General features: G+C 38.0%; 1 protein-coding gene across 5 annotated transcripts; it reads right to left on the bottom strand.

The window, feature by feature from the left end:
- Positions 1 to 1903: 1903 nt before the first annotated feature.
- TMEM65 (transmembrane protein 65) lies at positions 1904 to 51104 on the bottom strand. Of its 5 annotated transcripts, XM_070222482.1 has the most exons (9): positions 50263 to 51039; positions 29382 to 29561; positions 21372 to 21467; positions 19586 to 19630; positions 16493 to 16560; positions 12273 to 12327; positions 11362 to 11404; positions 9195 to 9300; positions 2015 to 4977 (listed from the first exon to the last, which is right to left on the bottom strand). In XM_070222482.1, exons 1-9 carry the CDS (start codon positions 50546 to 50548, stop codon positions 4867 to 4869), a joined length of 990 nt encoding a protein of 329 aa, XP_070078583.1. In that variant the 5' UTR covers positions 50549 to 51039; the 3' UTR covers positions 2015 to 4866. The 5 variants fall into 5 exon arrangements, with proteins under 5 accessions (XP_023504706.1, XP_070078583.1, XP_023504705.1 ...); XM_023648937.2 differs by lacking the exons at positions 21372 to 21467; positions 29382 to 29561 and adding an exon at positions 36167 to 36247; XM_070222481.1 differs by lacking the exon at positions 21372 to 21467 and having other exon boundaries at positions 50263 to 51038.
- Between the last annotated feature and the right edge of the window lie 20985 nt (positions 51105 to 72089).

A 72089-nucleotide genomic window follows, 5' to 3' on the forward strand; every position in this document is an offset into this window, starting at 1 on the left:
AGTTTAACTCTTCAGTCATCATTCTCACATTTTATTCATTTAAACAAAAAGTTTGACTTGTAGTAGTGGGGAAATTGTATAATCTCTCAGATGTTTACTCTACCTTTTTAATCTTTGTGCCAACAAAAAAACCTGCTCAAATTTCTTTCATTCATATACTTTTCAATGGTATTAACTTATGTTTGATGCTATAAAATTTCCTATAAAAACCAATACAAAACACCATGTACTTCATATGGCTGTCAGCACAAGGTCAGTAGACTCTGAAAGTCCTGAAACTTCAAAAAGAAAATGTTATGTATCCCGCTTTAATCACTACTCCATTTCTAAAAGTTAAAGGAGAAAAAACGAATCTCAGTGTTACAACTCATATATCAGTAGCATTTATGGCTTTGGGAAAAACAAGTGATCTGTTAGTAAGGTTTCACTACGAGCACACGACAAACCCTAAATTATGTGCTGATGGATTATCCACTGACTTTATGAATTCCAGGGCAGCTTCACCATGCTTCTGGGCCATTTCCCTCTACTGCTGTCAGTAAATATGCAGGGAGTATTACTCTTAATATTCAAATCTTAATCTTTAGGCTTAACCTAGAAAACATTAATAATGCAAAACAAACAAGAAACCATCTTACAATGCATTCAAAAGTGAAATATACTTCATGACAGAGATTTTCTTAACCTCAACTCTCCAGAATCTAGCATGACACCTTCTCCCTGCGCTATTGTTTAAGCTCTTACTTCTTTCAGGTCTTCCCTGACCACCTTGTATAAAAATAACCCCCTACATACGACCGCTGGTACTTTCTATTCCCCTTATCTTGTTTCATTTATCTCTATAGAACTCTTAGCACATAGTACGCATCCAAAAACACAGGATTTGTTAAACGGACTTTGACATTATAAGTACAATTCCCTTAGGTTATAGATGAGAAGATGACTCTACAGAGGTAAAAAGGAAGCAGAGAACAAACATTACAAAGCCCGTGCAACTGATGTCCCTACTGCACAGCAGTCAAGAACACAGGCTTTACACCTGGACCAAGCTGGATTCCAGTCCACTTACTAGTAGTGACATCACAGGCAAATTAACCTCTCCATGTTTCAATTTGCCCAATATGAAATAGGGATAATAACAGCACCAACTTAACGTTGTTGTTAAAACGATTAAGTGTACTGTGTGTAAAATACTACAGTACATAGCAACAAATAAGTGCTTAATAGGGAGCTAACATTATACTTATCATCATCATCATCATCATCACCATCATCACCATTTCATTGAGGCTCCATAGCTTACTGTCTAATACTTTCCAAATAATTTATGGTAAGATTGGCTACCTAGTTTCTAAGTCCATACAGCCAAGAAGCAGCAAATTAGAAAGATAAAGCAGTTGCCAGAAGTGAGAGCAGCAAAAAAATGGGAGGAAAGTGAGAAACTACAAAAACCAGATTCCTGAGGTACTGCATTACAGCACAATAATGCCCATGAAGATGATATTTAGTCACTAAGAAAAAGATTACATTATATTTAAGACACTCTTTTAAGATGGTGAGAAAATATAATTCTAAAATTAGGAAGATTTACTTCAAAATGGTTTACACAAACTTTTAGTGTGAAACATAAACTTCTAGTGTCTTCAAAACACCTTCTAGAGAAAAGAAGTAAGCAAATGAGGCATTATTATATATAAGGCTTGGATATCACTGCTGTAAATACCCATCAGTGTGATTTATGCCAATCTCTCTAACTAGAGCTTTTTTTTGACAGCCTATTAAGATCAAATTATCTCAATATGGCATGGTTCTTCTCTCATAATCTGTAATTTTGTATCTCAAGTGTGGATTTCAGGGAGGTGATAAATAGTTCCATTTTACTGTCTCAGTGACATTGCCACAATCCTGTAACAAACCTGCATTTATTAATTCTATTTCCTTTAGCGACAGAATAACCAGGGGCTTCTGCGATTAGGAAGAAAATCAAATTTCAAAATCAAAACCACATTCCAAATTTCTTAAAAGATTTTTTTTTTGTTCAATTCCTTTGTAAAAACATTGGTCACTATTTAACATACAGTGGCAACAAAATATACCCAATTTACATGCATCAACAAGTCAATAAATCATAATACATGGACAACATGAATTGCAAACGAACAGTACTAAAGTAGCTCATGTTGCATTTAATCATATACATAGTGCCCCCAACAAAGATGACTAATATGAGAAATAAGAATTCCAGTTTCAATCTGAAATAAGGTTCTTTGTGACAAGTAACATGAAACAATGATATATGAAGTCATTATCTTAAAGGGAACAATTTTTCAGAAATCACTTTGTGCAAAGCACCATACTAGTTTAGAATAAGATCTTGAAAATACGTGTACCTTAGGTTAAAGACAAAAGGGCTCAATTTTTTGAAAATTAATGAAGCAAATTTTTACTGTGTGCATAAGTTAAAATATCTTTCAATACAAAGGGTACATATTCCATGTTTTGACACCTTAAGTAATTCTGCAGATGTTCAGTTAAACTGAACGATTCTGGAGGGCTGGGTTATTTTCAAGAGCAAAACAAAGAAAGCAATAATCAAAAGCCCTTTCTAAACTCACAGGCAAGGTTTGTGGATGTGGGATTTGATTAATAAGAAGAAAATTTAAGCACCTCAATAAAATACTTTTTTAGAAAACAGAAAGGACTGGCAATATACCAGGTAGGGACAAAAGCACTTGGACATTTACAAACAAAAAGTTTTTAAAAATAAGTACTCTAGGGGCCAGCCCCGTGGCCAGGTGGCTAAATTCGCATGGTCTGCTTTGGTGGCCCAGGGTTTCGCCGGTTCAGATCCTGGGCACCGACATGGCAACGCTCATCAAACCACGCCGAGGTGGCATCCCACATACCACAACTAGAAGAATCCACAACTAAAAATATACAACTATGTACCGGGGGGCTTTGGGGAGAAAGAGGAAAAATAAAATCTAAAAAAATAAGTACTCTAATCCTATCATCTGAAATGATAATAAAATTTTTTTTGGTTTGTATGTGGTATTATGTGGAAGATACAAACCACAATTCTGTTTAAGATGTCAAGTTCTATAAATCTAATTTGATCAAATGAGATTGTCACATTATTTGTATATAACAACATTACATATTTATTTTAATGTTATATGATTTATTTTCTTGTTTTTCCCATCAAAAATCTATGATTAAAGGACAGCACTAAACTATTTTGAAGGGCACAGAAGAGAATTTATAATAAATTGCCTTGTGGGGAAAAACAGCTCCTCTGAAAATAAGAGCTCAAAGTAAATATGTGCAAATAAAACTGTAAAATAAGGTAGCTGTAAATGCAGCCATCTTATAAGCTTCCTTTCTTTTGCATCTATTTACCAACATTCATAATTTCAGTGGCCCAAATGGTACTTTTAATTTCAGTTTTTCTCCTCCACGATGTGTTTAATTACTCTTACAAGTAAGAGTAATTTTTTAGCATGTTTTCATAGACCACATACTAACAAATTTTAAGGGTTCATAAAATGAAAATTTATAATGCATACACAGTTATGGTTAAGTCAGATATTTGTTGTTGTTATGTGCCATATACAAGACTGGAAATAAGTAACTTCAATCTAGAATATGCTTTAAATACCAAAAGAAGAAAAAAGACCAAAACAGGGAGAAAGGATTTCTTCTCATGTAACATTTGACTACTAGTCTATACACAGCAAAAAGCAAAACATAAAATATTTAGTTAAACCTCAAACTTACTAGTTATCCAGAAACAAAATTCAGTAAACAAGATACAATGATGTCAGGATTATAATGGAGTACTCAGAGTCATTCAATTCAGATGAGAAGATGACATTTTGGGGGAAAAAATCTTTCCCAAACAGTATAATTTGTATCTCATTAACTTCGCAAACATCATTTCAATGTCACCACTTACACCACAAACTTTCTTGACAATTCCCATTTTCTACTTCTTGTAAAAAAATTTTTTAGCCTCTTAATTTCCAAGAATCATGTCAAATCCCTTAGTTCCCCCCTAATTCCACAATCCCCATTAAAAATATCCTAAAATACTCATTTTTCCCCTCGGCAGTCAGAAACCATCATGTAATTTAAAATCGACAAATTAAAAGTAAAAACATCAACTCAAAATAATACACTTATTAACATACATGGTTTTATGTAGTAGGGAGACTCCATAACTGCTCACTCTTATTAACCTTTGGCTCTTGAGACACTAAGGTCAGAAAATTAAAATGAGTAATAAATACTTAACGTCTGCATCCATTTTGAATAGATGTGAGAGTTTCAAAAAAATGACTGAAATTATATGATTGTAAATGTTTACTGTGAAACAGTACAAAATTGATGTTGCCAAAAAAAAAAAAGAGTCAAGAAAATCTTTAACTGATATTAAACATCTTAATTTGGAAAAAAATCTTAAGGTTGAGCTGTAACCACAGGGAACAACAACGATAACAACAACAACAGAAAATGCTTTCATGCACGCACACACGTTAAGTAACACATAAGCAAACCCCAAGTCAGTACAGGACATCAATGACTGATACTTAAATGATATTTTGATATGGAAAGAAAGGGAAAGAAAAGGTAAAATGTTGACTGCCGTTGATGAAAAAGCATTTCAACAATTTACACAAAGATACTAAACAGGGTTTTTAAAAAGATGTCCTAAGAAAACCAAGCCACAATAAGTTAGTGTTTTCCATAATACATGCTGAATTATTTGATCCCATATCTATACACTGTTAACTGTCTTAATTCCTAAATGCTGTGACAGCATACTTAATAATTGAGGTACATTAGTTTACATCTTTTATAGGTTTTCTAAGAGGCTGAATTGTTCGTTTCCAGTTTTTCATCTTCTTCACCTCCTCCAATGAAAAGCAAAGGAAACATCCCTAGAATGCAGCCAATAGTCACCCCAACAGCCTTGCCCTAAGGAAAGAAGAAAACATGTTTTAAAGTTATTTTATCCCTGTAAGAGGAATCCTTGCTAAGCAATTATCAGGTACTATAAAATTCAACTGTGACTGCATTTCGTTTATCATAGCAGGTTAAAGATTAAAATAAGCTACAAAAAGGTTCTGGAACAAATAACACTTAAAGTTCAAAGCAACCAGGAAATTTTTTTCAAATGGTCACAAAAATAACAGCAGAGAAATATTCAAGTAGAAAAACACTTTTTAAAAATTGTACATATATTTTAATGTCAGAAGACAGAGAGACAGGAAAAAACCTCACCAAGTACTCTCAATATATCTGGATTTGCTCCCCTTCGTATATACTCCTTTTCAATATTTATCCCCCTGGATACCTCATTATGCATAGGGTTAAGCTTTATGTAAACTTAGCTTTGGTTTCTGCCTCCATCCTCCGCCCACAGCCACATATGTTACAATAAGCTCTTTTCCAAACTGTTTCATAAACTTAATATAAAAACTTTCAAACTCCACCGAATTGATGAGCCTATAATCTACTGAAAGCTCTCTCTACCATTAAAAATCATTGCTACTTTTTCACCATTATAAGTGGTATAACAATAAACATTTCTGTGTATAGTTCTTCCTCAATGATTTATTTAAAAATCAAATAATATGAATACTTGTGCATATTCACAGGGTATTGCCATGCTGTCAATTCTAGACAAAACTGCAAATGCATACATATACCAATTATAATATATGTATGTACATATACACACCAATTTTTCTGCAACCTCTCCTACCATCATGAAAATTTTTTAAATTTCATTTTTGTAACTGGTGTTTTTAAAAAAATTTTTTAATTTTTTAATTGCAGTAACAATGGATTATAACATTATATAGCTTTCAGATGTACATCGTAATATATTTTTAATTCTGTGTAGATTACATCATGTTCACCACCCCAAAAACTAATTATAGTCCGTCCCCTCACATGTGAGCCTAATCATTCCTATGATGACTATTAAGGTCAAACACTTTTCAATTAAATTTCATTACTTCATACAGACATTTATAGAGAATCTACTATGTGTCAAACTCTGTGCTAAATACCAGAGAGACAGGGACTGTCTCTCTCCTCCAGGAACTTCCAGTCAGTTATACAGAGAAAGACAAAGTAAGTTCTATCAAAGATTACAGATGCTATGATACCTACATAATGCACAGTCTTGAATAAAATGTCTTTTCCTATACATTGTCCATTTATGTATCAGATCTTATAGTTTTTCTAACAAATTTCAACAGTAGACATTAATGTTTTGATAAGAGCTTGCATAAAAACATTTCAATTCTGTTATTTGGCTTTTTGTTGTCAGTGGTAGTTGGTGGTGTGCTCGTGCTTTGATAGATTTGTCATTTTCATCACATCAAATTTTAAAAGGTACCACTCCTACAGTTTTAGTAAGCAGAAATTTTCCTCATTCCGGATGCTGATTACATTAATCCTAGACTCTTATTTTGACCTTAGACAACATTTACACTCATTTACATTTGCTTAGAGAGACTATATCTTAGATTCCTGACTTCCCCATATACAATGAACAATCATTGCTAACAGGCTCCACTTCCACTGCCCACCCATTCTGTTAGAATGCCTGTTACTATTGTCAGTGGAAACCAAAGCTTTCCTCCTCCCTCACTTTAGGAATGCCAGTCAATGAGTTTCAACCCGGTTATCTCAACAAGGCGTAAGGTCAGTAGGGCAGAGAGGGAGGAAAAAAGTGGGATATCCTTTTCTGGCTGCCTGATCCAGAACCTGAAACATATTTTTCCATTGTAAAACAGCTACTTATACATTATTATCAGGTATTTATGATATTCTAGGCTCTACAGTTAACTGCATTAGGGCTAACCTGAGAACTTGAGTACATCTATAATATTGTTCTGCAAGAAAGAATTTTCCAAGTTTCAAACAACCAAATTACAAATGAGGATTTAAAATACAGCCTATGTCAGTTGGAACTTGCATGTGTATTGGCAGGTATTCTATTATGGGTGAATTTCAGAGTTAGTTTATGTCATGAATAGATGGCTGATCACTAACTTCAACTACTTCAGGTTGTATGTAACCAAATGCTATGTTACAGAGTAGAAGATTGGATCCTAACATAAAAAAGCAGAGTCAACAACTAAGGAATAGACTCACTCCATATGCTGGTGGGAGATTTATCAAAATATACACACACACATACACACTCTCTTGCTTTCTCTCTCTCTATATACACACACACACTAATTCGGTAATTGACGTGCTTTCATCATAGAAGAAGGGAAGTAGATCTGCTTATAATATAGCAAGAAAACAGAATTATCAATTAGTGAGAAAAGGAGACCCCCAGGAAAAAATTCCTCTTTTGATCCCAGCTGTAGTGCTAAAACGTTAAGCCAAATTGCTAGAATGTTGGATTATCCTTATTCCTCAACCACTCTGGCTGGTATTAGCTAGCTAGCTTCACCTCAATTTATCTACAAATTGCAGGATATGGATATATATTTGTTACACAGCAATAGACAGGTCTAAGGTGGAACCTGAGAATTTGCATTTCTAACAAGTTCCCAGGTAATGCTGATCCTGCTGATCCTAGCATCAAACTTCGAGAACCACTGCCCTACACAATCTCACCTTCTCCCATGGTTCTAACTATCACCTACCATCTCAGTGAGGTCTGTGGTGATCCTCCTATTTAATACTGCAATCTGTCTCCATCCTAGCACTCCCAATCTCTCTTACCTTGCCTGGCTTTCTTTTTTACTTTAATTCCCATAACACTTGTGCACTTCTAATATACTAAATATTTTGTCCGATTTGGGGATTTTTTGCTGAGGAAGATTTGTCCTGAGCTACCATCTATTGCCAATCTTCCTCTTTTTTTGTGTTGAGGAAGAGCCACCCTGAGCTAACATCTGTTACCCATCTTCCTCTTGTATATGAGCTGCCGCCAGAGATGGCCACTGACAGATGAGTGGTGTAGGTCCACACCAGGAACCTGACCCAGGCTGCCAGAGTGGAGTGCGCCAAACTTAACCACTAGGCCACTGGTGGCTTGTCAGATTTGTCAGATTTTTTAATTGCCTATCTTTTCCTTGCTAGAAAGATCACAAGAAAAAAGATCTTGTTTTGTCAACCCTATATTCAAAACTCCTAGATCTGTACACTGCATATAGTAGGTAAACAATAAATATTTGTTGAATGAATGAATGATAATACCCATCATCTCTAACTCAGACCTCTCTGATTCTTGACCTTTAATCCAAATGCCTACTCGGTGTCACTACTTGAATGTCCTAGTATCATCTCAAATCAACATGCCCCAAACAGAACTCATATCTTCCCTTACAAACTTGTTCTTCCTCCTTTTCTTCTTAATTGGTGGCATCATGATCCCCCCAGTTTCCTTCCTATATAAAATTTTTCACTACCACTCCATCACCTGGGTATGAGGTTCAAGCTCCTCAGTATAGCTTATACAGACAGGAAAATACCTTTCCTGTCTGATCAATACTGACTTTTCCAATGCTGTTTTCTACTTCTGTTTTTATCCACAACTACTACATATTATATCTCAGGAAGACCTAATTTCATGTATTTCTCTGAACACACCTTGTTTTTATCATGCTCTTCTACTTACTAGTCAATATACTTGGGATTCTCTGATGCACTAGTAAATGTCTCATCGATAATTAAAAAATCAGCTTAGATTAAATAATTGCCATGAAATCTCTCCACCAAAATAAATTTCTCCCCACAAAGTATTAATTCTCTTACTTGTGCTATTGCTATATCTAGTGCATAATTCTGTTACTGCATCTGTCACTAAATTATAATTTGTTTACATTATAAACAATTATGTCTGGTTCTCTACCTAAACAATCCTCAAAAAGAAATACAGTTTATTATTCATTTTATGTTCTTCACTTTCTAGCACATAACTAATACTCCTCAACATTAACTGAATCATATAAAGAATTTTTAAAAAATCAAGTACACCTACAAAAAATAAAGAGTCAATAAAATTTACTGTTCTTCTGAAAACTCCCAGGGTTTGAACAATTTTTGTTAAAAATGCCACTCCAATCAATTTTAGTCTCAAATTGCTCAGGGGACTGAAATATACAGCATCTTGTTCTGGCTTCCCAAATCCAACGTCATAAACCCTATAGGGTACTTACCAAATGTGTACTAAGACGTGTCTGCCACATGTCAACTTGTTTGGGTGTGAGATCAGGAATTGACAGGCCTAACCTGGAAGCCAAAGCTTCAACGTAGCCTGCAAGTCTTTAAAAATACAAGAGGACAGAATATAAGTTTTTAAAGAGAGACACAAATGTCCTCAGATAGTAAAACTAATTACTACAAAGAGAAACCTGTAATTGGCACTCTAGAAATGGTGTAAACATTTTTTACAGCTTTTGTTTTTCGTGTATAAATATATTCAGTTTAAAAATATTTTCATATTAATATACGTAATACATAGGTAAATTAATTGACTTAGAGCAATTATTCTCTACCATTACTTTAAAAAGACCAATTCAAGTTAATGTAAAAATTTTTTACAGCAATTACAATTAATGCACTTATTCCAAATTCAAAGCAAGCACTTTAACATATGGTATAAATTAATAACTGTCATCAGAAAGCAAAAATTTCCAAAATGTATCAGATTTACACACAAACGAAAACAGCCCAGAATTTTTAGGGCAATCTCAAATATTTATCAATTCTAAATTGCCATCATTTACCAGATACAATCTTACTTTATGAACAGTAAGAAAGAAAATTGCCAATTAAACTGTGCCTATAATCAATTATATGATGGATCCCAAAGTCAGATATGTTAAGTTCTAAAAAAAACTGTGGATCTGAGAATCGATAAAACGTAGTATTTGTTTATTTAACATTTTTTTAAAAGGCAGAGGAGAAACAGTTCTTAAATATAAAGATTCAACAAAATCTTTATCTCTAATTAAAAATAATTGTTTTATGATGTGATCTGAAACTAAATGACCTTAAAATCTCTTAGATCATTTGTTTCTATTAAATACAGTAGCTATAATATTATCATTATTAACCTCAATATTGGAAACTGGGAAATGGAAATGTTTAAGAGGCAATATCATCACAGATTTACGCCAGGAATTCCAGGAATATAAAATTTCTGTCTTGGCCCAGAAGCAAAGAAACTTTGTTTTTAACAGCAGGTTTGGGCCCAAACTCCAGTGCAGAAATCTAGTACACAGGGTTAGATCACTTAGAAAGCTGCCTTTGCCTAGATTATAGGGCTAAGTCGACTTCTATTAGACCCAAATCCAAATCTCAAAACTCACCACTCTAATGAACCAAGGAAGGAAGAAGCACAACCAAAGACTGAGCAAGAGAGAGCATGTTTATCACAATAATTAATGCCAATTTAGTCTAATTTATACTTCCAGGCTTCCCCCAGCTCAGCAAGCAGCCCAGGCCATCTGCCGCTTGGAAGAGAGAGTGTAAAAACAGACAGAGAGAAAGACGGCCTTTTCTAAGTAGACATTCCCAGTTTATTTCATCATTCCTGCCACAAGGGATACAAAGAGCAAAAACCAGCCAAACCTGTGTATGCTTTGGCCATTATTCCCTTTGAAAATTCCTCTCTCCAGAAAACATGCCCAGTCAGTATGCTCACATTTGAGCCATCTCTCTTATATTTGGGCTTAGTGGGAGGAGGTGGGGTGGAATAATGATAGGGGTTCTTACTTTTAATCCTGTCTCACACTTAGAAATGACTATAAAATACATATAAATACTTCAGTAAATGAAAATTCAACTCTGCTTACAGTATAGTAGTTTTAGAAAAATTTTTTGCATTTATCAGAATTGCTTGAGAAGATTATTAAACACAAATGTCAGGGCCCTATCCCCAGAGACACTAATTCTTATGACTGGGGTGTGACCCAGGTTTCTACACCGTCTATAGCTGATGCACACCAAAGATTTAGAAATATTAAATTAAAAAATTTAGTTCTAAAACACATTTAAAAAAATGTCCCTGGGGCCAGCCCAGTGGCCGAGTGGTTAAGTTTGCACACTCCATGTCAGCAGCCCAGGGTTTCTCTGGTTTGGATCCTGGGCATGGACATGGCACCGCTCATCAGGCCATGCTGAGGTGGCGTCCCACATAGCAGAACTAGAAGAACCTACAACTAGAATATACAATTACGTACTGGGGGCTTTGGAGAGAAGAAGAAGAAGAAAAATAAATGTTCCCTTTTTTTAATATACTTCTCAATTAAAGGAGAATGGAGAAGAGAAAGACAACAAATAAGTATACACATGCACAGATGAATAAATGAATGAACCTACCCAAGTCCAGCTAAATCTGACACAAGATTTCCCAAAGCAGCAGCTAAAAGAATGAAAAATGGACAAGTGAATTGTTACATGGAGTCAGAAAAATCATTATAATACATCACTATAAAATCAATAAAGCACTGGTCTGGAAGAGGTATCACATTTCTCAAATGACAACGACTATATCCAAAGTGACTCATTGGGTAGCTATGAATCTCAAGATTTCAAAATAGAACACAAAGCTTCTGAGGGGAGAGCAGTCCACCTCCATCAGGCAGCAGATTTCTTCTGTTGTGGCAGCCAGTTTCCATTTTGGCTTCAATATTAAAACACCTGTACAATATTTTGTAGTTGTAACTTTCAGATAATATTTGTTCAAGGAAATCTGAATATTTCGAAGTTAAAGAATAAAGCCATATGTACAGCTCTGAAATTCAAGACAATCAAGGAGAAGAGACGTCTCTTTCATTAACTCATCTACTTCCTATGTTCTATACAATAAACATAACACAGAACCATTCCCAAATTTCACCGTCATGAAGAATAGAGTGGTTAACGGGGGAGAAAGAACCAAACTAGATTTTCATTCTTGTATTGCCTTCCTTGATTTTTCTACCCAACTTGAAAATAAACAATGTAACAGAAGTAGAAAGGTTTTGAGGTAACAACGAATAAAGAGAGGAACTTTTTTTAAACATAATATAGTAGATTATTGTTACCATTAACTAACATAAAGCACCTAAAATTTCTCACCAAAAAAAGTGCTACATTCACAAGAATTAGAGGAAGAGGATTAAGGAGATAAACTAATAAAGATTTCAATGAGTAAACTCATTCAAATAAATTATCCTCTTCTAAACCTAACCTATTGAAATGTTTTATAAATATACAGACAATGGAATAACATTACTATTATTAAATACCTGCCATAGTTGAAATTCCCAAAATAATTCCAATAGACATTTCAATATGGGTTCCCTGAAAAATGATACAAAGAAATTAATCTTAAAAATTAAAGCTAAAGTGACTATAAAAGAAACGCAAAGCGTTAACAAAAACAAATAAAACAGTTAAACCAACATGTTCTTGGGGCAAAATTATATGCACAAAATATGCACATATGATGCAGTAATTCACTTAATTATTAAATATATGCATTCATGCAGAAATAGCATCAACATTTTATTCACTAAAATTAGGCTTTCATAAAAATAAAAAAACAGCAACACATATGGCAATACAATTCATCATTAAGAACCTAGAATTTATATTTTCCTACCACAGGGAAAACAGGTTTTAAAGCTCATCGAACACAAAGACAACTAACTCATCTAAATTTTAAATTCTCAATGACATGTCTATATGATTGTTATTTACTCTATAACAGGTTAAAAAGACACACTAAACCAGTTTCTAGGAACCTCAAGAGACAGAGACTTCAAAAATTATCCCTCTATCACTTAGTTCTTTAACTGTTAATTAGTGAGGCTCTATGATTCATTGATTAGCAACAATAGCATTTAATACAATAGAGCTACAGCAAAAATGAGGCTCCATTATATTTCCACTGAATTTACTTATTGACAGAGTTTAAGACTGTACATCTATCGCATTCTTCTGAAGAAAAGAGGGGCTCGTATTTTTACATCTACTTTAAAGAGAAGGAACTGAAGTGAAGAAGACTAAACTGTTCTAATGGGTTATTAGATAGAATAAAGAAGAAATCCTAGGATCTTTTGTGCTAATTAAGTTCTAATCCTTGGGCAATGCTGCTGTAAGTGGACTTAATTTTCAAAAACACTTTTGAACACTGATGCTTGAAAATTTCTAAAAAAATTTTTAAATCTCAATGATATTTGTGGAGAAAAAAAAAAAAGAATGCCCTATCTGATATGTAGAAATATTGCCTTCCTCAATTATTTACGAAATTAAAGAGAAGCTGAGTTAAGTATTCTTCAATTTTCTTTCCCCTAGGCCTTTTGTTTCCACCCCCTTAAAATACAATTCTTATAGAGTATGGACCAAACAGACTGATGTACAAGTCTCCTAGGCACTCAAAATTACTTGTAAAGAATTACCCAAAGACATAGATTTCTGAAGAAGAAAATAATAAGCCCAAAGAATGAAGATGTGTATCTTTATACATGAAGGCCAAAAAAAAAAGAACTGGAGCATTGATATAGAAGGGAAGCACCTGACAACTACAGTGTATAAAAAATAAATACAGCATCTTTAATAGCAATGAATCATTAGGAACGACCCACGAAGAACCTGTGTGCAATACATGTATTTAAAAACTATTTAAGTGCTTAATCATTTGGCTGAATTTAAGAAGCCTGAAGGTCCTTCTAATAGCATGAAAAACCTCATATAAAGTGAGGGTTGATGTGAAGGCAATGGGTTATCCACGCCTTTACTTTTCCCATAGTTATACCAAATCTCGTGTTAACAGGTGAAGTAGAAATTATAAATAAATCTAATACTAGACATCTTAAAAGTTACACCTGGTTCATCACCTTAATACAATTAATCTACTCTAGAATTCTAATAAATTCTATCCTAATTAAACTGTAAGAAAAACAACTTTTAAAAACCACTAAAATATAAGTCATGAAATGCAATCCCGACAATATAAAAATATAATAAAAAACTACGAAACCAAATGCTTAGTATCAAAAGCAGCCAACAACAAAGGTCAAATCTATTATAAGAAGTTATATAGGAATTTGTTTTTGTGACAGTAACTAGGGTGGCAGCTGTGAGAGTAACAGGAAAAAGGAAAACACATTGATGCCTGTGGCATGATAGAAAAGACTCAAGTAACTTGAAACAGTGACGGCTGTCCCACAACGTTAGGAGGCAATCAATCCGTGTTTAAAAAAATAGAAAGGTGAAAAACATTCTTAAGATAATAATGATCATTGATTTCCCTTTCCATGGATTCCATAGTTATACTATTTATGTATTTTAGTCTCAGCAGTCTATTACAAAGCCTCTTTGGAAAATTTCCCTGTCCCTGAATTAGTCTGCAATTATCACAGGATAATATTTTTCCCACACCTATTACTCAATCAGGTATTAAAGCCAGTAGTTTAAACATTTATTTGAGTATTATATAAATAAAAAACTAGTGATAAGTCCCTGAAACTGGATTTCAATGTAAACAAGAAAAACAAACACTACTAAATTGGAGTCAAGCATCTCCAGCCTGGAAAAATAGTCCACTCTCAGTGATACCAGCAATGAGACACAGGCCTGAATAACACAAAACAGTAAACAACATTACAGTAACTTGACTCCAGAATGTGGGTGTTTTGTTTTGTTGGTAGCTGTATTTAAACACAGATATCTCTTACTTAGATATTTATCTCAAAGAAATGATAAGACCACACTGGGAAGGTCTTATTCAGTATCTAAGAAGCTACCTCATTTCTCTATTCTGATCTCTCTTCAAAATCTTTCTGTACCCCTTTTTACGCAAAATACATCATCTCAACACTTCCCTGAAGCAAGGATAGTCTTTCAGCATTTGAATATCTAAGGTCTTCCCTATAGAGGTGATAAAAACAAATGATCATTAAGACGGTAGTATTGGGGGGTACTAGCTGTCAATAAAGAGAATCTAAAATATTGAGTGTGTCATGTAAACTGAAAGAAATATTTGCCCCAGAGAAGCTGTAATTCAGACAATCTATTCAAGAACACATTAAGTCTTAAATACAGCTTATAAATTCATCATAATTGCATTTTCTTACAATTAGATTTGATTTACATTAACTCTTTAAATAATCCAACTAACTCAGATTTTAGTAATTTCAAAAATAGCAGTATGGCTCTAAATGGTTGAATAAGTTTCTCACATTCACAGATATATAAATTGGCCAATTTGATTCTTCTATACCTATTAGGAAAATGTCATAATCAGTCAAAAAACTAGCACTTTGAAACTATATTTTAGAGGCTCATGCCAGACTCTGCGAAAGAATCATCCAATGGGTGCTTATCATCCTCAAGTTGTGTGCCTGCTAGCTCATGTTCTGTGACTGTTTATGAAGTAGTATATCTTCTGGCTGTGTGAACCCTGTAAGTTTCCTCAACCAAGTGAATGGCTAGACTTTCTGGATATCTGATCCCCATCAATCTGGACATAAGGTGTGACTAGACAGCGAAGAAAACCATTCTTGAATGAACCAACTTTAGATATTCTTTAAGCAAATTTTATAATCTATACAATGTAACTTACACTTTTATCCCTATTTTGAAAACAAACATTCTCTTTATGTCCAACTGTAGTACACAAAACCTCCAAAACACCAAAAAAAACCCACCCTTGCATCTCTCCTATGTATTTTCCTTACACTCAATAATCCTAAAATTATTCCCATTTTTTTGAGCAGTCTCCTACACAATAGTTAGAATTTATAGAATTTTTTAAAGTTAGAGTCCGTGAAGAGAAGTAGTTAGAGCACTGAGCAGTGTCAGAAGACTTCCATTTTAATCATGGACTTATTTCTGACTTTAGGACCTGGACCCAATATTGATATCCATTAACAAAGGATGTCATGTAACAGTAAGAAAGGTAAACCAGCATCCCCGAGACTAAAGCAACACTTCTACACAACACCCTTAGGTTAAAATGAGCGCAGCAGAGAACTTTCTTTTAACATTACACGGACAGAAGAGGGATATATTCACAGTGTTATGAATTGAAACAGAATATCTTTGGATTAAATGGAAAGACTGTATATCAAAACGCCCTTTAAACTATTTTTGCATGGAAAAACTGAACAAGGAACCAATCAACATAGATATATGTGATGAGAATTGCTGATACAATTAAAGAATATCAGAAAATTTTACATACTTTTTTCCTTTAATAAGAATGTTGAAACTAGAACAGGATAATATAGACTTAATAAATATGTTTACTATTGCCAATGCTTTACCAAAAGTCTTAATGATTAATATATATGACGCCTTAAAATTGAGCTACAGTCTAATTAACATGAAGTACAATAAAAACTAGCCTTGTTCATTGTGATGTTAATTTAAACTTTATAGCTACAATATGCAAATGATTAGGAAAATTTAGACCACATTAATTTATTAACTCAAAATAGAAGGGGTGAGAGAAGGAACTTACTGCAACAATCATAATTGCATTATCCAAAAAGCCAAACCCTATGAAAGGTATCGCATTGTGGATGAATACTGAAAAACATCAAAAACAGAAAAATATACTTTAAGGTTTCTATAATTATAAAATGACAAAAACAGACCGTATGATTAAAGTCTCCTAAATAGACTTGATAAGCTTTGGAATTTGCTTTCTATTCCCCATAGCAAAAAGATTCTGCTCCTGCTATAAGTTTAGCGACTAGTAGAAGCTACATTGGGGAAAAAACAAAATAAAAAACACAGAACATGTAAAAATAATTGTTAGATTTTTGTGTTTTCTTACTGGTAACACACACATACATACAAATTATATACAGTTAATGGTAGAACAAATAAGCACATACACAGAGTATGAATACCATGTTTTACCTGTTTAATGCTATTGACATCAATCTGTTTCTCTCTTAAACCTAAAGACTGATATCATAAAATTGATCTCCATATTAAAAATAATAAACTCCCTGAATCACATTTCAGGGAAGCTATTTGGTTACTTTTAACTCACTAAACAATTTTTTAAACAAAAATGTGATTTTTTTTTCCTAAAGAAAAATGTGATTATCTCAATTATACTAGACATCTGTGTACAAAGTCTTTTTTCCCCTCTCACAACATATTGGTACCCTGAACGCTTTCACAAACTATACACAAAAAATACTTGATTTAAATAAAAATATAACGTGGACTCTTCCTACCAGAGGTGCATCTTACTTCATCTATCTAATACATAATCTGAATGGCTGGAGATAACAGAAGTGTAAGTAGGAAGAATTAATATCTATTTATTTTTTATACACTTAGGCTCATCTTTTTTCATATTTGCATCTTCAGCACATTGCAGAATGCCTAGTGCATAGTAGATGCTCAATAAACATTTGTTAATTAAGTCGAGTACCACTAACCTGGAAAGGAAGAGAATTCCAGATTGAGAGAATTGAAGGCAGACTGCGAAACAGATTAAAAACTGGGGATAGTTAAAAACCTTTATTCTAATGAACCTATAAAATTGCCAAGGTATAGTCAACATCAGTTCAACTGAGGATTTTTTTTTAGGTAAACATCAAAGCTCTGAGTTTTATACTACATCCAAAAAACAGTCCCTTAAACCTATTGGTTATATGTGTTCAGTGACTTTAGAGTCTTTTTTCTTTTAATGCAGTTAAATCTACAGAAAGTATAACCAAAATATAATCCAGTAGTTACGAAAGTTTAATATTACTATAGTGAGTTCTATACCAATCAGGGGAAGCTAACAAGCAATTAAAAAAAAAACCACAAAAAACAACCACCACTTCTACCTATAACCACTATCAAAGGCTAAGATCAAGGGAAAATAGTATATATCCTAGGTCATTTCAGATTTCTTCTTGTTATCAAGTAAGAGTGAGATAAAAAGCAGCATCTTTTTAATTATAAAGACTATTATTTTAAAAGCTATTAAAAATGATAAAAGTCAAATAGGACATTAATGAAATGGGATTTTTCAATTAAAGAGTCTAGTCTTAGTTCCTTGACTTTTTGTCTAAGTCCAGTTGCTACTGACATTCAACATTTTATAATAAGCAGTTTCCAAAACATACACACAATCCTAGTTTCCAAAAAACATAATACAAATTTGATAGGTCAAAAGAGTATAATGATACTTTAAAAATTCACAAATGAAACACTGACAGTGAAGAGAGAGCGGTTTAGATACATCTCTGAGAGAAGTCTCCCAATTCACCTCAATCGTCTTTGAAATGTAAACACGGCAAAGTAACTATCCTTTGGGAGTACTTCACATTTTGGAGTTGATTTGATGGCATCTCTAAAACTAGCCAGTTACAAATACCTTAAAATTAGGTGCTAAGGCTATTAAACTAAGATTAGACTAATTGCTATCCTAGTAAAAAACTTGGTCGGTGAAACCAAGGCACGTTGCTATAATGACTTTGAACTATAAATACATCATGTTTTTATGTTTAGACCTAAATAAATGTGTCCTATAAATAAAAATTTATTTTCAACCCAAAGGAAAAACTATAATTTTCAAAAAGTTAAAATAAACGTGTACTGGACACTCCACTGGGCATGTGAGATACAAAGATAAATAAGATGTGGTTACCAGCCTCAAGAAGTTTGAGTATGATAAAAAGCCATATAAATATTTAATTTTAATATGACCAAAAAAATGATAATAGTATTACACAGTGCTATAGATATAGAGTGTATAAATCTAGGCTAGGAGAATCAGAAAAGATTACCTGAGGAAGAAAAGTCTTAAAGACTTCTTAAATTGTTTCGATAATTGAGACAAGTTACTTACTTCTGATATAGCTACCTCTGCGAGAAAAAAGAACTGGCTATTAAATAGGGTTTTTAAAAATCATATAAGTTTGCTCTCCAGTATGTAATGGTCTCCCACTATTCTATAACTCAGCAGCTGTTAGCAAATCACATCTAATATTTAGCTTTAACTTACAACCTACTCACATTCACTGCACTGTTAAATAATTCTCTTGTTCCATTGTCTTTATAATAAGATCCCAAACTGTCTTCTATTACTTCAATGCTAGCCCTTGTATATTTATTCCCATGATAATGGAGTAAAGAATGAACACCAGCAGCATTGTAAGGTTCTTCTTCCTAGTGGTTTTAAATGAACTTTACTTTCTTCATTATTACAAACAGCAAACCAGAAGTATCTCCTCCACCAGAGAACACTTCTACCTAACCTTGAGCCTAGAAATTCTAATTCTGCAATTACCCAACTTAAATCCAAACTAAACATATCCTTTTTCCTGGGAATTAAGAAAACCTCTACCTTAGTATATCTCTATTTGTAGATGGTAATAATATTTAAACAATAGTAGATATAGTTAACAATATTAGAAATTCCATAATATTGTGATACTTCTTAAGCCAAGTTTACAAAATTTTGCTTCATTACAATAAATAGGATAATCCACTCTATCTGGAAAGATTTAATTTACTGACACCTGTACTATCAATGAATGATACACTTATTTCAAATCCAAAAGATAGATGCACAAATATTTAACAATTATAGAACCATTACCATATCTCAGCTGTCCTGGGGTGGGTGGTGGAGCTTCCAATTTTTCTAAAGGGGAAAAAAAGGGTGCGGGGCAAGAATTAGTTACTATAGCATAATTTCTTCATTATTACATTGAAGAAAATACCAGCAGATTTACAAAGTGGGAGAATATCAGAGTTTATTCATGAATTATCTTTAGGTTAATGGACCAAAGTTTCCATACAGAAAATATTACTTGGTATGGATTAAATTACAAAGCTAGAAAACAAAACTGAGCTTTAGTTACAAGCCTGCCATGGACTCTATAGCCCTGGGTAAATCATTTCCTTTTTGTTTTTTAAGTCCTTGCATTTATATAATGAGCCCGTTTACATTAATTACAAGTAAAAAAGAAAAAAAAAACTTCAGAACTATAGCTATCCTTCTTTAAGATGGCAACCCTAGATGACTTAAGAAATAGTACACAAACGTTGATAACAGGAAAAAAAGAATATTCAAATAGATGTAGATGTCCTTTAAAAATACGAAAATAACATTTTTAAAGCAATGTATTACAACAATGAATTCACCGGATTGTGTTCTGTTCCTTAATCAATCTCCCTTGGTAATATATTGAATATTTTGAGTTTTGAAGCCTATACTACTGGATAATAAAGAATATTCTACACAATAAAATGACCCAAAAATAATAGGGTGTTTTTCAACAAGTAACAATATACTATTCATAATATATGCCATAATAAACACACAAAATTTTCCCAAGTATACATCAAAGTAAGTTTCTTCAAGTGCTGTTATTAAATCTAAAAGTTAAAAATTATTACAAAGAAGCAACCTACCTAATCTCATAACAATAAGTACCTCACCATTTGTATAAGTACAAGAATAAGCTATGGTAAAATGGCAGAGAATTCTACCTTCTTTATCCTCAACCAATCCAAAAGAATTAGTTAATAATCTGTAGAGAAGAACCCACACCATGGATCACTCTGCTGTAAGCATTTCATACAACCAGACTGTCCAAGGAAACACATTACAAAGTGGATATACATTTTCTACAATATTTACTTATAATCTAGAAAACATAAGAACTAAAGAATTTAGTTTAAAAGACGTAAAAAGCAAATAAATCTCCATTGACAAGCTATATAAAAAAAGGAGTATGGTTTATATTTGTGAATGCTGCTTTACTAAAAAAGCATATAGTACCATAATGCCTTTAAGATAAGAAATAGGGCCGGCCTGGTGGCACAGCGGTTAAGTTCACACATTCCGCTTCTTGGCAGCCCGGGGTTCGCCAGTTCGGGTCCTGGGTGCGGACACGGCACCGCTTGGCATGCCATGCTGTGATAGGCGTCCCACATATAAAGTAGAGGAAGATGGGCACAGATGCTAGCTCAGGGCCCAGGCTTCCTCAGCAAAAAAAAAAAAAAAGAGGAGGACTGGCAGTAATTAGCTCAGGGCTAATCTTCCTCAAAAAATAAAATAAAATAAAATAAGATAAGATAAGAAATACACTAAAATCTAGAGTTTAATCAATTAGCACATTATTCATAAAGTTCTAAGAATGCAAGTTTAAGTTTTGTTTTTCCTTGCTTAGAAGAGCTAAGATATGAAGATACACTAATCTTTACAAAATTTTACATCTGATTAAAATATATTCTCCATTCTTTGACTAGCACTATTACCTCAAAATCTACTTGGAAAGCATGCAAATGGTTTTCTAAATTTTTAACAAGGAATATAGGATACCGCTGTACTCCACAGAGTTTTCTGGTGAAGTAAACATGCAAAAGTGGTTACATACCAGAACTATTTGCTAGTTGCATTACTCTCATCATCACTACAGTTCTCACACTGTGAGGAGAAGTCCTTGTCAGTTGACTGGAACATCTTGAAATACCTAAAAATTCAACAAGCAGGACCTTCCCAATAGAATGAGAGTATACAGAGCCCTTGCTTTTACTTCAAATTCCCTACATATTGAGCAAAACATTTAAAATATTTTACAACTCCTAAGAAGCAAGGATAAGGACTATGCAAATGGATAATGTGTAGCAGTAAAGAGAAAAAAAATCAAATAAGTAATCAACATTCCTAATCCTTCCTCCCAACTATACATAAGGATTAAAAAATAATTTTTTTAAAGAGATAGGAAGAGAAAGAAAGAGAAAGTAAAGGAGAAAGACCAGGGAGGAAGACCACTGGCACGGAGATTAAAGTAAAATCAAAGCACAGATTTTGTCTCCTGCTTCACAAAGAACTAAACACTAACAAGAGGAAACACGAAGGGAACATTTCCTAGAAAGTGGAAATTTTATTGGAAAGTATCCATCAAAAATTTTTAAATCATAAATTGATTATTTTGAGGACTTTGACACTGTAAATTATCTTCTTTATATATTAACTGAATTAAAACAAAATATGTCTCAGAAGTAAAAAAAACATTAGACATATAATACACGACAGAACTTGGTATTGGAAACAAGCCCAAGGTTTCAGCAACCTATATAAGTTCTAAAATGTAATGGCTGCTAATATAATCTCCCTGAAAATAGTCACAATAAACCCCAGAGGCTTTATCTCACTGCATATATATCTTAACCTTAAGGATTTTCTTCTGACATATGGTAAACTATCTGTGCTTACAATGGAAATGTATTCTAATCTAACGTTTTATTAAGCAGACTTTGGAGTTAGAAAAACCAGCTCTTTCAGTGACTATATTTGTGTGTGTGTGTGTGTGTATTATATACATCATAATTTCTCTCTTTTTCTGAATTTTTTTAAGTAATAAGATGACCATTAAGATTGTACTTCACCACACCATATTTTCCAAACATTTTTAGGTTGAAAAAATTCTGGTTCTACTTCCAATATTGGCTGAGTCACCTTCTATCAGACCAATCCTCTTGCACAGAACAACTATAAACTATAGACAAAAACATGATAAATACATAACCACTTGAAAGCACTGGAAAATGACCAAAAATAGGTTGATTCTGGAGAGGAGTCAAAACTTGGAAGAAGGAATGGAACTAAGCAAGTTACCTATTTGTTGCAGCCTTTGGCCTGAGGGCAGGCCTCAATCCATAACCTGCAGGGCAACTAAAACTCTAACAAAAAATCTTCAGTCTTTCTGGCCTGAAGACGCAGTAGAGGGAGTGCAAAGTAACCAAAGCCACTGGAGAGTGAGAGGGGAAGCTGGAAAGAATAGAGTCAGAACAGACAAGCCCTAAATTCTATATATACATTCAGTTCCAACATATGGCTGACCTGTGAACCATACATGTGTAGAGAAAACTCCCAGCTGAGGGTAAAATAACTGAAGATTTAAGCTGCAGCCCAAGAGTTTGCAGTTTGAGCCTAACTATTAATTACCTGCTAAAGCAAATAAATAGAAATAAATATTTTTCAGAAGAATAAAACAGAACCCAGAGTCTCTGCAACATACTAATCACAGCAATGACTAGGACACAATTCAAAAGTACTTCACAAACCAAGAAAACGTGACCCATTTTCAGGAGAAAAAACAAAGACGGTGACCAATTCTGAAGCAACTCAAATGTTAGAACCAGAAGACAAGGACTTTAAAGTAGCAATTAAAATTATATTAAAAGACATAAATGAAAATATGCTCAAATAGAAACTATAAAAAAGAACCAAACTGAAATTCTAGAACTGAAAAATTTATTGTCTGAAATTTAAAATTAACTGGATAGACTTAAAAGCAGAATGGTGCTTTCAAGCAGAGGTGAGAGAAGAGAGTCAGTGAACACGATGACAGATCAGTCAAAATTACTCAATCTGAGGAACAGAGAACAAAAGGATTGAAAAATAATGAACCAGTCTCAGGGATCTGTGGCTAAAGCAAAAGGTTAATATACGTATAACTGGAGTTCCAGAAGGCGAGGAGAAAGGGAAGGACCAAAAATATTTTAAATAAATAATGGTTAAAAATTTCCCAAATTTGGTGGAAGACAAAAATTTCAAAAGATTCAAGAAGTTCAGTAAATTCCTAGTTAGATGAAATCAATGATAAAGAAAAAAATCTTGAAAGCAGTCAGAAAAATATGACATTAAATAAAGAAAACAATAATTTGAATATACTGAGAGAGGAAAAAAAGCTGTAAGTGTTGCAGGAGATCATAGCAACATTCTTGCTAGGCTTTAAGCTTAGGAAAAATAAGCTACAAATGGGTGGCTGAGAAATATGTGATCTGCTGATTCTCATAAATTACTACACTAGATTGTTTGTGCTTTGGAATCAAAGGCCAGAAGGGAGTATCTTATCAAGCATGAAGGCAAGGGGCTTAGGAACGCCGTCTGCATAACTTGCTGATTGTTCCTAGGATACTCCCTAAGGGAATGGCCTTGGGTAGGGCCGGAGTACGTTGAAAGGAGGCAGACTAGAACTGCTGAGCTTTGACTTGCATATCCCTGTTAGCATGCATTCCTGCTATGCTTGTATTTCTTTGCCTGCAAATAAATACATGGCAATCAGAAGGACCTCACCTCAGTCCTTGAGGCTGATGGTCCCCGGTCCCACTGAATAACATAGATTGTGTTCTTTCTACTATATAGACTGTGTTCTATTAAGTCCGTCTGCCCCTTCAGCAGCTGGCTGCCTAGCTGGTCTCGGCAGCATGTAAGTCCAGTATTCTATATCCAGAAAAATTATTCTTCAAGAATGAAGGCAAACTGTATCAGATAAACTAAAACTATGAGAATGTTTTGCCAGCCAACCAGCAAAACAGGAAATGCAAAAGGAAGTTCTTCAGACTGAAGGGAAATACCAGGTGGAAAGCAGGATCTTCAGGAAAGAATGAAGAGCATCAGAAATGGTAAATATTGCGTAAATACAAGAGACTGCTTCTTTCCCAGTAATTTAAGTAAACCTGACTGTCTAAAGCAGAAATTATACCACCACCTTGTGGAGTTTATAACATACGTAGGTGTCATACACGTGATGTTGGAGCACAAAGGATGAAAGGGGTTATAAATTGACCAATTTGGTGATTTGGTTACAATACCTCTTTAATGTATATGAAGTGGTATAATATTAGCTCTAAGTAATCTGCAAAGTGTTAAGAAAGCAAATTTGTAGAGCAACCACGTATACAGACAAAATGCAATGAAGACATATTTAAAAAGCTAAAAAATAACTGGAAGGTATTCTAAAAAATAGTAAATTAAGTCAAAAGAATGCAGGAAATGAGAACAGAGGAACAAAAAATGGACAAACAGAAACCAAACAGTAAAATAGTAAACCTATACCCAACCATATCAATAATTACATTCAATGTTAATGGACAAAATACTCCAATTAAAAGGCAAAGATTGACAAAATGGATAAAAAAGCAAACTCAACTATATGATATCTGCAAGAACTACACTTTAATAGGTTGAAAGTAAATGGATGGTAAAAGATATACAAGGCCAGCCTTGTGGTCTAGTGGTTAAGATTTGACATTCTCCCCACTGTGACCCGGGTTCATTTCCCGGTCAGGGAACTACACCACCTGTCTGGCAGTTGTCATACCATAGTGGCTGCATGCTACTGTGATGCTGAAAGCTATGTCACTGGTATTTCAAATACCAGCTGTGTCACCCATGCTGGAGAGGTTTCAGTGGAGCTTCCAGACTAAGACAGACTAGGAAGAAGGACCTAGGCACCCACTTCTGAAAAAACTGGCCATGAAAACTCCATGAATAGTAGCACAGCACTGTCTGAAACAGAACTGGAAGATGAAAGGATGGCGTAAAAAGACCGGGCAGGGTTCTGCTCTGCTACACACAGAGTCACTAGAGTCAAAATCGACTCAACGGCACTAACAAAAACAAAAAAGATACATTATACAAACAGCAAGCTTACAAAGGCTGGAGTGACTATATTATTATCACATAAAGTAGACTTAAACACAAAGAGTACTACCAGAACCAAGGACATTTCAAAATGATAAAAGAGTCAATTCATCAAAAGGCATAAGAGCAATTTGTTTATGCCTAATAACAGAGCTTCAAAATGCATGATACAAAATCTGACAGAATTAAAAGGAAAACAAACACTTCCACAATCACACTTGGAGGTATAAAAGCCTCTCTCTCAGTAACTGACAGAACACTACACAAAAACATCAGTGAGACATAGATTATTTGAAAAATACTACCAACCACGTTGATTCAATTGATATTTAAACATCTACACCCAATAACTACAAAATACACAGCCTTTTCAAACACAGATGGTACACTGATCAAGACAGACCATATGCTGATCCACAAAACGTGTTAATGAATTTATGACTAAAATCATAAAGAATATGTTCTCTTACCAAAATGGAGTCCATAACAATAAGATAACTAGAAAAACAAATTTGGGAATTAAATAACATTTTCTAAATACATGGGCCAAAGAAGAAATCAAAAAGAAAATTAGAAGGGGCTGGCCAGGTGGCACAGCGGTTAAGTGCGCACGTTCCGCTTTGGCAGCCCGGAGTTTGCCGATTCACATCCTGGATGCGGACATGGCACTGCTTGGCAAGCCATGCTGTGGTAGGCATCCCACATAGAAAGTAGAGGAAGATGGGCACGGATGTTAGCTCAGGGCTAATCTTCATCAAAAAAAAAAAACAAAAAAGAAATAAAATTAGAAGATAGACTGAATAACAATGGAAGTATGACAAATCAAAATTTGTGGGACAGACCCTAAATGAATGCTTGGAAGGAAATTTATAGTTTGAAATACTTAAACTACAAAGAATAAAGGTCTAAAATAAATTACCTATATTTCTATCTTAAGAAGCTAGGGAAAAAATCTAGCAAAGCAAACCAAGAGTTAAGTAGAAGAAAGAAGGAAACAATAATGAAAAGAGTTGAAATCAATGAAATAGAAAACAATAAAGGAAATAGACAAAGCCAAAAGTTGGTTCTTGAAAAGATCAGCAAAATTAATAAACCCCCAGGGATACTGATCAAGAAACAGAGAGAACATAAATTACTAATATCAGGAATGAAAGATAAGACATCACTACAGATCCTACAGACATTAAAAAGAGATATTATGAATAAATTTATGCCAAGAAATTCAACAACTTAGATGAAATGGACAAATTCCTTGAAAAATACAACTTACCAAAACTGACATAAGAAGAAACAAAAAATCTGAAGGGCTCTATCTAGTTAACAAAATTGAATTTGTTACCAAACACCTTTCTATTACATACACACACAAAAATCCTCCAGGCCCAGATGATTTCAATGGTGAATTTTATCAAACAGTTAAAGAAGAACAAACACCAATCTTACACAAGCTCACAAGCTCTTTCAGAAAAATAGAAGATGAGGAAATACTTTCCAACTCATCTTACCAGGCCAGAATAATCCTAAATACAAAACCTAACCAAGAAATTACAAAAAAGAGAAAACTGTAGACCAATATCCCTCATGAACACAGACACAAAAATCCTTAATTGAATGATAACTGTTCTGTTTTCCTAAGTGTGTTTACTCATAACAGTGGCAAAAAATAACTAACATCCAGACTTCCCTACATTTTTCCTTTTCTTAGATATTTCTCCCTGTTTGAAGGAGAAGCTGCTCTTAATAGGGTCTCACGTTTAGAAATATATAAGTTAGGAAAAGTATCTGAAAGTGTCTATGAGATAATATTTATATACAGGATTGTTTTCCTTTTGATTTCACATTTAAAAGTCTTTGCTGGAGGTAGTGTAAATAAGACACGTTGCAAACTGCCAATTTATACTATAAAAACCAAATAATTATTTGAAATTGGACTATTTATTCTCCTAATCTGTCCTTGAAAATTTAAATATATTCAATTATTACAATGTAGAGACAAATCTTTTCCTAATACAAAAACACCCTAGATATTCATTACAAATTCTGAAAACATAAGAAAAACACTTTGCATGTTTAAATATAAGATTTTTCAACACTCTCAATGTTTGTTTTGTTTTGCTTCAGTAACTCAGGAAGATTAGAGAAAATTTAAAGCAATTCACTGTTTTTATTAAATGAAACTCTAATTTTTTAGAATGTAGAAAGAATGAGATGTTTCAGCTCGTTTTGTTTTTTTTTTAAAGATTGGCACCTGCGCTAACAACTCTTGCCAATCTTCTTCTTTTTTTTTTAATTCTTCTCCCCAAAACCCCCTAGCACATAGTTGTATATTCTAGTTGTAGGTCCTTCTGCTTCTGCTATGTGGGATGCGCCTCAGCATGGCCTGATGAGCGGTGCCATGTCCACACCCAGGATTTGAACCAGCAAAACCCTGGGCCACTGAAGCAGAATGCGCGAACTTAAACACTTGGCCACAGGGCTGACCCCTCCAGCTAGTTTTCTAATTAACTAATGCAACCAGAAAACTGTTGTAGCTTGTAAAATACTGTTACTATTTAGGAAATAGAAGTTTTTTAAAAAAGGAATATTTCTTTGATAAATTTGAATATTACAGTGCATCAGAATCATCACTTTAATGCTCAATTATTATCTATTTAGGAAATATGAAACTGAGGTGCATCATCACACAAAAAAGAAATCAGAAGAAAACACAAATTAAGGCTTTTTTCCTCCTATTTCAGGGATAAAAACTATTTAATGCAGCTGCTTTTTACATTCTGTTATATAAATATAAGTAAAAATATTTAAGTTTTATGCTGTATTCACTTAAAGAAAGGGGGAAGTCAGATAAGGAAGAGAAAGACAACGGGAGAAACGAGAAAGAGAACGCGGTAAGAAAAACAGATTAGGAACAAACGCAGGGACTTTTAAAGAAGAGAGAGAGAGAGATTTCTTTAAAGGGAGCCTCAGAGAAGGCCACACAAGAAAGAGACTGCCTGGATGTGGGCGCACGACTTGCTGGACGTGGGTTTTTCAGTCCCTCGGCTGTGTTTCTTTGTTCATTAGCCACCTAGTGGTCCAAACGTGGCACCTTTGGATTAGACTCCACTGTGCACACGGATACCTCCTAACACACAGCACAATGGTAAGCACTATAGGAAAACCAGATGAAGAGAAATCATCTCCAGCTGTGCCAGAGGTTCCCAGGTTTTGCTGTAGGACACAGGTCTAAACGTTTCTGTATCCCAGGCCATGTTCTCAAAGTTTATTTTAGGGGCCGGCTGGTGGCGCAGTTCCGCTTCGGCGGCCTGGGGTTTGCTGGTTCGGATCCCGGGTGCGGACATGGCACCGACTGGCAAAGCCATGCTGCGGCAGGCGTCCCACATAGAAAGTAGAGGAAGATGGGCACGGATGTTAGCTCAGGGCCAGTCTTCCTCAGAAAAAGAGGAGGATTGGCAGCAGTTAGCTCAGGGCTAAGCTTCCTCAAGAAGAAAAAAAGTTTATTTTAAAATGGCATCTGGTGAGAAAGGAAATTGGTTAACTGCAGGCTCTAATAAGCTGAATTCTGGTTAATCAAGTTTTTCTTTTTTCTTTTTCCTGTACTGGAAACAATAGTTTTTTGATTGGTAAGAATAAGGAGAAGCTTTACCACGGACATATATTTGGGACAGGAATCCTACAACCAAGTCTATACTACTGCAATGACCGTATGACCTCTAACCATAGAAGAACAAATATTACCATTTTAAGGCTCACATTTGCTTTAATCCTGGAAAATTCCTACTAGGTTTCACTAAAATGTTTTAGAATACTTCATAACTAAAACATAACTTACATATTCAAATATTTTTACCAGTGCTATATGCACACTAAAATTTACCCTTTATATTAACGCTTAGAATAAAACAGAAAATTTTTATTTTGTTTTATTTATTATTTTTTTAAAGATTGGCACCTGAGCTAACGTCTGTTGCGAATCTTCTTTTCTTTTTTTTCTTCTTCTCCTCAACGCCCCCCAGCACATAGTTGTACATTCTAGTTGTGGGTCCTTCTGGTTGTGCCATGTGGGACACCACCTCAGTGTGGCCTGATGAACGGTGCCGTGTCCGCGCCCAGGATCCTAACCGGTGAAACCCTGGGTGGCCGAAGCAGAGCATGAGAACCTAACCACTCGACCACGGGCCAGCCCCATAAAATTCTTTTAAATTGTGCTTTTCAGAAATATATAACATGCAAATTATAGAAGAGAACTTCTAACATTAGAACAGCTGCCTGCAACCTCGCCATACAACGCCTTGTGCCTTTGTGCTATTCCGTCAAAATTGATTGCCCCAACAGGAATTTATTGCAAACATCTTAAAGAAACCACATTTATATATACACACATACATATACATAATTTCTATATAAATATTTATTCATCTTTATATATATTAAAAGAACGAGGATATTGAGTTTGTTTTTTTAACTTAGGAATTTCTAAGTAAAAATTAGAAAATAACATTTAAAATCTAAATTCCTTTGGTTTATCTAAAGGAATAAGTTACACTTTTCAACTAAGAAGCTTATACATGTTTACTGTAGAAAGTTAATGAGATTCAGAAAAGCAAGAAAATTAAAACTACCTATAATTTATCAGAAATAAACATTTTAATGTATTATCCCTCAATCTTTTTTCTCTAGAGAGATATATACAAAGTTGTATTCTGCAGTTTTCACAAAGCACTATATGGTGAATATTTTCCCTTATCTTTAAATTTTTAAGGCAATAATCTTATTAGTGGCATTTTATTTCATTATATGATGTATAATAGTTTAATCCTCTATTACTACATATTTATTCTTTTTCACAATAACAATACAAACTTGTACCTAAATCTTTTTATTATGTTCTTCTGAAAGTTCCTTAGGGTAGATTCCTAAGTGGCATTACTGAGTCAAAAAAAAAAAAAGGCACAAATTTAAGGATTTTAAAAACTCTACAAAATTTCCCTCAGAAAAAGTATGCCACTTTTAATTTTTTTAATTTACATTTTAAATTTGTAAATGCAATTTACATTTGGCTGCATTTTAATTTTTTTAATGTTACACTCTACTAAAATATTTTCATGTTTTCAGAATGTATGTAAAATGTCATTAAAACAAAATCCTTGAAAGAAATTTCCAAGCCGCAATCAACTGCCAACCTATTTTAATTAGCACAAGATTCCAAGACAACAAATAGGTAGAACAGGTCTGAGAAGTTTATTATAAGATTTAACTTGTATATCTCTCCTTAATTTTTTCCCTTTAATAGCTTTTTTATTTAAAAAAAAGCATTTTTAAAGTAAAATTAACAAGCATTTCCACAATATTTTCCTTTTTTCGAGGAAGATTAGCCCTGAACTAACATCTGCTGCCAATCCTCCTCTTTTTGCTGAGGAAGACTGGCCCTGAGCTAACATCCGTGCCCATCTTCCTCTACTTTCTATGTGGGACGCCTACCACAGCACGGCGTGCCAAGCGGTGCCATGTCTGCACCCGGGATCCGAACCGGCGAACCCCAGGCTGCTGAAGCGGAATGTGCAAACTTAACCACTGCGCCACCTGAACGGCCTCTCTAGAATATTTTTTAGGATAAGCTATGCCTGGTGTATTTCTTTTTCTAATAAGTCACTCTACTAATATATACATCTAAAATTGAAAATCAAAATATTTTGGTAGAAGAAACGTAACTGGAATATCTATAGTCTACATTTTAGTCTCCTTCATAAAACAAAATGCGTTTATAATGGTGCTGCTGGAAAACCAAACTAGATTTCTTGGCATACAGAGTGAGTTCTATTATATTATTTAATAGAAACCATAATTTGTCATTTTCATTGTTAAACATTCCATTAAATTTAACCATACTTTACAAGGTATAAATCCAAACTTGAAACAAAAGAAAATCTGAGAAACAAAAACAAGAGTCTTGTTTTCTATTATGCTTTCATGGCAATGATAATTCTAAATGTGATACCTTTTTTCAGTCTGTTACCACAAACATAAACATCAGTAAGATCATGAATCAAGGGAAAAATTCAAAATTATTTTAATAGACTTAGTAAGAAAAGTACCAAAACAACTTCACCCTGAGATGACATAAAACGACTATTCCTTTAACGACAAATAACTCAATACTCTTTAAGTGTCCAATTGTCCAGCTTCTGATCTTTTGACCACCTAATCTTTGCTCCAGGTCCCACCCCAGCATCTTCCCCAAGAAAGTGCAGGAAGTAGGCGCAAATCACAATTTGGCCTAACAAGAGATTTATGAAAATAACAAAACTGAAACTACTGTGTTTAAGCAACAATTTGGGGATTATGGGTTTCAGCTACTCCTGTTTCTGAACATTACGAATAACTAACTGTTTAGACTTTTAACAGAACCAATGTTCCATGGGTTCCATGGGTAAGGTGAAACTTATAATAAATATATAAAACACTAAAAAAATACAAACTTAAAATGCAAATCATGCTGTATGTAAAATACTTTAAGCAAATCACATTCAATACCAAAAAAAAAAAATCAAACATGCACCAAAAGAGTTATAAAGTTACACAGCAATATTTTTTTAAAGAAACAAATTTATATGGCTAAGTAATATCCCTATAAAAACTGACGTTTGGAATTGAAAAATAAAAACACTCTTTAGAAACAGCAAGGAACTGAACGTTTTAACTTAGTAAATTTCAATTAACAGGTCTTGTCTTTTAAAATAAAGACTATGATTGTAAAGGGAATTTTTAATTATTTTTTTAAATATAGGCCTAGCTAAGACCAAAAGAAAACCCATTTGAGTGTGATTTTGTAATGTTATTTAGCATTTAAAAGCTTACTGCATCATGCACATTATGTAGCAGAGGAATTTCTACCTCGTTAACCTTCTAGGAGACACAACGTGCAACCTGCAGCTTCACCGCAACCTAGTCTGGTATCCAGTTTACTTAAGGGCAACTAACCTCTCCCTGAGCTGAGGCAGGCCAGTGGCATAAAGTGGAGGACGTGAGCTGGCCAGTAGTAACGATGCAAGGCAACAGTGCCCAATTAATCATTACCTTTATTAACCTCATTAATGTACTAACCTGTTAACTGTTCAACTCTGGCTTAAGAAACAGCAAATACTAGAGATACAAGGATTTCTCTTATATCTATCATTTCACGGAGTTTTTTTAGGATGATCAAACACACTATTGATTTGTGGTTGCTTTTACATGTCTAACTTGTGCACTTGAAACAATTATATACACTACTTAACACACAGGCTATAGTCCTTCCCTTCCTTCATGGCAAAGGGGGACAGACAAACAGACAAAGAGAAGAATTACTATATATAATGATTTTTTAAAAAGACTAAGATATTAAAACAACAGTACAACTTGTATAAAATAGTCAGATCTTGTTAGTTTTACTTATTAGGCATAGAGGTAGTTCTCTGAAACTTTAAGTAGAGAAAATCATATAATTATACATATTCTACATGGATACATTACATTATAGATGGAAAGCTCAAAGTAAGCTAGAAAAAAATAATAATTCATCTTGGAACATCATAAGTGGTAGATATATCTGTGGGTATGGTTACACAGATCCCCAGAAGACAATCATTTTATTTAAAATTGCTTAATACTAGGAAGGAGCAAAGATTTTTCAGTCAATGCATTACCTTTTTACCTTTCAATCATTCCCCAAATAAGAATTCTTTCACAGAATGTTAGAGCTGAGGAATCCTTAGAAACCACCGGCCAGTGGTTCTGAACAGGGGATGGTATCTCACCCTAGAAGATGCTGGGAAATGCAGGGTTGTTTTCGGATGTGATAATGACTGGGAAATGCTACTGGCATTAGGGATTCTAAACATCCTACAATACACAAGAGAGTCCTTCATAATGAAGAATTATCCAGCCCAAATGCCAGTAGTATACCCTCCGAGAAATACTGACTTAATTCTCCACTTTAAAGATGTAGCTACTTAGGCCCAGAGATGTTAAGTGATATACTCAAGGACACACAGCTGGGTCTAGAACCCAGATACTAATTCTCTTGTTCTACTTCTCTTTTAGTGAATTATTTCTCAATATGAAACCATAGAAAAACCAAGAAACAATTATATATAAATCAATCAATCACATATAAATACACAAAACATTGTCAAAACATTGGTCATGCATTAACATTTGAAATTGAAGTAAAACTATAAGTAACTAAAATACTAATATCCTTTTCAAATTGCTTTTTTTCTCTCCTAAGAAATAATGCACTTTCAGACAAATCATTTTCAAAAATCCATCAAAGTTAAAAGAAAGAGGAAGAGATCAATTGACTTATTATGGTTCCCAAATAAAACATTTTCTGAATGGGAAAATTACATGGTTTCTGCTGGTTTCAGAACAACTGGACACCCTGTAGTCTGGCACTAATCTCTGCTGCTACCCCCGAAGAAGTTTATTGTAATGGGAAGAGCACTGAGCTAACAATCCAAAGGACTTGAAGCTAACCCCTGCTCTGATACAGACATAACCAGTCACCAAATCTTGAACATATCATAAACCCTCCAGATCTCAGTTTCATGTTACATAAAATGAGGCATTTAGGTCTCTATGATCCCTTCTAGCTCTAAGATTCTGTTTCTATATTTCTTCTTTATTGCATGAGTAGGATTAAAAAAAAAAAATAGAAGGGTACCCGTAAGCATTCCTGAAGAAGCACATGACGATGAGTGGGATACAACTGAAGACTGAGTCTCAGGAGATGACTGACAGGTCAGTCCCACTGGTCGTCTACAGAGCCTTTGTTCAGCCGCCCCTTAGGTCCTAGTGACGTCATCTGCCATCATTTATAGAATACGTATCATTCCTTTTTCCCTACATTCTCCTAAAAATGAGGGCTGATTAAATAATCTTCAGAATAATTCAAAATTAAAACTTATTCTTTAAAAGATATTTGCATTAAATGTTTAACTTCTACAACATACACACTGAGATTACAAATTTTTAATTTTAGAACTACATTCGACCTGGTAAAGTAGAGTATACTGGGGGATTTTTGCAGATAATGTACTAATATGTTAATATATACGTATATATGTGTATGTGTATACACACACACTGTATGCCTTGTGGGGACCTGAAATTGGCCACCCCAAGATATGTCTCTTTGGCATCAGGATTATTTGAGGCTGATTGCTTTTGATAAACTGGGACAGGGAAGGAGGCTCTGACGAATGGAACTTGCCCTTTGTTAGGACACGTTTACATTTATAAGGTAAATCTCTATCTGTAAAAGGTGCCTCCCTCTCTGTACCAGGAAGAAGAAAGGCGATGACCTTCTCTCTAGAAACTCTTAATCAATACCAAAGGCAAGGACTTAAATCTACATTTTATTGTGCTTGTCTGGTAACCTCCTGTAACTGACTTCCCTCCCGCTCCCAACGTTGGCATTTCTTTAAGGATTAAGCATCTTTCCTTAGGCTAGGAACTGATTGCTGCGCTCACCTGTGACCACCCAGCTCCAGACTATCGACTTGCCTCCTGCTATGCCCACCGAGATAGCAGACCACTACCTGCTGTGTCCATCAAGCGCTGTGCCCACAGGGCAATCTTGTGACTATTGTGGGAGGGACATTTCAATCACATGTGAAACACCCTGTTTGGGGGTATATAACCACTCTGTGCACCCCACTTCTTTGGTGCCCTTTCTTCCTTCGGGAAGAAAGGCCCTGGGCCATGGTTCCTCATAAAGATTTGTTTAATTTTCTCTTGCTATTCTGTCTCATGTGAATTTAATTCGTTCTCCGGCCAGACGAACCCCCATTTGGGAAGAGGAAATGTCTTCCTCCCCTACAGCCTCTACATTTCTCTGAAGTTCTTACAGTGTGGCTTTTACTCCTGACACTATAATACAGCCTAAGGATGCTGAGTTGTATTTACTATTCACCCTTACAAAATTGCAACTGGTCCATAAAATATTTGATTCCTTTTCATACATTGTGTTATACTTCTTTGGCAATGTATCTATGTTAAATAGTAATCAAAAATAAAATGGGGACACAGAGATATATATTTCTCCCTTTCTCTTTCTCTCCCTCTCACACACACTCAACATAATTCCTCACTGCCACCACCACCACAGCATGCAACAGAAGTTAGGTATCAAGCTCTATGGAGGGTGAATGTAAAAAAACTTTCACGAATGGCCTTTAAATGAACTTACATAAGGCTTTCAAACTATTCAAGAATATATTTTTAAAATATACTTTCCTGAAGTCCAGCTACTTAAATATAGTTTCTCTTCACAACATTCTGAAGCTTTCCCTGCATGTGGTCCTTTTTTCCCACTCATCCATCCTAAAGAAATTCATAACCTTTGTTGCTTCTTATCTCTCACTTGCTGTGGTTATTTTAACAATGTTTAAATACACTATTTAAATGTAATTAAATATAAGTGATTTTGTTTTTCGTTAAGGTTATAAACTTAAACCTTCAGTTAATTAAACATGCAATTATTATTCCATCATATCTACAAAGTCTAGGATTAGAAAACAAAAGTATTCTGCAGACAGTCCAAAACATGGATGCAAGAAAAGAAAAACAAAAAAAAGGCTATCATTATAACCAAAGCATTCTATTTCAAACAAGCAAGAAGTTCTGTCAAATAGATGCCTTGCTACTTGCAATAAACATGTGGCAATCATTCAATACTGCAAGGTTGTACTATACCAAAACTATCAGGGGTCTCTGCTGACGACACCTCCGTTGCTCGTTTCACAAAGGCAATCTCAGGTTTGGGATATCTGCATGCTAAAAATATTTTAAAATCAAAATGTATTCAATCAATAAATTAAATAAAATATGTATAAATAAAAAATGTATATGAAATTTGGAAGTGAAATCTGCTAGAATATAGGCAGTCCTCACTTTGCACAATAGTGTGGGACCATAAAAAAATGACAGTGCAAGTTGAAACCATGCAGAGCAATCTTAATAAACAATGGGGAAAATGACAATTGTTCTGTGACCTTTAAATTTTTTTTCAAAACATTAAAAGCTCTCTTACTGACAGTTAAAAATACAAAAGGAAATTTTAAAAATAGTAAAACTAATGTTTCTTTAGTATACTGTAATTTAAAATATTAGCAACACTGAGAATTAAAGTGTTTTATTTCTTGGTAAAAACAATTATCAAAAGTAGCTTCAATGGCGCTAGCACTCTTCTTCTCATCATGTAACTTAGCGTATGGGAAGCATCTTTCCTATGCCTTGGTGAACTGTCACACTCCTTTCTAAGTTTGAACTCGCTGACATTTTACCCTTTACATTTTCAGTCTCATGAAATGGCTCTGAGATCTCCTTTAATGTGAAGGGGTTACCAGTGTCACTTCCTCCAGAACATCCTCATCCTTTCACCACAACCTCCTCACTTTCTTCATTTAGTCCCTAAGTTCATCCTCTCAAAGCTCCTCTGGCAGCAGATCCAGAATCTCTCAAATGGCAGCTGTTCAACAGCAGCGCCAACATGCCGTCAGTCAGCTATTTTTCCTATAACTCTATTTACATTTGGTTAAAATTTCACTTCGGCATTATCACTTTTCATTTCTTTGCTGCACTTTCATCTTTTTTGGTCAATTCCCTTTCGATTATCCATTGATTATCCAACTCTCAAAGGTTTATCACTGGGAGACAAGGAGGCAACAGAGCTATGCATTTTCCTGTGTGAGCGATGTAACTGGCCACAATCATGAGACACACCTGTTTTTACAGAGTGATTTGTGGATCAAGGCGTTAGCAGCAAAGTTAATACTTTAGGCAATCACTCACAGTCAATATACTGTGGTAAATGAAATCTGAACCATGTTCTTGGGGACTGGTGTTATTTAACTAAAACATAGTTACTGAAATTCATGCATATGGTAACTGTGCAAAGCAGGAACTGCCTGTAATAACAAAAAAATCAATTACTGAATGAAATGGGCATAAATCCAGTGGTGGTGGTGAGATATTGGTGACACGTAGGAGGACTGATCAAAAGAATAAATATATTAAGGATAATGGAAGTCAGGTATTTTTCCATTAGAGAATGAAGTTAGAAATACAGAAAGAAAGAAAACTAGAATGTACCCTGTAGTGTTGGATTGGAATTGGAGAAATTGTTATGAACTCTCACTTTATAATAGATATAGACAGAGAGATAAATCTAAATATAAATGATATTTACTATTTATATAAACAAATATATTCATACATTCACTAGCTCTGACCACTGTGGGGGCCTGGGAACAGCAACACCCTAATAGCTATGAGCACAGATCTTGGTTTGTAAATACCATTCTACACTGAAGAAACCAGGGATCCTTGTAAAAAAGGCTGATCACAGAGCTAGAAGAAAAGTGCAAGATGAGACTGGAACGTCCTGTGGTGCCAGAAAGTAAATAAATGTTCAAAAAGTAATGGGGACATGTCAAAAAGGTACAGAAACCAGCCTGAAGGGGTTCCCACTGGTGAAATATGGGACAGTTAGAGGATCAAAAGTGATAGTAATGAATTATAACCCATTAAACAGAATAAGAATCCATGAGGATATACTGATGTAAATTAATAAATAATTGATGAAGAATGAGATATTTCTTAGACCCAAAGTATCTCTCCACAAAATATTTATTAATTACAAAAAGGAAAATAGCAACTATACAGTGGATAAGTTAGGAAAATACCACTTTAGTCAAATGTTCAAAGGAATTGGTTAACCTGGAAATGGTTAACATCACCAGGGACAAACCAAAATCATGGGCCAACTGAAAGGGTGAAAAAGAAGATAACATCACTTCTGTGATATTCCTGCCAAAGATGCATAACTGGAATCTATTCATGAGGAAAGAGACAAAACCAAATTGAAGCACATGCTACAAAATAACTGGCCTGTAATCCTCAAAAGCATAAACGTCATGAAAGCCAAATGAAAGACTGAGGAACTGTTCCAAATAGAAGGAAATTAAAGATATGTGACAACTAAATGCAACATGTGACTTTGGACTGCATCTTCTCGCTGTAAAGGAGCGTTACTAGGACAAGAGGTGAAATCTGAATGGCATCAGAGTATTAGACGGTAGTAATCTATCCATGTCATACTGTGGCTATAAAGGACAGTGTTCTTGTTTGTAGGAAATACGTGCCAAAGCACTCCAGTTGTAGTGGACATTGTAATGCACAGTTGATCGCTAGCTGCCAGAAGTCCTGCCAAGAGACAGCCCTCAGTGGACAGCAATCCTGGAAGCCTGCTTCAGCTGCAGAACGCTGCCTCACCCCAGGCTCTACACCCTGCCTGGGCAGGCCACATCCAACAGCTCATTTTCACAGAGCTTGAGGCCCAGACCCTTCACAACTCAGGACAACACATCCTATCCCAGGGTCAGCTGAGGCTTTCATTAAGACTGCATCACTTTAACCTCTGCCCAAACCTGCTTCCTTCCCTTCCTTTTCTAAAGTGAGGAGTCCAATAGCACTCCCCAGCAAACTTGCATGATCATCTTGGCCTCAGACACAGCTTCCCAAGGAGCCCAACCTGTGACAGGGATGACAGGGCATCATGTCAACAACTTATTCTCAAATGATTCAGGGGAGGAAAAAAGAAAGCTTAGTGTACTATATTTGAAACTTCAATAAATTTGAGATTGTTTCAAAATTTAAACAGTAATACAAAATTAAGTGGGGAAAGCACAGGAAGAAGAACAGAATGAAGAAAAGCAGAAGAAAAAAAGTATGACGTGGGGCATGGTTCACTGAAGAAATGAGACTAACCAATGGACAGTATATTCAAGGTGATAATAGGAAATAAAAAGAAATGAACAAAAAGGAATACACCTATTACACCGTATTTATTACTTAAAAGTGATCGTTGTATAGCTATAAAATGAGTGTTAACAATTCACATTTTTTCTAACGTCTTTAAGAAGCCCCTCTGAGCAGAAAAAATGCTAAGATGTTTTTTAAACCATAAGATCTTTCTCACACACAAACATAAAATTCTACCAGCTCACAAAATATGCCACATCTTACATTACCACTCTCACATCTGTTTGCTTGTTTCTTTTCACAATTCAAGCATGCCTGAGTTTCTCTACATGACCTCACCTCTTTCCCACCTTAAAAACAAAAACACCTTTTAAAGCCTTGCCACTCAAAATATGGTCCCTGGCCCTGCAGCCTTGAATCACTGAGAACGTGCGGTGATTAGAATTGCAGCAGTTAGAAACGCAAAATGTCAGGCTCCATCTCAAACCTACTGAAACAGAATCCGCATTTCAATAAGATTCCCAGATGATTTTATCTGTACATTAAACTTGGTGAGGCTCCAGTTTCCACTGAGGGATGTAGAAAGCTATAAAGAGCATTGCTCTCACCATTACAGTGAAACAAAGTCAAACTAAATTCAAATTCATGACTTATTTCAAACCTGTAAGAGAACTCAAGTCACAGAGCAAACCACTGGCCCTAAATCAAAAGAGAAGCCGGCACCTGCAATGACAGAGGGGACAGGGGACGTTAGCACTTGCTTACTCGGGATAGATGCAACCGGATACCATAAGCGTACAGCTAGAATAGTAAAGGAACAGGTGAGGCAGAGTGAGGGCCAGGGGGACAGCGCGAAGGCATTAGGATATGCATAAATTAGGGTATGCAGGTTCTTTCAGCAGAAACTCCACCAGACACACACACACAAAAAGAGAGGGAGCCCTAAGAAACTGTCCACTGTGGTGTAGACCTGAAGGAAGGGAAAAGCAATAATGCAGAAGGAACGTGAAACTCTACCTGGATCCCTTTTTCAATCTCTCCTATGAGTCAAAAGCCATAATCTGTGAGAAGGCAATACTATCACCCTTAGGGCAGATGAGGTGACCAACTACAGTTTGCACAGGATTGTCTTAGTTTTAACACTGAAAGTCCCACATCCCAGGAAAAAGTGTTCCCTCTAGCTCTTAGGTATTTTAATTTGAAAAATGGAGTTTCCAATCATCTTCTTGATTTCTATAAGCTTCTCACCAAAGAAAATGAAAAGATCTTACCTGCTGAATGGCCTGCATATTTTCCATTCAGTGCTGCTAAAAACAGGTGTGATTTGTTTACTTGTGGTATTATGTTTTCCTCTGATAAACCAGAATTCTACACACGAATGTCTATTAAAAAATACTACAAATATTTAAAATAAGTTCAGACTTCTGACCTATGAGCAAAGAGATAATCTCAATAACCCTCAAGCTACTGCCGGAGGCCTCCTGCCCTCCATATCCAAAGTTCCCTTTAAAGAGCTGAATCCGGGGGCCAGCCCAGTGGTGCAGCTGTTAAGTTCTCGCGCTTTGCTTCAGCAGCCTGGGGTTCACTGGTTTGGATCCCAGGTGCGGACCTATGCACTGCTTAGGCCATGCTGTGCTGGCATCCCACATATAAAGCAGAGGAAGATGGGCACGGATGTTAGCTCAGGGCCAATCTTCTTCAGCAAAAGGAGGAGGATTGGTGGCAGACATTAGCTCAGGGCTAATCTTCCTCAAAAATAAATAAATAAATAAAGAGTTGAATCTTTCCTTAGTGATACTCCCTTTTCAGCCAACTAAAATCTGGCTTCTCCCCACATAATTATAAAAATTATAATTTTTATATAACTATAACAATTCTAAAACCGCTTCTGACAAAGACATCAGCTCTCTTTCCTGTTATTAAATCCATCAGACCTTCTTCCTCGCACCCCTAGTCTTCCTCTTACACGACCTATCTAAAGAATCAGATCATTCCTTCTTTCTTGAAATGCTCTTTTCTTCACTTAGTCTCTGGGATACAGTATTCTTGTTATTTTTCCTGTCTTTGTGGACACTCCTCCTTGGTCTCCTTCTGATCCTGGTTCTTCTTCATCTTCCCTTCCAATAAACACTGGTGTTTTTCAGAGTTCTCTCCTGGATCTATATACAACTGTTAACACCCACACTTACAAACTCAGCCTAAACTTCTCCTATGAGCTCCAGATTAATGTATATAAACACACACACACACCCCTACTTACTTGACATCTCCATTCACATTCACAGAGGTATCTTAAACTTGACATGTCGAAAATTAACACTTTAATTTCCATCCCCCAAAATCTATTTTTTCCCCAGTATTCTCCCTCGCAGTTAAGAGCAACACCTTTTACTCAATCACTAGAGTCAGAAACCTAAGTCATCACTTACTATTTCCTTTCCCTTGATTACCTGACCTTTTCTAATCCATGAGCAAGTCCCATCAGTTCCCTCTCAAAAATATATCTCGAATCCATCTCCTTCTCTTCATCCCCATGGCAACCTAGTCTTAGCCACCATCATCCCTGGCCTAGACTACTGTAACAGCTTCCTAAGCGGTCTCCCAGCTTATGCATTTGCACCTTCCAATTTGTTCACCAGCAGCAGCCCAAATGCTCTTTAAATCCCATTATTTCACGTCATGTTTAAACCCTGGAATGGCCTTCATATGGTTTACCAAGAAGGGCCCTGACTAATCTGGCTTCTGCCTACCTGTCCATCTCATCCCACTCCACTGTGCCCTTTGTTCATTACGTTCCACTCATATTTGCCTTCTGTCAATTCTACAGTATGCCAAGTCCCTTCCTATCTCAGGGTCTAGGTATTTGCTTTTCCTTCTTCTCAGAACGCTCTTCCTCCAGCTTCATTCAGCTATCTGAATGACTGGCTTCTCAATTTTCAGCTTAAATAGCACCTACACAAAGCCTTCCCAGATCACTTTATCTAAAGTAAGTGTCATTCTGTTTATTCTCCTAATAGCACCCACTATAATTATTTATTTATTTACTTTATTGCTCAATATCTTTCCTCGCTCAAAAATATAACCTTCATAAGAGTATTTTGCTAAATTAATTCTCTGATGTACCCCAAACATCTAGTACAGTGTCTATTCTATGGTAGGGAGAGTAACAAATATTTGTTAAATAAATAAATTTTCAAAGTTTGGAAAGCTTTTCTATGAATAGTATGTTAGATATTAAAAACAAAACAAAACAAAACAAAAAACCTCATCCAAAAACCTAAAGGAAAATTAGCACAAAAGTTACAGATTTAAGACAGAAGTTCCAAATACTAGTTTTCTGACTTTTTCAAAATCCTCACACAATTATAAACTTTTTTACACAATGATTTTACTTTGATTTCCCTTATTTTCAAAGAAACAATGCCATATTTGCTTTTGTATTGAATGCTGTATAATGTGCAAAAATACAAAAGATAGACTAAGATATGTTACCAGGACAAGTGATTTTCTAGCATTTGAGGTGATAGCTTTTCTCCCGGCATGAGTTAAAAATCCCCGGTATGAGTACTCAGAAAGGTGCAATAATAAGAACAGGGGTTTTAGAATCAAACAAAGCTAAGATAAAAACTCCACTCTGCCACACAGGCTGTGTGTGCCTGCCACACAGGCCAGCTCCTCTTAGCCTCAGTTTCCTAATCTATAGAATAGAGATAATTCCTTCTCCCTCCAAGATAAGTAAACAAAACAATTACATGAAAACTCACTTAGCTCAGCATGTTTGGCACAAAGCAAATGTTCAATAAGCGCTACGTAATGGTAGTAAAGATGGCGTCAGCAACAACAACAGTACTAGCAATGGGATGTCTTCTATAAAATACAAGAACCATTATACAGTAGAAATTCAGAAACTGTCTTACAAAATAGCGGGCTGTTTTTAAAATTACAAATGTTTTTAATAACACAAAAAGTACTAAATAATCTATCCTCAAACTCAGAAAGACAGGAAATTTAAACTAAACCAAGTAAGAACACCACTCTAACTGAAATTCCCTGAAATTTTAGGATCTGTAAGTAGTAATGCCTCAGTTAACTACCTTTTAGGTACTTAAAACAACGATCCTCTGAACAGCCATCATCCTGATGTTAGCAAAAATATTCACAAGAGCTTCAATGTGAGATCTGAAGAGTCAAAGATCAGTAACAATGTGATAGATGCAACTGGCTAGCTGGAAAGACAAAAGAAAGTAGAGGTCTATGACCTTGAAATGTCTGTCAAGAATTAAACCCTACCGAGAAGCACAGGGGGTTCAAAAAAAAAAAAAAAAAGAGAGAGAGAGAAAATGGAACAAAAAGAAGAAAATAAGAAACATTACGGAAGAGTGACAAAGAGCAGACATCAGAAACAATAACAGGGATGCCAAGAAGCAGACTTCCTTACACAGCAGAAAAGTTTACCACAACCACAACTGATGAATGAGAACAGAGTAGAATAGTCTGAGGGCGGGAGGGGGGATGGAGGGGGAGGGGAGGAATAAGCCCCACACATTTCACCACTATGACACAGTCTGAAAAGCATGCCAAGTGAACTGGCCGTGTTTTGGAGGCATTTGGTGTGATGACTGGCATGTCTACAAATAGAAGGAGCCCCAAAGAAAATTATTGTATTAAAATACAGTATATAAGGACTCTAACGTCTGACAGAAGCTAAATTGTACTCACAGTTTTACTAAGGCAGAGAAAAATGTACTACGTTCAAATATGTTGCCATCAAAAGCTATCAAAGTAAATCTTTCACAGGTTAAGGGGAATGACATTTTCTTACCTGAAAGTCCTTTGTCTAGAAGATTCTCTTATTTACCAGATGGTCTAAGGTAACTAAATTATTATATTTTAACATATAACTACTTGTTTTTATGTGGCTCTTTTCCTTAACTCAAAGCAGACCTAAACCTATGAGTCAATGACAAGGCTGGAGTCCTATAAATCTACATACTGATTAATTCAGCTGACTTGACCAAGATGCTAATAAAATTCGCACTTATGAATTTAGTCCCTATTTGTTCCAGATAGCTTTACACTCTGACATGCCAAAGAAAATCACTAAAGAGCATGGTTATGCAAACATCACTATTTTTAGAAAAACTGAAACAATCACCACTAATAATGGTTCAATATCAGAGCATCCCCAACATTCAAGTTCGCTATCTTTAGTTCTACTCGACCCTTTGGATAAGTCTATAAAGTTGCAGACTTTACATTATTTCAATTTTCCTATCTACAAATTTGTTTATAAAAATTTGCTTGTCACAGGGGTGGCCCAGTGGCTCAGTGGCTAAATTCGCATGTTACACATCGGCAGCCCAGGATTCACGTGTTTGGACCAGGTGTGGACCTACACACCGCTTGCCAAGCCATGCTGTGGTAGGCATCTCACATAAAGTAGAGGAAGATGGGCACGAAAGTTAGCTCGGGGCCAGCCTTCCTCAACAAAAAGAGGAGGATTGGTGGCAGATGTTAGCTCAGGGCTAATCTTCCTCAAAAAAAATCTGCTTGTCACAACTGCTATAAAAAGTAAGCAAATAGTGACTATTGAGATGAACAACAACAAATTAATTACTGGTGAATTAAACTATAGCAGTGTTTGACTTATCTGGAAGCCATATTTTTAAAGTGCCTAGTATTTAGAATTTAGTCAAGAACTTAGAGTGAAAGAACGTCACAATCAAGGACAACAGTTACCACAAAGTTCATTTATTTGATAATAAGGCGAGGAATCTAATAGAGTCACTCCGCTGGCCCTATACAGAGACAAACAAATGTAAAATAAAGCAAATGAGCTAGAAGCAAAGAGAATACACTGATACTTGCAAGTGTCAATGGATGACAGGAAAAGAGGAGAGACAAGCCCAAGGACTGAAGAAGATACAGCCTATAGCACTCATATAAAGCAATGGCCCTCCAGCAGGGTGATTTTGCTACCCTCCTCCCCTTCCCCCCACCCAACGTCTTCTCCAGGGAACATGTGGCAATGTCTAGAGACAGTTTTAGTTGACACAGTGGGGGTGAGGAGGGTGGGAGGGTGCTACTGGCCGCTAGTGGGTAGAGGACAGGGATGTTGCTAAATATCCTGTGTGGAGGACAGCCCCCATGACAAAGAATTATGCAGCCCAAAATGTCAATGTTGCCCAGAATGAGAAAACTGATATAGAGGAAAGAGTCCTAGACATCTCAATAGATAAAGGAATCACTACACTGGCACTCAGTAAAAGAAGGAATTTTCAAAAGCCTTAAGACAAACGAACAAAAAACCTAATTTGCTAATGGTGTGCATTAATAGAGAAAGACGTAATACAAGATTCCCAACAGAAATTATTAACTTCTTAAAAGCCTAGTGATATAAAGGAATAAACTACAACTATTAGTTAGGGTCATGCATATGGAATACTTCCTACTAATTTCCCTTCCCCTGAATCTAGACTGGCCTTAGTGACTTGTTTGACCAATATGCAGCAGAAAGAACATTCTGGGACTTCCAAGGCTAGCTTTAACAAATTTTGGTAGGTTGAATAATATCCCCCAAATATGTCCACATCCTAATCCTCCAACCTGTGAATATATTCCCTTATATGGCACAGATTTTGCAGGTGTGACTAAGTTAAGGAATTTAAGAGAGTAAGATTATCCTGGATTATCCAGGTGGGTCCTAAATGTCATCAGGAGGGTCCTTATACTAGAGAGGCAAAAAGGTCAGTGAAGGAGAAGATGATGCGACAACCAAAGCAGAAATTAGAGTGATATGACCAGGAACCAGAGAGTGCCAAAAGCTGGAAGAGACAAGGACCAGATTCTCCCCTGGAAAAAAAAGAGTCTTGCTGACACTTTTATTTTAGCCCCTTAAGTCTTATTTTGGACTTCAGACCTCCAGAACACTAAGAGAATAAATTTGTGCTGCTTTAAGCCACTAAATTTGTGGTGATTTGTTACACCAGCAATAGGAAACTAAGACAAAGTCTTACAGCTTCTACGTAGCCCTGTTGGAACATTTTCTCTGGGAGTCCAGATCCATCATCTAAGTTTCACAACCATTTTAAGTCTGTCATGGTAATGAGGTTACAGACATCTACTCTGGGCAACAGCTCCAGGGGAGCCCACCCCTTCCAGCCATCTCCAACAAAGTGCCAGACGGGTGAGTGAAGCCATCTTGGACCCTGTGACCAGCTCATTTGCCAGCCGTTTATGGAGTGAGCTCCATAGATACCACATGAAACAGACAAATCAGCCAGCCGAGCCCTTCCTGTATTCCTGACCCATCCACAAAATCATGAGATGTAATGTAATAGTTATTGTTTTAAGTCACACATAACTGTGGACATCAAGTTATATGTAAGCGACAATTAAAAAGTATTAAATAGCATATATCCATATTATAATGGAAGAAAATAAATCCTATTTGCATTATCTGTTTTCTGCTGGCAGTAATTCCTAGTAATAGGGCTTCTCCAATATGCCCAGTAACTCTAAAGGATTCAGAATTAAGCTTGTTGGAATATACTGCTATAATTAGGTTCTTTCCATATTGGTAAAATAACTGATCGTAGCAAAGCTTCATTTAACTTATCTAGGCCCAAGATACAGAAGCTCTCAGCTTATTATCTACCTCTCACTCCTCCTGACTCAATTCACACTTCATATGTTCATTCTGGTTCTTCTCCTCTTGCTGGGTCTAGTTGGGGCTACACTTCCCTTATTCCTCTTAAAGGCAGTGAAACACCTTTATTCATGTATCTTAATTTGAAGTATGACATGTTTCTATTGCCCTCTTCCTTATTCTCTTTGAGCAAAAGCCAAGATATCTCCAATTCATCCCAGAGGCTCATATATTAACAGAATCGCCACTTTCTCATAATGCTGATCAATGGGCAGAGAAAAATGGGGATACTCTTGTCAAGAGTCCAAGATCCCTAGCGGACCAGAACTCCATGGAAAATCTTATTTGTTTTTAAGTATTCTAGGTATCCACTTTAATATTAGCTTTTTAGGGGGCCAGCCCAGTGGCGCAGCAGTTAAGTTCACAAGTTCAAGCAGCTCGGGGTTCGCCGGTTCGGATCCCGTGTGTGGACCTATGTACCGCTTGTCAAGCCACGCTGTGGCAGGCATCCCACATGTAAAGTAGAGGAAGATGGGCATGGATGTTAGCTCAGGGCCAGTCTTCCTCAGCAAAAAGAGGAGGACTGGCGGCAGATGTTAGCTCAGGGCTAATCTTCCTCAAAATAATAACAATAATAATAATTAGAAATACTAACTGTAAAAATTGGGAGACAAATTTGTTTTAAAAATCTTGGTGAAAATTAAAAGGAAACAGTTAATAATGTCAGCTTGCCAGTCCTACTTGGAAAAACAATGAACCAACAATGTACTATCAGAAGAATATGGACTGTTCCTGGAAGAAGAGAGAACAGGTTGAACAGATAAGTCGATCACATCAACTTTTTTAAAACTGAGGAGGAAATCAGTTTGTAATTTAAAAATCACAATATCCTATTTAACTACAATAAGACATCCCACAAAGTCTGCCTTATCTATTACAAAATGATTGTAAAGCTTTATCCCATCACAGACTATATCAAATGCCTACTGATAAGGGCAAATGTATCAAATTTCAGCAGTGGATTCCACGACCATACCAAAGCCTGGATGATTTTTTTCCTGTAATGTTTCTACACCAAATCCAAAACACTTCATTAGCTCATACAAGCACCCTTTCCAAGAACACATAAGATTTCCTATAATAAGAAACAGCCCTTTCAAGAGAATTCATTTCATTAGATAGTGTACTTAGGACACACACATTTAGTACATGGGAAAAACATGGGAGTTTTTCATTTGTTTGATTGGGAAAAATGTTAATTTCAGGGTTGGAATGAGCTGTATGCATTCTCAACATAGTAAAATCCTCTTTGCCTTCAATGATCAACAAATAAAGTAGTTTACTAGTGATGATTCCAGTTATCGCCATAGGAACTGTATGTACTGATATTGAAAACAATAGGGAATACTAAGACTGTACTAAAAATTAAAGCAACATCATCAACTGTCATCTGAGTCAAAAGGCAATAATTGAGTCATCAACAGTGGTGAAAATGTTGCTGTAAATTTTGAAGTTCTTTAGCTTATAAACAGGAGATAAGCATTTGACTACCACATTGCTTCCTATAGCCTTGCCTGTTTATCTTGAACATTGACAACTTAAATTACTAACTTCTCTCTCATTTATCTTACATACTTATTAAGATTAACTGATGCTAATTGATGTCCACTACCTACTTTATAGGTCCTTTCCAGAATATCCAAAACCATGTTAAATTTAAAAATATTATCTTCATTGGAAAATGTAGCAACCCTATAGTGCAATACGTGTGGCATGTGCTAACGCAAGAAAGTAGAAGGTAAAGTTTACCCAGTTGTATCGCAGCACATGCTTTGCAAGAACTGTCATTAAATCATATTAACAGGGCTCTCCAAACTTGTAACAACATTAATGCAGAATTTCCAAGAAAGGACTTAGAAAAGGCCAAAAGTGTGTTCAAACAGTCTCGCCCATGGACAAAGATTCCTCAAATTAACGCTCCAGCATATGACTGTCTATATTGTTCTCCAAGGAGTACATTTTCAGAATTGAGTATTTTAAAACTGCACACTGAGTGCATACATAGCTTACAAATACACCAGTATTTTAATTATGACTTCCTCCAACATCATGATTACACACTTAACAACTGAATTGATTGCGATGTTACATTTTTCCTGTAAAAGCCTTGTGGGTAGACAGTCTGGAATCTCCCAATACCATAAATTGGTCCACAATTCCCCGAACTGAGAAAGAAGGCAGTTAAAAGGCACAACTAATAAAAAGTTTCTGCAGAAGGAGTAATGGATAAGTCACGCTTAGATGAGGCAGATAATTTCCTCCATCCCTATACACAGGCCAAAGAACCCCTTTAAGCGCCTCTGGCAAACCAAATGCCACGTTCCAAATCAACGTGCTCTAAACCTAAGGAATCTATGGAATGTTTCTGTACCTACCGACTTGGGGAGGCGAGGGAACAGACATAAAAAAAAGAAACTTTCAAAGACATCAGAACGTAATATAAAATAGCAGCAATGTATTTTGTCTGGCAAAATACGTTCAGACTGAATCATTTAACCATTTGCTCCTTTCGGCCCTTTGATTTTCTGTTCTAGCTTTTTCTCCCGGACTCCAATTCTGACCTGCCAGCATTCTGCACCCGTTTTAAAAATATCCTATTTTAACATGTTAACTTAAAAATAGCTTTGCTTTCACCGTCCCAAATTACTTTCGAGCAGCACTCTGCTTTTTCCTGTAGAGCCACAGAATCCCAGAAAAACCCCTTCTGATTTAGCATTCTTTCAACCTCCAGGGGAAACAACAAACGCTGGAGTTGAACTCGTGCAGCCCCGAACCTCTACGGGCTCGCAAGTCTGTATCTGTATCAGTGACCGGTTTGGTCCATCCTTTCCATTTCCCAGGAAAAGGTTTCCTTAAATTAAAACCACCAGGTCCGCGCGCACGCAAGCAGCTGAGAGCATCTCTGACTTAGGAAGCGAGCTCCCTTCTCCTGGACGCCCAGACATGCCCGTTGCACAACCCCTCAAGAAAGTTTCTCCCCGCCTCCCTGCACTTTCGGAGGAGGCACCTGCCTGGCTGCACGGCCGCGAGATCGCAGCCCCGGCTCGGGGACAGGAGGCCCGGGGAGGGGAGGTGCCTGGCAAACCCAAACAAAAGCAAAACACGATCGGTTGGCAATCTGGGCTTCTGCAGCCGGGGAGGAAGCTGCCAAGCGCTGGCCCCGGCGGCCTGGCACGCGCCGCGCCTGTCCTACCTGCCCCGGGGACACTGGGGAGGCGCAAAGTTCCCCCCCTCGGACGGCCCAGGCGCGGGGCAGGAGGGCTCCCGGGGTGGGAGGGGCGGGCGCCGGGCCCGGGCTCGCCCCCAGCCGCCCCCTTACCTTGGGCGATGGCGATGGACTCGAAGCGGTGCAGCTCCTTGAGCAGGCAGCTCCTCTCGGTGGAGTGCAGGCTGTAGATGAAGTCGCGCGCGCCCTGAGCCGTGTTCAGCGCCTCCATGGGCTCCTTCTTGGGGTGCGTGCCCAGTCCCCGGGGGCCGCCGGGCGCCGCGAGCGCCAGCAGCCCCCGCCCGCGGCGGCACCAGGACGGCGGGCGGGGCGCGGCTGCCGGGCCCGGCCTCAGGCTGCGCGCGGTCCGGCTCCTCAGCAGCGGCAGCAGCCGGGACATGGCGGGCTGAGGAGCGGGGACCCCCGCGGCCGTCCGGGAAGGCGATGGCCGGCGAGGCCGGGGGAAGCAGCAGGAGCTGGGCTCAGCCCGACCCCGCCCCGATGTCCTCCTGACAGGCAGCCGAGGCGCCGGGCACCATGCACTCCCCGGGCCCGCGCGGCCGTCGCCTCCTCTTCCGTCCCCTTCCCTTCCAAAAGGCCCGCGGCCGCTCCGCCGACGAAAACTTTCTGTGAGGCGGCCGGGCCCGGAGAGCTCCCGGAGAGGGCGGGCGGTGCGGGCGGGCGCCTGCTGGCTGAGGAGGAACGGCGCGGGCGGGCGGGTTCGGCGAGGGCTGGTGTCTGTCAGTCTGGTCTTCCAGAGGGATGAGTCAGCCACGCGCCGCCCTCCTCCGGCGCCGCCCTCCTCTCCCGCCGGCTTTCCCACCCTCTTGCCTGCCCTCGTCCCCTCTCGGCACAGCTCCCTCGGCCTCAAAGCAGCCGCGCTCTCAGGCCGCAGCTGCCGCCGCTACCCCTAGCGGCGATATAAGGGGTAACGGGGCGGGGCGAACGGAGAAGGCGGGGCGGGGGCGGGGCCGCGCAGGCGCAGTCCGCAGGCTCGCGGACCGCCGTCCCTCCCGAGGAAGGAGCGCGCACATGCGTCCCCACCCCCTCCGGTGAGCGAAGGTGGAGGGAGGAGGCCCATGCTCGTGCCGGCATCCCCTACCTTTCCAGCGAGGAGAGTAGGGACGCAGAACTTTGGGCCCCTCTCCCGGCCGAGTCGTGCAGCTGCCACCCGGCCCACCCTAGCGCCATGCCTAAATCTAGGGCTCATTCTGAATGATGCCCCAGCGTGCGGCCCCCCTTGCCCGGTACGGACCAGGAGGAGACCAGCCAGGCCGCTCTGGAGAGCCTCGCTACCGCTCGGAACCTCGCGGGGTCGCAGCGCCCTGCTCTGGTTTTTGGGGATTGAAGCGCCCAAGCCGCGCCTTTTACCAAGTTGCCGCCCACCGTGGCCTCGGCCAGACGCTCGGGTTTCTGAGGCACCCCGTTTGGGAGCTCCAAAGAGAGGGCGACGAGGCCGGTTCTACCCCTTCCTCAGAAGGATTTGAGACTGAGACCCTGACACCGAGAATACCCTTCCACTTTCTGATGCCAGCAGCTTGCAGATTGTTAATGCTGAAGCGGGAGGCAAGAATGTCACAGCCCTTTTAGGGGTGTTTGTCAAGGTTGGTTTTTTTTTTTCTCTATGCCAAGGCAGAAAGAATTCTGCGATTCTCCACTATTTCCGCATGTCCAGGTCCTAGGCATCTTTCAAGGCCCAGTTCAAAGGGTCTCTTACTCCAAGCTTTACTTTTCTCTCTTCATAAGAGAGGAGATCTCGGCTTTATCTGAACCTATCTAATGACACTAAGGCTTCCTGTCTTAGAGAATAGATCCACTTAGAGAATAAATCTGCTCAAGTGTAATCAAGATCCAAATCCTATCCTTATATCCGCTGCTGCACCCAGCCCAAGACCTTGTGTGTAGTGGATGTGCTATAAACATGTAAGTGCAAAATATAAATGTGAATCAAAGGAGGAATGTTATCACTAAATCCTCCTGCTGCACTGTCTCAGTGGTTCTCAAAGTATAGTTCCCTGGACAGCAGAGCGTGTTAGACATGCAAATTGGTGTGCTCCACCCAAGACCTCCTGAATCAGAAACTGGGCGTTGGGCCCAGTCGTCTGTGTTTTAACAAGCTCGCCACTTAATAGTGATGCACACAAAAGTTTGAGAGCCACTGCTCTAACTTAAAGAAACATGGAAAGTCATTTTTTGTTTTTCAATTTCAAAGCAATGCCCTCTAGTGTAATAATGACAGTTAAGAATGCACTTTGTGGGAAATACAAGTTCTTTGAGTGTAGAGACTGTGTCTTTCTTGTCTTTGAAATGCTTTACACCCCCAGTGTGTGTTGGGATCCTCTGCAGAGTTATTTCAGTCTCAAGTTCTTGAGATTACCACCACCCTCCCCACGCTATCCTTTACCCTCAAGAGATTCTGACTCGTTGGGCTGGGGGTGAGGCCTGGGAAGTGAGGTTTGGAAGAGTTCCTCAGTAAGAACCCATTCCCAAGAGTCTGTAGGACACCAGTTTTGTGTGTGAGCTCTAGAAACAGATTGTTGAAAGTGTGATAACTGGGTCAACCATTTCCTAGTTAGGTATTAGTGGTAGATTATTACAATAGTGGTCCCAATGTATCATGCCTTATGGTATCCACTCCCTTGTGTAGACCTTGACTATGTTGACTATGGGCTTGGCTATATGACTTGCTTTAGCCAATAAATGGGAGATCACAAACCTGATCTGATAAGTGCTTGCTCGTTGGGGCTTGTAATATGTTTGCTGTATGATTTATGAATATTCCATTCTGCTATAGAAAATAGGAGAAACTAAACCGTAGGCACGATTTGCTTATGAGACATGTTGCACATAGACTAAGTGGATGTATGTTGAACATAGATTAAAAGGAGGGAACAAATGAAAGGGCTAGATAGAAAGAGGTAGACCAAGTGAACTTTAAATATTAATATGGCATGGATCGTACTACCTCTAGACTGATGACTGTTTCATCCCTAAATTGGCCACCTACTAGCCCCATCATGGCCTCATGTTATCTCTGCACAAGAAAAACAGATAAACTCCTAGCTACTCAGCCAGCTAATGGCCATCTACAGTTATGACCAGACACAAAACAAATGAATGTTGGTTCCAAGACCTTCAATCTTGTCAATCCCTCTTGCTTATTCTCTACTCTGGTCCTTAAAACCACACCATCTGTGGAGAAGACTGGCACAGCAGAGAGGTATAGGATGTATGAACATTGCATAAAACAAAATTTAGGTGCTTTGGGCCCTCCACCCTGCTTGTACCCTATCCTAAGCTTGTATATCTACCCTATCTCTTTCCTCTTGCTTCTCACTCTGTTCTAAATTAGTTGATAAATTGTTTGGGTTACTGGTGCAGCTCTTTGAGTGAACACATTATGCCAAACTTAGTGGCTTGAATAGCCAGCTCATGATTTTGTGGCTCAGAAATTCGGGAAGGGCTTGCCTGGGCAGTTCTTTGTTGGCATCTCTTATCAGATGTCAACTGCAGCCACTGTCATTTGAAGGATTATCTGGGCTGGACATCCAAGGTGGCACACTCATGTGGCTGACAGTTGATGCTGGCTGTTCGCTGACTGGGAGCTCAGCTGGGGCTGTGAACCAGAGCACCTTCGTGCAACCCCGCCAGCATGGCAGACTTCTCACATGGCAGCTGGCTTCCCTCAGAGCAGGTGTCTGAAAAGAACGAGGGTCGTGGCCTTTTCTGACTTATCCTAAGAAGTCATGCAGCATCACTTCCAATGTATTCTGCTAGCTACCAGCAAGCCACTAAAGCCAGCCTAGATTCAAGAGAAGGGGAAATAGACCCCCGCCTCTCAATGAGAGCAATGCCAAAGAATTTGGGAACATGTTTTAAAGCTGCCACATAAGCAATGGGATTCAAGTATTTTAATTTGGTCTATAAAGCCTGTCTCTTCTGTGAGCTACAGTACAACCTGTCTGTTGGTATACTTGGAGGGTGCCATTGCCTCAAGGTAATTTTGGGCATGATGTTTGCCCTGTTGGAATTCAGCTGCCATATAAAGAAGTCTGGAATATCCTGCTAGAAAGGCCACGTCGAGGAGGAGGCAACAGCCAATAGCCCCAGCTAACTACCAGTCACATGTATGAGGCCATCTTGGACTGTCCAGTCCCAATCAAGCCCCAGATGACAGCATGGTGATCATTAGCTCTGGGGCCAGCCTGCCTGGGTTTGAGTCCTCACTCTACCATTTGCTAGCTGTATAACCTTGAGCTAATAACTCAGCCTTTCCAGGGCTGCTCAGCTGTTTGATGGGGATAAGGGCATGTTGCTAAGTTTGCTCATCTGTTAAATGGAGGTAAAGGGTATCTGCTTAATAGGGTTTTAGTGAAACTAAATGAGTTAATACATGTCAAGCATTTCAAACACACCTGAAACATGGTAAGTGCTCAATAACTATTAGCTGTTATCCAAATTCCCAGGGACACCTCAAACCTCTAGGATTATGGCTTTGAACCCTAATTTAAGAGATATCTACCGAGCTACCTGTCATTTAATACACATTAATGTGTATTAACTGCATTCTGCATCTACTCCCTTTCTCTGAACACTGAAATCGCCTGATAAGAATACATAGAGGTGGGGTGGGCCCCGTGGCCGAGTGGTTAAGTTCGCACGCTCCGCTGCAGGTGGCCCAGTGTTTCGTAGGTTCGAATCCTGGGCGCGGACACGGCACCACTCATCCAGCCATGCTGAGGAGGCATCCCACATGCCACAACTAGAAGGACCCACAACGAAGAATATATACAACTATGTACCCCGGGGGCTTTGGGGAGAAAAAAGAAAAAAATAAAATCTTTAAAAAAAAAAAAAAGAATACATAGAGGAGATGGAGAGGGGGGAGGGTTTGGGGTCCATGTGTGGAGCTCCTGAGAAATATGACAGGTCTAGATGTGGGTGGCCAGAGGAAGTTTCTGAGGAAATATGAGGGTACTGAAGAGGTAGTGCCAGCAGGTCGGAGGCTGTTCCGGGAATGGAAGAGGGGGAGAAGGAGGACCCAGAAGGCAAACTTGGCATGGGTTCGGCCTAGCCTGCTCTGCACCTTTAAAGATGACAAACATCATGCCTCAGTTAACAATCAGCTTCATCCTCATAAAAAAATTGCTGCTGAATCAACAGTCCACGGTAGGTTACATCATGCAGAGTTCCTGGCATCCCTGTTGCTGGCAGGGCACAAAGCTGTTTGCTGTCTTTACCTCTTATGATACCTCGTACACCCAGCTATTACGATCCACTTTAAAATTCTTGAAATTGTTGCTTTCCTTTGTGGGACCTTTAATCATTTCTTCTGCCCACATGTTTGCAGTTCCCTGATTGCACTTCTCATCCATCAAGTTCCTGACTTAAGGTTCTAACCTCTCAGGTCCCTTGCCCCATCAGAGGCAGAAGAGCTAGCGGGGTAGGAGGAAAACCAGAGGACTGTGGTGTTCATTGTCCTTCTCTCTGTTCGTATCACTGGAGATGCCACAACTGTGTCTACCTGTTGTAATACTGATCATTATTATTCTTGGGATATTAGATTTTTTTTTTAACTTTCCCCTTTGCACTTGTCTCTGTTGTTTGAATTGTTTATAAGTGCACTAAAATGAAGGTAATGGGTTAAAAAAGATATAGCCTTGCAAGCACAGAGTTAATGGGAGAAGAGACGACAACAATACAGTAATACATGATAGAAAGCAAATGGAAGAGTGGTAACTAACCTGGTGGGGCAGCGAAAGGTGAAAACTGAGCTGGAATGAAACACCCTAGAAGAAGGTTAATCTGAGCAACAGCCTCAAGAAAGTACAGGAATTGGAGGTCCCAAGTACCTCTGAAGGTGGAGATATAATTGAGCTTGAAACGGAAGATCTAGGTGAAAAATTTTAAAGGAGCGCTTATAAACCCAGATCCCCTCCTACATCCCATGCAGCCGGGAGATTGCCACTTCCTTGCCCCAGAAGTCTAGAAGCTTACTAGTAGAGAGACAGTAGGCTTGGGGTCACCAGGAATACCTGAGGGCAAAGAGGGCATACCAAAAACAAAAGAATGAAGTGAATGCCAGACTGACTCATGGATCCCCACCGCTCTTCTGCTCTGCTTCACCATCACTGGTAGCCATACTCTTGGAGGATTCTTCTCTGAGCAGCCAGTAAAAGAGCTTAGCCAGACCCCCCTGCAATGAAACCACCCATTAACCAGCTCTGCTAATCACAGCATTTCCAAACAGCTTTTTGTTGTCTCTCTCTTAAGTACAAAATATGAGCCAAGAGCCTAAAATCACTAGTCAGTTGAAGAAAGCCTTCAAGATAGAAAGAACCAAAATAGCCAACATTAAAAAAAAAAGAGAAAGGATCTCTGAGGACATAGGGAACAAAATAAAACTTTTGAAAATGCGTAACATGAATGTCTTTGCAAAAGAAGGCAAGATGCCGCATCTATGGAAAAAATAAGAGTCTATAAAAGTAGAAACATCCAGAAAATAAAAGACATTTCTTGAAATTCAAACATGATAGTCAAAATGAAAAATGTAGCAAAAAGATTGGAAGATAACATTGAGAAAAATTTCTTTAAAAGTAGACAATAGATAATATAACAAATATAAAATAGAAGATAAATGACAAGATGAGAGAATCAGGTTCGGGGGTGCAAGAGAGTCAAAGAAGATAATACAGTTTTGAAAATGTAAGGAAGAAAATCATCAAAGAAATGTCTGAAGGAAAGTCCCCCAAAGTGAAGGTCATTTGTTCCCAGACTGAGAGAGTTCATTGAGGGCTCAGAACTCTAGATGAAATGAGACCCCGTTTAAAGCCTATTGTCGTGCTTTGCTGTCATCAGATCACTAAGGACCAAGAAAAGATCCTAAAAGATTTCAGCATCAAAGTCAATGGTTGTCAAGGGACGTTCAGTAAAAATAAATTTCCTTTCACAATGGGCTCAGATATCTCAGCAGCAATGCTAGAAGCCAGAAGACAATGGAGAAATAACTTCAAAATTCTGAGGAATATTATTTCCAATCCAGAATTCTGTATTCAGCAATCTAGCGTGAGGGTAGATTTTCAGACCTTGAAGGCTCAGAATATGTATGTCCCATACATCATATCAGGAAGAAACTGGAAGATGTGCTCCGTCAAATGGAAGGAATAAACCAGAAGATCCAGGAAATAGGAAGTCGCAGGATGGCAGGTCTAGAGAGCAACGAGTCTACGTGGGAGCAAGGCAACGGAAGGTTTTCAGAGGCGTGTCTCTAACAAAGAGGTGGACTTAATTAGGTTTTCTGATATATTTGAATATCTTGAAAGGGGACAAATTTCTTTGGGAGAGTTTGGGAATGGATTAGTGATAGGTAGCAAGAAAACTAAACAAATAAAAACTGAGGCAATTATTAACTCGTAAATAAAAATTATATTAGGGAAAAATTATAATAAATTAAAATGTCACAGGTAAACAGTATTTACAGGATTATAATAATTCAGAATATTGATTTAACCAAAAGTTAAATGTATCTAAACTGGGCAGATGGCGGAGGGGAAGTATCTTTGTCAGCTCAGGCTGCCGTAACAAAATACTGTAGACTATGTGGCCTAAATGATAGGAATTTATTTCTCACAGTTCTAGAGACTGACGATGAAGGTGTCAGCAAGGTAGATTTCATTTGGAGGCCTTTTCTCTTGGCTTGTAGGCAGCCATCATCTCACTGTGTGCTTGTATAACCTCTTTGTGCAAGTGTGGAGAGAGAGAAGGCAAGCATTCTGGCGTCTCTTCTTATAAGGACCCTTCTTATGAGGCCCCACCCTCGTGACCTCATCTAACCCTAATCATGTCCTGGAACTCACATCTCCAAATACTATCACATTGGGAGTTAGAGCTTCAACATATGAATTTGGGGGGTGGGGACACAAACTTTCAGTTCATGACAAGAAATGTGTGTGTGTGTGTTTATATGTATATGTGTAGTGGGCCGAGGAAATGGGAGTAAGAAAGTAAAACCTTATCTATCATAGTAAGCATACCTCTCAGGGCCACAATGGGGCACAGATGGTAGTACACTCTAAATAGGATAATTTGAGGAGGGTTTATTTCCAAAGGGACTGTTTACAAAGGTGTGGGTGTAAGGGGAGCCACAAGAGAGAGTGCAGTAACCCAGGGCTCAGTAGCAGTTGCACTGTTAAAGGGGTAAGTGCAGTGAATGGTGACCACAGTCTAGAATGAGAGTCAGATAGAGCAGGCCTCCTTGAGAAAAGCAGTGACCTCCAGTTGAGGACACAGCCAGCTAGAGGAGATGGTCAAGGAGGGAGTCAGGGGAATACAGATTCTCATCTCACTGTCTTTTCTCTCTCATCTCTTTTCCAGGTTCTCCCAGCTGGAGAACAACAAACTCACCTAGAAGACAGAGGACCCCTTCATAAACCCGTGGTGGTGGTCCATACAGGTGAGTTTATCTGAACAGAAAGCAAGGAGATGGGTAGATAGTAGATCCAAGGGGAAAATGGAAGATATCCAACACAGTAAAAAAACCAAGCAATGAAGAAATAATAGGCATAATCCTATTATATATCCAGGAGAAACTTCTAAAAAAGTTGAAAATAGTTGCCTTTCTGAAATGAAAATTGAAAATAGGGAGATGCAAGGTTGGGAACTGCTTTTTTTTTTTTTATTACATACTTTGTAGAACGATTTGACTTTTATCACTAAATACAACCTTGATAAAAATAATTTTTACATGCTCTTTGGGTTTGCACTGAGGAAATCACTGATGACCTTTTGCCATGCAATTTCAGTTAAGTGCTGGGAGCTGAGATCAGATTATAATGGGTTGAGAAGAAAAGCTGAGGTGAGTGGGAGATGAATTCCAAAAGACAGCCAAATTTTGTTAATCAAATGTTTAGTTAATGTCTTTAATAGCTAGTCTATTAGTTTCACTAGGTGAAAGGTGTACTGAATGTGATTTGTGTTTTAATGAGCAATGTTTGCATAATCCATGTGTCCAGTACATTTATGCACAGTTTTAGGATTTAGAACATCTTTTCATGCTTTAATTATTAAAATGGTTCTGGCTATTATTTCTTTTCTTTTTTTTTTTAAAGATTGGCACCTGAGCTAACAACTGTTGCCAATCTCTCTCATTTTTTTTTTCCCTTCTTTTCCTCCCCAAATCCCCCCAGTACCTAGTTGTATATTTTTAGTTGTGGGTCCTTCTAGTTGTGGCATGTGGGCCACCGCCTCAGCATGGCCTAGCGAGCGGTGTCATGTCCACACCAAGGATCCGAACCAGCGAAACCCTCAACCACCGAGGAGTGCACAGACTTAACCACTCGGCCACAGGGCCAGCCCCTGGCTATTATTTCTTAAACTGTCCCCAAAATATCATCTTACCCCTGACATCCATTCCTCCTCCTATATTTCCTTTGTAAACCTTCCAAAGTCAAACTAAATGTTCGGACCATCTTTGATCTCCTCTTTCACTTCTAATGTGTCCTTGCCAAATGCTATACATTCTACTCATTAAATGTTTTCATTTCTGTTTCCTCCTTTCCATCCTGACTGGTTCTGACAGACTCTAAGCCATCAGGATTTGTTGACTGTCATTATGGCCTAACTTACCTCTCCCTGCCTCTAAATTATATTTCCAATAGCTTCCCTTGTTAACTGATGGACTTCCAGATCTTATTAGAAACTGACTTTCCAGCCGCATCTCTTATTACTCTCCCTTTCTTGAGCCAAACACGACTCCTTAGTACTCTCCAAGACTTCCACTGTCCATGCCTGTGTTCATATTGTCACCTCTGCTTGCAGCACCTTCACCCTCATTTTCTCTACATGTCCAGTCTTTCCCCTTCTTCAGGGCCCAGCCCAAATGCCTTCTCATTCCTGAGGTGGCTCTTAGAGATACTTTCTAGGAAGATATCAGCTGTTTTTCTGAACCTCCTCATCGCTCTCTCTGAACCTTCTCCTTGTGTTCTAGTACCCTGGCTGCCTCACTCAGAAGCACCTTGAAGGAAGCTTCCCTGTCTAATTCATCTTTTTATCCCTTTAGCAGCTAGCATAGTACCCTGTACATATATACACTGAATATATTTGTTGAATTTTTAAATTAAGTAGCCTGTCAATGTTTTTTCTGCTTTATTGAGGTATAATTGGTTTTCAAAAAACTGTACAGTTAATGTATATCAATTGGTAAGTTTGGACTTATGTATACACTCATATTACCAACACCAAAATCAAGGTAATAAATGTATCCATCACTACCAAAAGTTCCTTTGTGTCCCTTTATTTTTGTTTTGTTTTGTTGGTAAAAACGCTTAACACGAGATCTACCTTCTTAACAAATGTTAAGTGCACAATGCCCTGTCGTTAACTACAGACACTATGCTGTACGTCAGATCTCTGAAACTTACTCACATTGTACAACTATAACTTTATACCCGGTGAAATACTCCCCTATTCCTCTCCTCCCACCCCTTGCTAACCACCATTCTGCCAATCAATATTTGATTTTATGATATAGTCTCATTTTATGATATAGTCTCATTTGAAAGTCTCAATGATCTTAGGGATCAAACTGTCATCATAATATGACCAGCTAACTTTGCCCCAGGTCTCAGCAAGATAAGAAAATACTATATGATTATTAAGGAAAAGATAGAAGGTGAGGGGACTGAAAAGTCCTATGAAAATTGAGAAGCTGTAACCCAATTTTTTATTTACCATGTAAATAAAGGTTAAGAACATGGAGTCAGATTAACCTGGGCTAAAATCTTGCCACTGCCCCTTACCAGCTGCATATCCTTGGACCAGTTAACCTCTTTGAGCCTTAATTTCCTTCTTGGCAAAATTCCGACAATAATGGTACCTACCTCCCAAAGCTGTTCGTGTACTTAAATGAGATAATGTACATGAATAGTTTTTGTAGAATGCCTGGAATACATCATGTACAGTCAGTAAATTATAGATTCTTTCTATTACTATTATTGTTATCAACTGCTGTGTTAAGCAGTTGCCAAGAGCATTAGCTTTGGAATCATACAGAGCTGGGGACTTCTTATTAAAAAAAATATGAGAGAACACTTCCAAACTCATTTTACTAGGCCAGCAGTAAACTCATACCAAAGAAAGATAAGGACACTATGAGGAAAGAAAACTGCTAGGCCAATATCCCTGATGAACATAGATGCAAAAATCCTCAACAAATACTAGCAAACCAAATTTAACAGCACATTGAAAGGATCATACCATGATCAGGTAAGATTTATCTCTGGGATGCAAGGATGGCTCAATATATGCAAATCAATAAATGTGATACGCCACATTAACATAATGAAGGATCAAAAACATAGGATAATCTCAGTAAATATGGAAAAAGCATTTGACAAATTCAACATCCTTTCATGATAAAAGGTCTCAACAAATTAGGTATAGAAGGAAGGTACCACAACATAATAAAGGCCGTTTATGACAAGCCCACAGCTAACAGCATACTCAATGGTGAAAAGCTAAAAGCTTTTCCTTTAAGATCAGAAACAAGATAAGGGTGCCTGCTTTCACCACTTCTGTTCAACTTTGTACTGGAAGTCTTAGAGCAATTAGGCAAGGAAAAGAAATAAAAGGCATCCAAATCAGAAAGGAATACTGTGTTTGCGGATGACATGATCTTATATTTAGAAAACCCTAAAGACTCAACTCCACCAAAAAACTGTTAGAACTAGTAAACAAATTCAGTAAAGTTGCAAGATACGAAAGCAATATACAAAAATCAGTTTTGCATTTCTGTACACTAACTACGAACTATCAAAAAAAGAAATTAAGAAAGCAATCTCATTTTTTTTTTTTAAAGATTTTATTTTTTCCTTTTTTCTCCCCAAAGCCCCCCAGTACATAGTTGTATATTCTTCGTTGTGGGTCCTTCTAGTTGTGGCATGTGGGACGCCGCCTCAGCGTGGTTTGAAACACTGGGCCGCCTGCAGCAGAGCGCGTGAACTTAACCACTCGGCCACGGGGCCAGCCCCAGAAAGCAATCTCATTTACAGTAGCATCATGAACAGTAAAGTACTGAGGATAAATTAACTAAGGAGGTAAAAGATCTATATAATGAAAACTACAAGACGTTGATGAAAGAAACTGAAAGACACAAATAAATGGATTGGAAGAATTAATATTGCTAAAATGCCAACATCTCCCAAAGCTATCTACAGAGTCAGTGCAATCCCTATCAAAATTCCAATGGCATCTTTCATATACCTGTTGGCCATTTGTAGGTATTCTTTGGAAAAATGTCTCTTCAGGTCCTTTGCCCATTTTTTAATCTGGTTATTTGTTTTTCACTATTGAGTTGTAAGAGTTTCTTATATATTTTGGATATTAACTGCTTATCAGAGATATACGGTTTGCAAATACTTTATTGCATTCTGTAGGTTATCTTTTCATTTAGTTAATTGTTTCCTTTGCTGTACAGAAATAGAAAAAACAACCCTGAAATTTATATGGAACCGCAAAACACCCTGAATAGCCAAAGCAATCTTGAGCAAGAAGAAGAAAGCTGGAAACATCATACTTCCTGATTTCAAACTATATTACAAAGCTGTAATAAGCAAAACAGTATGGTACTGACATAAAAACAGACACTTAAATCAGGACAGGATAGAGAGCCCAGAAATAAGCTCACACGTAAACAGTTAACTATTTGACAAGGGCACCAAGAATACACAATGGGGAAAGGCAGTGTTGGGGAAACTGGATATCCACATGCAAAAGAACGAAATTGGACCTTTATCGTACACTGTACACAAATATCAACTCAAAATGGATTAAAGACTGAAATGTAAAACCCAAAATCGTAAAATTCCTAGTCAAAAACAGGGGTAAGTTCCATGGCATTGGTCTTGGTAATTATTTTTTGGATATAACACCAAAAGCACAGGCAACAGGGACTGGCCCAGTGGCTGAGTGGTTGAGTTCACGTGCTCTGCTTCAGCGGCCCGGGGTTTTGCCGGTTTGGATCCTGGGCATGGACATGGCACCATTCATCAAGCCACACTGAGGCAGCGTCCCACGTACCACAACTAGAAGTACCAACAACTAAGAATATACAACTGTGTACCGGGGGGCTTTGGGGAGAAAAAGGGAAAATAAAATCTTTAAAAAAAAATTGGGACTAGATCCAACTAAAAAGCTTCTGGAAAGCAATAGGAAATAACCAACCAAATGAAAAAGGAACCTACGGAATTCAAGAAAGTATTTGCAAACCAAACATCTGATAAAGGGTAATATCCAAAAAATATAAGGAATTCTTACAACTCAAAAGCCAAATACCTGGATTAAAAAGGGGGCCAAGGGCCTGAAGAGACGTTTTTCCAAAGACCTGCAGATGGCCAACAGGTGCATGAAAAGATGCTCCACATCACACATCATCAGGAAAATGCAAATCAAAACCACAATGAGCTGTCAGCTCACACCTGTTAGGATGCTGAGTTCCAAAATGACAAGAGATAACAAGTGTTGGTGAGGGTGTGGGGAAAAAGGAACTCTTGTACACTGTTGGTGGGAGTGTAAATTGGTATGGCCATTATGGAAAATAGTATGGAGACTCCTCAAAAAATTAAAAATAGAACTACCATATGATCTAGCAATTCTACTTCTGAGTATATATCCAGAGGAAATCAGTATCTTAAAGAAATAGCTGCACTCCATGTTCCTTGCAGCATTATTCTCAATAGTCAATATATGGAAACAACCTAGGTTTTCATTAACAGAGGAATGGATAAAGAAAATGTGGCATATTGTTAAAATAAAATGGAGACTGCCTGAAAATTCCCCAAGCAGACAAAACCATTTAAGCGAGTAAGCAAAACTTAATCTAGTTTATTTCATGAATGTAAGCAAAACTTAACTTAGGTTATTTCTGCCTCCATCACTTCCCAGTTGCTATAAAGTTAAATGATTTGGTCTGCTGATCAAATTATAATAATAGCTAATTACAGTTATCCCTCAGTATCCCCTAGGGATTGGTCCCAGGACCCCCAGAGGATAGCAAAATCCACAGATGCTCAAGTCCCTTAGTCAGCATCCATATCTGCGGTTCTGCGTCTGTGGATTCAACCAACCACGGGTGGTAAACATAGCACAGGATCTGTGATTGGTTGAATCCGTGGATGCAGAACCCATGGATAAAGAGGGCGACTGTATTTAGTATGCACCGCATGGAAGACACTAGGCTAAGTACTTTGCATACTTCATCCCATTTAATCCTCTTAGCCTTGCAAAGTAGCTTTTGTTATCTCCAGTTTATAGATAGTAATAGTAACAAAGATGATTATAGCTCACCTTTATTGACTGCTTATCATGGTCCAGGTACTGTGCTAAACCTTTAATATAGACCACCTCACTTTATCTTCATTAATAACCCTATCAGGCTGGAACTATTTTTAATCCTCATTTCTTAGATGAGAAACTGGAGGTACAGAAGGTTAAGTATCTTTCCCAAGGTCACACAGCTGATAATTGACGGGCAGGATTCAAACCTCTGGTTTCTGTGACTCCAAAATTCAAGCTTTTCCCCTTCAAAGCCCTAGCCAAGTTCAGGGTCAGACATGTTGACCTTAGAGCTGAGAGATGCTGCATCACTGCCACCTCGTCTTTGCATAAGTTTCAAGGTGTCTCAAAATCAAAAGCCTGGTCATCGCAAATAATATCCACACCTTAAAATTCAATTAAAGCACTCTCCTCACTGGCCATCGCTTCCTACCTTCCTAGACCACTTATTCTCACTCTTCCCCACTACAGTCGTTTGACCCTATCAGGACCTCTAAACCATTGATTCTACCACTTTTTCATTATCCGTCAGTCCTCTCATGTCCTCCCTGCCCTTTGAACCCAGCTTAAACCCCATGGCCTTAGAATCTCTCCCTCTGAAACACTAACCTGCTTGCCCCCATCTCTCTCCATCCTACTAATTCGACAAAATTTCACTCTTGCTAAACTCAGATCTTGGCCAAATATCCACACCAGCTCCTGAGCAGGAGCAGTTGGCTGGAGAAAATTACAACCTTCTTTACCTGCACCCAGCCCTGGGCCTTCTCTCCCTTTACAACAGATGTAGGGTTCCTGCTCTCGTCAGAGGCACATTCTTTGGATCTTGCCTGCTCAGGAAGATCACTCCTAGAATTAACCCCTAGTCTCTTGCATCTTGAAGTGCTCCCTATTGGATGCTTCCCACAAGCATAAAAGCATCTTCCCTCATCTTTTGTCTTTAAAACAAATCTTCTCTGGAACACACATTCACCTACAGCTATAAACCCATTTTTCTGTTTCACTTCAGGGCAAAACTTCCAGAAGGGGTGTTCATGGTCAGCGTCTCCACTTCCTCACTTCTCATTTACTCTTTAACCCATTTGATTAGGGCTCCACCCCCACCACTCCACCAGCACTGCTTCTATCTGACAATTAATAAGGTCAATGTTGCCAAACCCAGTGTTCACTTATCTGTTCTGGTTTTCCTCTGGATCTCAAAGGTGTGTGAGATAATGAACTTCTCCCTCGTTCTAGGAGTGCTCTTTATTTGACATCCGGGAAAACACTCTCCTGGTTTTCCTACTGTCTCATTGGCTGTTCGTTCTTCTAAGTCTTCTTTAAAGGTTGCTCTTGACCCTGGCGTGTTCCAGGGATTGCTCCTCAGCCTACTTCTCTTTCTACCGACACTTTCACCCTAAGTGACCTTGTTCTGTCCCATAGCTATAAATGCCATCTATGTGCCAATAACTTCCAACTCTCCATCTCCAGACTAACGTGTCCAGACTCATGTATCTAGCTGCTTGCTTGACATCTCCATTTGGATGTCCAATATGCATCTCAAATGTTACATAGGCAAAGGACTCATGATTCTAGAACACTGATCCTCAGTCCAGCCCTAGGTAAGCAGCACTATCATCCACCCAAATTCTTGGGTCAAAACCCTAGAAGTGAAATGTCTATAATAGGCAAATCTATAGAGGCAGAAAATAGATTAGTGATTGTGTAGGTGTATTGGGTTGAATGATGGCCCCCAAAAACATGCAGCCACGTTCTAACCCCAGGAATCTATGAATGTGACCTTATTTGGAAAAAAGGTCTTTGCAGATATAATCAAGTTAAAATTGGCGTGTTGTTTTTCTTTTTTTGGTGAGGAAGATTGACCCTGAGCTAACGTCTGTTGCCAATCTTCCTCTTTCTTTTCTCCCCAAAGCCCCAGTGCATAGTTTTATATCCTAGTTGTAGGTCATTCCAATTTTTCTGTGTCAGATGCTGCCACAGCATGCCCTGATGAGTGGTGTGTAGGTCTGTGCCCAGGACCTTAACCAGCAAACCCCAGGCCACCATAGCTGGAGCATGCAAACTTACCCACTCAGCCATAGGGCTGGCCCCTAAGTTAAAATCTTGAGGTGAGATCATCCAGGATTCCCCAGGTAGTTCCTAAATCCAATAACAAGTGTCCTTGTAAGAGGGAAGAGAAGACATGGAAGAGAGGAGAAGCCCATGTGAAGATGGAGGCGGATATTGGAGTGATGCAGCCACAAGCCAAGGAACGCTTGAAGTTGCCAGAACCCAGAAGACGTAAGGAAGAACTCTCCACTGAGCCTTTGGAGGGAGCCCAGTCCTGCTGACAACTTAATTTTGGACTTCTGGCCTCTAGAATTGTGAGAGAATAAATTTCTCTTGTTTTAAGCCACCAAGTTCCTGGTAATCTGTTACAGCAGCCCTAGGAGACTAATTCAAGCAATTGATATCAAGATTAACCAAGATGTGACATAGTAGAAAGAGGCATGAGACTTGGTGTCAAAAGAAAAGTTCAAATCACAACCCCTTACTCCTTGTGACCTCAAGTGAGTTAATATTTCTGAGTCTTACTTTCATCCCTTTTAAAACCTCCCAAGTAATACCTAGCTTACAGGTACTTGAGATGATAAATAAGGAAAAGTGCTCTTTTGACACCTCTTTCTCTCTCACTTCCTCTCTCAGTGTTTTCCTCTCAGTGAATGGCGCTGTTCCCACTCACCCAGCTGCTCAAGCCAGAATCTGGGGGCTCTTCTTTACAATTTCTCCAGACCTACTTCCTGCTGTTCCAAAGCCAGAGGAGCTCTCACTCAGATCCACTTCTTTCCATTTCACCACCATTTCTCCCGTCTAGACAATCATCTTCCACCTGGAATACAACAGTCTCCTGACTGGTCTCTGAACACTAGATCCATTCTCCACGGCAGCCACCGTTAGTTATAAAATGCAAATTTAATGATCTCACTTACTTCCTTAAATCTCGTCAGTGGCTTCCCATTGCTATCAGGATAAGGTACACAATCTTTGCCGCCCACACGGCCGTGCATTGCCTGGCCCCAGCTTGCTCTCCAGCTTCACCTTGAACCCTCTTGTGCTAAGCTCCAGGCACAGTGGACTTTCGTCCCTCCAAGCTCCATCTTGCCTTAGACACCCTCATATCCTCTTCGTTCTACCTGGAGCCCTCTCCTTCTTTCTCCACCTTTCTGCTCCTTCTACCCAGTTCATTTCTGCCCATCTTCTGGGCTTCAACTGAAACATCATCACTTTCTCAAAAAGATTTCTCCCACTCCCTCTTCCCTCAAACCAGAGTATATCCCCCATCAGGTGCCTCCACCACACAGACGCACACAGCCCTCATCACTCTTTTAATTACTGGATTAGTTTCTTTTCCCCAGCTATACCCGTGCTTCCTAAAGACAAGAACTGTGTCTGATTTTTTCAGCTTTGGGTCTCTGGTGCCTATCATTACATAATAGGTGCACAACAAATGCTTTTCAAATTAATGAGAAGTAAGAGTGAGTCTAAGCATATTGTCAGCTATAAATGGACTATAAAAATAGCAAATTTCAGGGCTGGCCTGGTTGCCTAGTGGTTAAGTTTTCACGCTGTGCTTCAGTGGCCCAAGGTTCTCAGGTTCAGATCCTGGGTGTGGACCTACACACAGCTCATCAAGCCATGCTGTGGCAGCATCCCACAAACAAAAAATAGAGGAAGATTGGCATAGATGTTAGCTCAGGATCAAGCTTCCTCACCAAAAAAAAAAAGAAAAGTTCTCTTTCTTATTGCAGCCATATAGTTAGAACATTGGAATCTAGCTTTTAGTTTATAGCAACCATCATGCTGGCTACATGGCATATTTGGGTTCCTGGCTATGTGATGCTGATCCAAATGGCTGGGGAAACTTCTGACACTTGTATTCCCCTTATCTTTATCCTAAAGGTTTCTGTAACTGATAAACTCAATGGAAAAGAGCACAGACTCCTTGATGGCAGGGGCATTCTCTGTCATTCACCACTGTGTCCCTTAGGTTTGGACTGTAAGCACATACTAATTAAATATTTTCCTAATGAATTGATCGGCCAGGTTTAATAACAGTTCAAACAAAGCACTTCTATCACCACCACCAAATATCCTGAGCTTCTCAAACTCAGATTTGCAATGTAAATAATATGTAAATAAGTAGATGGTATTTTATAAAAAAGAAATGCTGCTGTGAGAGTCCTCAGAGAGGAACACGGTAAATCAATTTCCTTGTTAAAAGATTTGGCTAAATGTTAGAAATAATCAACAGCTACAGCAAAGTTGCAGGGTATAAAATCAACATACATAAATCAGTAGCATTTGTATACACTAACAATGAACTAACAGAAAAAGAACTCAAGAACTCAATCGTATTCACGAACACAACAAAAAGAATAAAATACCTTGGGAGAAAATTTAACCAAGGAAGTGAAAGATCTATACAACGAAAACTACAAAAGTTTCTTGAAAGAAATCGATGATGACGTAAAGAGATGGAAAGACATTCCATGCACATGGACTGGAAGAATAAACATAATTAAAATGTCCATACTACCTAAAGCAATCTACAGATTCAACGCTGTCCCAGTCAGAATCCCAAGGACATTCTTTACAGAAATTGAACAAAGAATCCTAAAATTCATATGGGGCAACCAAAGACCCCGAATTGCTAAAGCAATCCTGAGAGAGAAGAACAAAGCCGGAGGCATCACAATCCCTGACTTCAAAGAATATTACAGAGCTACAGTAATCCAAACAGCATGGTACTGGTAAAAAACAGGTGCACAGATCAATGGAACAGAATTGAAAGCCCAGAAATAAAACCACACGTCTATGGACAGCTCATCTTCGACAAAGGAGCTGAGGGCATACAATGGAGAAAAGAAAGTCTCTTCAACAAATGGTGCTGGGAAAACTGGAAAGCCACATGTAAAAGAATGAAAATTGACCATTCTTTTTCACCATTCACAAAAATAAACTCAAAATGGATCAAAGACCTAAAGATTAGACCTGAAACAGTAAGTCTTCCAGAAGAGAATATAGGCAGTACACTCTTTGACATCAGTATCAAAAGGATCTTTTCAGACCCATAACTCCTCAGACAAGGGAAACAATAGAAAGAATAAACAAATGGGACTTCATCAGACTAAAGAGCTTCTTCAAGGCAAGGGAAAACAGGATTGAAACAGAAAAACAACCCACTAGTTGGGAAAAAATATTTACAAGTTATTTATCTGACAAAGGGTTAATCTCCATAATATATAAAGAACTCACACAGCTCAACAACAAAAAATCAAACAACGCAATCAAAAAATGGGCAGGGGACATGAACAGACATTTCTCCAAAGAAGATATACATATGGCCAATAGACACATGAAAAAATGCTCATCATCACTAATCATCAGGGAAATGCAAATCAAAACTACACTAAGATATCACCTTACACCTGTTAGAATAGCAAAAATAACCAAAACAAAAAGTGACAAGTGTTGGAGAGGTTGTGGAGAAAAAGGAACCCTCATACACTGTTGGTGGGAATGCAAACTGGTGCAGCCACTTTGGAAAACAGTATGGAGATTTCTCAAAAAATTAAAAATAGAAATACCATATGACCCAGCCATCCCACTACTGGGTATCTATCCAAAGAACTTGAAATCAGCAATTCCAAAAGGCCCACTGCACCCCAATGTTCATTGCAGCATTATTCACAATAGCCAAGACATGGAAGCAACCTAAGTTCCCATCAACTGATGATTGGATAAAGAAGATATGGTATATATATATATATATATATATATATATATATATATATATATATATATATACAATGGAATACTACTCAGCCATAAAAAAGGATAAAATCATCCCATTCACAACATCATGGATAGACCTTGAGGGTATTATGTTAAGTGAAATAAGCCAGGTAGAGAAAGACAAACTCTGTATGACTCCACTCATAGGTGGAAGTTAAACATATAGACAAAGAGAACTGATTGGTGGTTCCCAGGGAAAAGGGGGGTAGGGGGAAGGCACAATGGGTGAAGTGGTGCACCTACAACATGACTAACAATAATGTACAACTGAAATTTCACAAGGTTGTAAACTATCATAATCTTAACAAAAAGTTTAAAAAAAAATAAAAAAGATTTGACTAAATGAACCCCCAAAGGTCCCTTTCATTATAAAATTCTGATTCCAGGATTGTATGTTAGGCATTTGGAATAGCGAGTGTATGAACTTACTGAGAAGTAACTGGGTTCATGAGACACTGGTGCAATTGACACCCCAATTTACTCTGGACTTTCTGAGGGCATTAGCAAGGACTTTGCACTAATTGGTTTGAAAGCTTGGTGACTGCAGCATTCCTGTTAATAGATTGTCTTGTAGCTTAGGAATAGTTTTTCAAAGAGACTCAAAAGAAGGTTCTAAATTCTTCTTCATCAGTACCAGCTTGAGAGGGCCAGGCCAAGTATTGGAATGGAATGAACACTAGTTCTGGAGGCAGAATTGGGACAAGTCCTAGCTCCACCTGCACTCTGTATAGCTTTAGACACATCATCTCCTTCCTTCATTTGTAAGTAAAACTCTACCAGGGGATCAGCAACATCCCTACAAGTTCTAGAGACTTATGATTCTAAGAAACTGTAAAAGCTTATAAACATGCACCTGTTATTCTTATGCTTTAAAATTCCCAATAGGGCCCAGCCCTGTGGCCTAATGGTTAAGTTTGGCATGCTCCACTTCAGCGGCCCGGGTTCAGTTCCCAGTCATGGACCTACACCACTCGTTGGCGGCCATGCGGTAGCAGTGACCCACATACAAAACAGGTGAAGATTGGCACAGATGTTAGCTCAGGGTGAATTTTCCTCAAGCAAAATAAGAAAATAAGAGGAAGATTGGCAGCAGATGTTAGCTCAGGGTGAATCTTCCTCAACAACAACAGCAAAAATTCCCAGTGCTTTCCATTGTAATTAAAATAAAACCCAGACTCCTTATATTTGTCTAAATCTCTTGTACAGTCTGGCTCCTGCCTTCTTCTCCACCTCATCTCGACCCCTACCACTTGGCTGATTTTTGGTTGTGCCAGGCCTGTTGCTGCATCAGAATGGATTATTCCGACTAGCTGGGAATTCAAATTCAGTGCAGATGTCACCTTGTGAGAAAGGTCCTTCCTGAACACTCGATACAAAGTAGTCCCCACCCCCAGGCTCTTCTCTGTCACTTCATCCTTGCCTTCTTTTCTCTGTTGCACTTACCATGATTGGAAATTACCTTGTCTAGCTATTTCTCTGCTAATTGAGAGATTCACTGTAACTAGAATGTGTTGCTGCCTGAAAGCAGGAACCTCGTCTGTCTGAGGCCCCATTGCATGCCTAGTGCCTAGCCCAGTGCCTGCCGCCAAAATAGATTCTCAATAAATATTTACTGATTTTAGGCTCAGGAACAAGTTCAGTTGTTCTCTCTGCATCGACATTATTTTCTTGGCCTGTGGATCTTTTTTGCATAATCAAGCTAATAGGTCCCCAAATATGAAAATATTTTTGGAAGAAGAAAAAGTAAAAGAAGACATCGCTTTAGCTTTAAGAAGAAATCA

The sequence above is a fragment of the Equus caballus genome, chromosome 9 (assembly GCF_041296265.1).
Source record: "Equus caballus isolate H_3958 breed thoroughbred chromosome 9, TB-T2T, whole genome shotgun sequence".
NCBI classification, from domain to species: Eukaryota; Metazoa; Chordata; class Mammalia; order Perissodactyla; family Equidae; genus Equus; species Equus caballus.

Bases quoted from the DNA above. Each gene is read 5' to 3' on its own strand.
- TMEM65 (XM_070222482.1), bottom strand. From the start codon at position 50,548: ATGTCCCGGCTGCTGCCGCTGCTGAGGAGCCGGACCGCGCGCAGCCTG. The intron at 12,328-16,492 runs GTAAGTTCCTTC...ATCATTTTTCAG, and splicing joins ATGCAATTATGATTGTTGCA to GGAACCCATATTGAAATGTC. The intron at 4,978-9,194 runs GTAAGTACCCTA...TTCTTTCCTTAG, and splicing joins CACGTCTTAGTACACATTTG to GGCAAGGCTGTTGGGGTGAC.